This window comes from Eleutherodactylus coqui, chromosome 2, assembly GCF_035609145.1.
Source record: "Eleutherodactylus coqui strain aEleCoq1 chromosome 2, aEleCoq1.hap1, whole genome shotgun sequence".
Taxonomy (NCBI): domain Eukaryota; kingdom Metazoa; phylum Chordata; class Amphibia; order Anura; family Eleutherodactylidae; genus Eleutherodactylus; species Eleutherodactylus coqui.
The window spans coordinates 245676796-245748884 of NC_089838.1; the positions used below are offsets into that span (position 1 = coordinate 245676796).

Consider the following 72089-nt stretch of genomic DNA (forward strand, 5'->3'; position numbering starts at 1 on the left):
TCCTCTCATGTGGTGCTACGAAGTTGCACGATTGGATGGATGACTGAGGAGTTTAAATTATATTCTAAAGTGGACAGGCAACAAGTGCAGTGACCGGCACAGGGTAGAGGCATCGGTATAGAACAGAAAAATGGAAAGATGAGCTTGAGTGTTGTATTTAGGATAGATTGGAGAGGGAAGAGTTTAGTGAGGGTAATCCCAATTAGTAATGGCTTACAGTAGTCGAGACAGGAATGAATCTGCAGAACAATAAGAGTTTTAGATGTATCCACAGTAAGAATACCTGTGAGATCTTATTGCTAACATGTCCTGTGTATGCAATAATAAGAATACAGTTTGCAATGCTATTAAAAGTGAATGTGCACATATTGTCTGTAGATGGAAGGTAGGCGCTCAGGATCCTATATTTCCTAAGGTGAACCAAAATAACCAACATTTAATTTCACTTACATAATAAGAAATGTGCAAACACCTTCCTGCATATTTCTAGGTCACCATGTAAATATTCTTTACTATAAGCTGAGCATTTCATATGAAAATCAATATATAATAAAAAGAATCAACAACCTATGACTAATAAATGCAATTGCTGCATAGAATATAATGTGGCATATCAGTTCCCAATGAATATATTGACACTTGAGTGAACCTGACGTTATGGTCTTATGTACTGGAGGTCAGACAGGAGCCTGGTAATTATGGGATACCTTCACCCGTAGAGGTTGTGGGGTTAAGTCAAACAGAGGGTAACTTCAGTTTCCCAAGTTGACACCTTGGTCCTGGGCAAAGAAGGTGCAAATGTCAGGAGTTGGTTGTGCCACTTGCATAAACATGGTAAGGTGTTAAGTGGCCACACTTTTACTATGAGCCAGTGAGCTGGGAGTCAGCAGAAAATTCCGGGAAATCGATTAAACTCAACATGTGTTTCTCCCATCAATCCAGAGGCCTTAAAACTGTTGTATAATATATATATCCACATTTTTATTATATTTCTTTTGTTTTGCTTGTACCTCTTATATGTGACTTATTAGAGGGGTAATAGCTTCTCCAGGATTCCACTATTACCCAAAATCAAGAGTCATGGCCAATGCAGCTTTTATTCAGAGGTACAATACCAAAATTGTCTTATGTAGTGGTTCCCCTAACAGTAACAGCTTGTTTTTTTTATCAAATGGTGGCTCATTGCGATGTAATTTCTCATCATGACCAACTTAGACAATTCCCTTGTCTACAGTATAAGCATTATTTATTAGTGATCCTGTCAACCATAAGTCTATGTGATTTACAATCAAACGTACACGGTGCTATTGGATTCTCCCCAACATCCAATGTTGGGGACAACAAGGATCAAGCTTGTGTGGTAGGGGCTTATGTCCGGAGAAATACTGTAGCTGAAAGCTGGATAAAGGCAGGTAAGTTAGGTGTATGGCCAGCATCAGTGTTATAGCCAATTATAAATGAAACATAAATGATATTTTACTTAAGCTGCACCCCATTAAACTTTCATCAATCGCTAAAGTTACTGACTAGGATAATTCATCGTCTTAAAGAGGCTTTTTAAAATTCAGCGAGAAGAATGCATTGACCTCACTTATGGCTTTAAGAACTATTGTGTTAGAAACCAGGGACTTTAAAGTTCAGCTTTTAAAAAGTCAATGTGATCACGGTTTTATGGAGCAAAGACCCAGGAATCTTCTCAGCAGGTGGAAAAGTTTGTCACCTTTTGGCACACTTCGCATACAAATGTCACGAGCCTTGATAAACAAGTATAGCAGCTGATGACTTCAATTCTTCAGCCATGACTACAAAATGATGGACACAAAAGGACAGATGAAGTTATACTGCAGAAACAGTGAATTGCCTCACCCATATAGGTGGCTTATAAGTACAAGCTATACATTAGGTCACATTTATTATGGGTGTTGGGGCAAAATTCTGCTGTAAATTGGAAGTGAGAGATGTAACATCTGTTGTTTTGTGCAAATCAATAGTAAATTTGTCTAAATTGATTTTTGGTGGAAATTTACTATTGATTTGCACAAAAAACAGATGTTACATCTCTCACTTTACTTTTCAAAAGTGTTCAGAAGAGAGGGCTTAGTTTGTAAATTGAATTTAGAGATATTGATAACAGCACTTTTTAAAAAGTCACAACATTTGTTGCACTCTCACTCCAGCAGCTCTGATGGTGTACAAAGTAACTTTGCATTACTAAGCATATTCAAATGTATCAACATCATGCAACATTTGATAAACTTGTCGTATTTTAAACTGGTGAAGGGAATAAGGGTACCAGTTCACAGCAGTGATTTCGCTGGTGGTAAACTGCCGGTGAATCACGCCATCTGAAGCTTTCCATAGCATTGCTATCTATTAGATTAAGCTGATCGGCGGAGATTCATCTGCGACTCCTGCCCCCGGGCGGTGGCTCCCGGGGCGGAGATCCTCCACGGGATACCGCAACGCCTGTGGACAGGGGGCCTAAAAATATGTCAGAAAACTGGCATCAAAAATTGCCCTGATGATAAATTCCCTCCAATGTATACAGCAGATCTGTGTATGCCATTCCCCATAACCAAAAGTTCTGCTGGACCTTAGGGGCTCTGACAATTAAACAGTAATAAAATCCCCATTCTTCGGTATTACAACAGATATAGTACTGAATATAGATAGCAGAATAATAGGGTCTGCAGACTCTATACCAAGGGAGACCCTGCTGCTATTCATACCCTTGTTCTCCATGATTGCTAGATCTATCTATCTATCTATCTATCTATCTATCTATCTATCTATCTATCTATCTATCTATCTATCTATCTATCTATCTATCTATCTATCTCATATCTATCTATCTATCTATCTATCTATCTATCTATCTATCTATGCCCGTTCAGACCTGCAGTATTTTTATTATTTTAATTATTTTTTTTAACTGGATTAGAAGAACAATGTAGTTATTATCAGTAAATGTTTTTTGAACAATGTTAATAACGAACTCATTACTTTTGTAATCAGCTTTAATGATGTCACTGAAATGCCATTACTGTACAGGTCAAATAAGTAGTTAACCTATGTAGTCCATTTTTTGTTCATCTTCTTGGGGTGAAATTCACACTTGATTCTCTGGGAACCTTCTTCCCAAGGACCCCCTGCTCAGCCCTAGTAAACTTTGATGTGTTGGTGGTGCCAGTGAAGGTGACAATTCACACCTCTGCTTTCAGGATAAAACCTGGGCTGTGCAGCCACAGTCAGTATTTCAACAGAGAATCTGAAGAGAAGCACATATGGATCTCTCTCTGGTAGACTTGCACTCCAGGGAGAAAGTACTACTTGCAGAGGGCTGCACTCTTCAGCAATTTGGGTACCCAGATTCTGAAGGCTATAGCAGCCTGTCTCCAACATCTTCTGTTGACTCCTTCTGCTTTTCCCCTCCCTATCGATCCTGCAGTCTTGCTGAAGATAATAACCTTAAAATATTTCCACACAATCATGAAGTTCTGCAAACCAGACAGATGGAGGTACCAGAAATGAAGAGCCACAGAAGAAACAGAGCCATGTCTCATCAACGACAGAATGCTAGCGAGAGGGAGAAGATGAGAATGAGGAATCTCTCCACTGCTCTCCAGAAACTCAGAAGATACCTTCCACCAGCAGTGGCCCCAGTTGGTAAAAACTTGACAAAAATTGAGACACTACGCTTGACAATCCGCTATATTGCACATCTGTCTGATGTTCTTGGCCTGGATGATGAAACCCTGATGAAGAGAAGGGAAGAAAGCCTCAGAAGATCGATGTGTCCAATTGACCTTAGCTGCTGTCAAGGCAATATGCATGGAATCTGTTCAGCTGCAAGAACACAATTGTCAGAGACCTTTCCTCAATACTCAACGTCTTCAAGATTGTTTCCAGACACAGCAAACCTTACTGGCATGGACACTAACCTTCCCTCAACAGATGTGCTCTCTCCTCAATCCACAGATCAAGGCCTACCTGAAGAGACTTTCTCACCATGTGCCATGATCTCTTCACCGGTACATATATCTCCAGTACCAGACATGAAAGCTTTCTCGTCACAGGCACCAATTTCTCCAGACCTGGGTTTTTGTCAGGTATGTCAAATCCTTTTTGACTTTCCCACTATATTTATATGTATTTTATGTTGGTAGCATGTATATACTCTCAGCTGTAATCAACCTAGTTAGACTTGGTTATCAGTACTACTTTGCTGTTTGCATTTCTGTAGCTCTCATCATCCAAAATTAGGCAAGTTATAAAGAAACATAGATGTCAAAATATGAACTTGCATGAAAAGTTGCAACATTTGCTGTAATTACAAAGTGTAAACAAATATGTCTAGGACTAGAATAAAAGGGTCTACTTTGTTGGCAAAAATAGTACCATGTCTGTCCAAAGGCTGTTTGTGGTATTGCAGTTTAGCTCCATTCACTTGAATGAGGATAAGATACAATACCAGGCACGGCCCATGGACAAACAGGCACTGTTTTTGGAGACCCTTTTACAAACCTTTTTTTAGGCCCAGACAAACTCTTTTAAGGGTTCGATGAGTAACTTTCTAATAGAGTCAGAACTTTCTATCATTCTGAAAAGTAATTGAGATCACATAATCTACGTATACAATACAACACTGCTAACGTTGACAACCACTCTTTGGGAACTCTAATTATTACTACAGTAATTACTAACATTTTTCACACTATTTTCTGCACATAATTATATAATTATTTGCCAGGGTCTTTCTAGGGTTTAACTATTGCTGTAAGTGTGTACAGCGCTGAAAGCAGATAGCTCTGTCCACATTCAGTGGCCTTGGTTGGTATTGCGGCGCAGCTACTATTAAACTGAATACTTGCAATACCAACCTGGGCTGCTACAATGTGGACAAAGCTATCTGCTACCAACTCCATCTACTATGCAAGTGATGGACCTCAGCCTATGAACTATTGATAACCATCCTGAGGATGGTTATCAATAGCTAACTTCCAGAAAACCTCTTTAATTAACCTTCTCAGATGTTCCAATATGTATTAGTAGCCGATAGCTTTTTGACATTCAGACTATCACATTACATATTGCTTGCTGTAGTTTTAGTGCACATGAGCAATGTTAGTGTGTGATTAGGAGGTGGATAGTATGCAATAAGCAGAGCATTAATAAGAACCATTTCGTGGTTTCAAGATTAGACAGGTTTTCTGGGAGTATAACATTGATGACCTTTCTTCAGAATAGCACCATAGAAAAAGGAGAATAGACCTCAGCATATCATCACTGCAGGTTTACTGTGGCAGGAAATATGCCAAGCAACATTTCGGCTTGAGAAAGGCATTCTCTAAATTGTGGGACAAGCGTGCTGTTCTCAATATATTTCTTCTTGAACACATCCTTAGGATAGGTCATCGATATCAGATCGGCGAGAGTCTGTTGCCCAATCAGTTGTTTGCTGAAGTTGCTGTCAGCCTAAAATATCCCAGCTCCATGCACTTTGCAGTGGCCCGGTATGGTGTTGCAAGGCAATGGGAGTGAGCTTGGGGTGGCTTCACGTTTGCATTTAGGGAGCAGGAAAGGGGAATCCCCGTGGCCGACTGACTCCATCTCGGGACAGAACCAAACAGTGCCAACTGGACCCCATTGACTACAAAGGGGTCCGTTTGGGTTTCGCTCAGCTGCATGGCTTTTGGATGGAACCCGGCCTTACAGATGTGAACCTGACCTTACAGTAGCATTTCAGGGTGTTGTGCTACTTTCAGTTGAAAGCAGCTATAGCGAAGAGCAGATTGATGAATAGACCTGAGCATAGGTCATCAATATACTCCCAGAAAACCCCTTCAATGTGATTAATAGTGTATCTTCCTTCCTCTACAGGATATGATTGATGACTTGTGGGACGAGCTTGAAAATAAAAAACTCTGGACATCTTTTCAAACAGAGGAACATCTTCAAGTAAATTTCTGCTAAAAATATGGACACTTTCCGTATTATGCCGATGGACTCCTGTTTTATGCTGTGCATATTTAAATACAGAGTATTTTATGATTGCATATAACGCTTATATTTATTACATATACTGTACATTATATATTAACCTCGTTATTTATTACTAAAGGATATTTAAAAAGCCCAGTATAGGCTTATTTTACTAATTACTTATTCAGGTATATGTATTCTGCTTACAATACATATTGAATTTCAAGCAAGAAATAAAACTTTTATAACAAAAATATTGTTTATACCTTTTTGTTGGGGGAAACACCTGCCAGATAAGTGGTCCTAAAGTGAAATAAGTTGTCGTTCTTAGCTGTTTTGCTGCAGGAAACAGATATTTCGTACATTGTGCAGTGACCCAAGTTGGTATTGCAGACTGAGTCCCATTGAAGTGAAAGGGACTCAGCCTGCAGTACCAACCCAGGCCACTGCACAATGTACTAGAAGAGGGACAACCCCTTTAAAGCCTACCTCCTCTAAATTTTCTTTGCAGTTGCATACAATCTATTTTTTTCTTGCTATCTGTCACATCAGGTTTTGGTTAAGTCTGAATGTACTGTTCTTTAGTGAGTGATACAGCAAAAATCAACTTATTCCTATGATCATTATATATCTCACATAGCATTTACGCACATATCTGTGAAAAGATATTTTTATAAGCTGCACCTTTATAAGCTATAGAACATACGCTCCTTTAGGCCTCGGGCAGACAAGCACCGGCTGTATTGCCGGCTCCATTGAATTCAATGGGCAAACATCGTTCTTCTCTGCCACAGCTGTTACAACTGTGGCAGAGAAGAATGATTTGTCTTCTATATGTTCTCAATGGGGTCGGCGCTGCTGCCGCCGGCCCCATTGAGCGCATATAGAGAAGAGAACAGGAATCGCAGATCGCAGATAGTTGCGGTCTGCAATTTCTGTTCTATAATTTATCGGACGAGCGCATAAAAAGCGCTCATGTGTCCGATACCATTGCAAAGCAATGGTTTTATAAAATCGCCGGACGCGTGCGCATGCGCAAATCGCGCGGAAATAACACCTGTCTGACTGAGCTCTTAGAGTGCATTCACACGGGCGTGTGCATACATAGGTGCACACAAAACCATGCGTTTTTTAGAACCTTTGGTTCCCTATGCTGAGTTCACATGTCCATGTTTTACAGGAATGCAAACTCGCGCACCTGCAGAACATAGGACATGCGTGCACCATAGGTCCGTGATGCGTGTTCATATTCCCTGTGGGGAGTCCCCTTGTCACTGAACACTGTGACAGCACTGTCACAATATTCAGTGACAAGGGGACTCCCCGCGCGGAGTAAATAATCCCCTGCCACAGTTGTCACAGGTGAGCACTCAGCCAATCACAGGCAGAGCTCGTCCATTCATTGAATGACAGCTGAGCGCTGCCTGTGAATGGTCACAGTGCTCAGCCAATCACAGCAGCGCTCGGCCATTCAATAAATTCAGTGACAGGACCCAAGCTGCTAGACACGCCTGAGCCCCAGAGAGGGGAGTTTTTTTTTTTTTTTTACACCAGATAGGAATGATTTTCAGTAAAGGGCTTATATTTAAAGCCCTTTCCTGAAAATCACTGCAGGAGTTGCTGGCAGGCCATTGCTTTCAAAGGAGCCGTCAGCAGCAGCCACGCTTCCATTGAAAGAAATGCTGCACAGACCTGCATTCACGTGTTTTTGCACGTGCATGGACGCGCCGTTTTGTGCGCACCTATGTACGCACACGCTCGTGTGAATGCACCTTTAGGCCAGTCCCATTACATAGAGCTAAAGTGGTTTGGCTCCATCTTGTGGTCAAATATAGTCAGTGTAGTTGCAAGAAACATCAATATCATTAAATAGCTTCTTATGTAGTACTACAAGTGCCAGCATTAAAATAAATTCATTTAAGAAATAGCATATATTCAGAAAAAGCTGTGAAAAATGTCCATACTTGCTAATATAAAGGTACAATGGCAGATACATAGACCAGTTCCCAGCAGCATGCAGCAGGAAAGTAACAGTGTATGGAGTAAGTAACAGGTGCAAAATACTGCTGAACAACCACTCACACACCCATGATGTATTGGGGGGGCTGCTTGGTACGTGTAGTGCAGCATGCAGGCTTACAGCACCATTACTTTCACCCACAGGCTTCCTACACATGGCCAAGCGCAATATTGGGCTGTCAGACGCGGCCCGATATCGCACTTGTGAACATGCAAAGTAACTGCAGATGTGAGGCTATTTCTATCAAAAACGTCTCCCATCACTTCTGGGAAGTTGTCATCCTCACATTACACTCGCATGCACATTGAAAACAATGGGCGATGCGCTCCAAGTAACACAAAAAGTTAGAAGATACCACGATTTTTTACAGCAATGCCATGAGGGAAAAAGACAACTAATGTATGATCCCATTTAAAAGAATACGGTGCATATTGTGTCAGCCGAGTGAAAGCAGCCATACTATTAGAAAAGGCAGGCTACCCCACTCTCACAATGTACCACACAAAGCGCTGACACCCTGGACTCCACCAGCACCCCAGGGCCCAAGGGCTTCTGCACTTAAATATGAGATATTATTTAATATTTTGGCCAAAATACGCAAAGTATTTTGGCCAAAATATTAACTATTAGACTCTTGAATATTAGACTCTTGCGAGTCCCTACACTAAAATGAAAAGCATTTAACTGAAAAGGACAAAATCAGTGAAAGGACATTGGATTGTGAGCTTTGCATATTTTGGCCAAAATATTAACTTTGCTGGGAACTGGTCTATGTACCTGCCCATGTACTTTTATATCAGTAAGTAGCAGCAACATCTTTTGTGATGACTACATGGTAAATGTGCCTCTTCTTCTTCTTCATCACACACCCCTCCTTCCAAGTAAGTGTCCATCAACGATATATTCTTTGGCATTGCACTGATTTTCTCCATATTTTCCATTCTCACTTCTTGAGCGCAGGACCTTTTTTCTGATATCTATTTGTGTCACTTTCTATCTGGACCCAGGACCCCCAGTCTCTCCTTTTGACACCAAGAGGATTGGAGTGAGTCAGGAGAATATACAGTGGAGATACCCTAGCTTTGCATTTGCCATTGACGTTACCCTTTTTGCCAGTACCAGTTTCCTGAGGCGCTTTCTACACATTGTTTGCATCTTCTCATTTTCTACATTTATTATGGATTATATTTCAGATAAATCACTTTTTCATTACTCCTGCTTGCTGTGCATTCATTGGGTTTATTATACAGGATACGGTCCACAAATTGGATGCCTCTGAAATAGGTTCACATGTTATTGATTTCACCTAGACATTGCTACTTTTAGCAAGATAAATTGTATTAGAATTGTCTGTCATCTTGCTTTAGCATGTAGACTAAATCATATATGGATGGAAATTAGTTCTCCAAATCATTTAGAGACTTTATTAAAGGGGTTGTCCCGCGGCAGCAAGTGGGTCTATACACTTCTGTATGGCCATATTAATGCACTTTGTAATGTACATTGTGCATTAATTATGAGCCATACAGAAGTTATAAAAAGTTTTATACTTACCTGCTCCGTTGCTAGCGTCCTCGTCTCCATGGTGCCGACTAATTTTCGGCCTCCGATGGCCAAATTAGCCGCGCTTGCGCAGTCCGGGTCTTCTGCGGTCTTCAATGGGGCCGCTCGTGCAGAATGCCGACTCCGTGTAGCTCCGCCCCGTCACGTGCCGATTCCAGCCAATCAGGAGGCTGGAATCGGCAATGGACCGCACAGAAGAGCTGCGGTCCACGGAGGAAGCAGACCCCGGCGGCCATCTTCAGCAGGTGAGTATGAAGACGCTGGACCGCCGGGATTCAGGTAAGCACTGTGCTGTTTGTTTTTTTAACCCCTGCATCTCGCGCCGTTTCGGTTAAAATCAATTAGGGAAGTGGGGAAAAGGCTGGGAGTGGGGTTGCGGATGATCCGCAGTACATTCGTGCGGAAAAGCCATTACAACTGTGATCTCCCGCAAATGGTTTCCGCAGGTCTCCTGCTGCGGAAATTCATGTGCGAAATCCGATCTGCTCGTGGACATGAGGCCTTAAGCTTCAATGGAAGCCGTCCGTGCGGGAATCCGCAGAAAATGGAGCATGCTATGATTTTGTGTGATGCGTACATTGGGAAAAATGTCAATCGCAGGTATTTAATTACCTGCGACTGCCCAATGATTGTCTATAGACTGATTGAATTGCGGATCACACATGCGGGTGGCACGCGCGGATTCCGCAATTCAATTATGTCTGTGGACATGAACCATAAAAATACCCCCCTGCATGATGGTGCATCACACTTTCACAACGCACCACCTCCTTCCTGTAGACGAGGCAGACTCTTAAACATGGGAACAATACATATACAACAACACATATATAACAACACATATACAATACAATGTAGATGTGAAGTGAATGTTTACGATCAAAGAAGATTCCACTCTTCAGTCATTTAGTAACCCTTAGGCTGCCTGTCCATGGGCATGGTGGATCCTCACGAGCGGATTTCCACCTCGGGAGATCATTTAAAGTCACTGCGATGAACCTAGGTTTATCACGGAAAATGGCAGCATGCTGCGATTTTTAGATGCAAGCGGAAAATTGCAATGGATTTCCCGCTTGTGTACATCAGGCTGCGCTTTCCCTAGTTATCCTATGAAAAGCATTTCAAGCGTGATCAGCGTGCGATTTATCACCGCGAATCACGATATGAACTATCGCAGGTGGACAACCAGCCTTAAAATGAAAATTTTTGACTAACAGAATGGGGGAGGGGGGGTAATGTAAAAAAAAATTTCCCTTGGCCACATGCCTCCTGACCTGTCTGTTATAGTACAACTCTGTATTACATAAGAAACAATTCTGGAGCATCTTAATACAGAACTCCGAGTTGTGATATTCCTTTGTTATTCCTCTTGGAAATACATATATAAAACCTAACCTACAAGATACTTGATAAAGTGTTCCATGCCACCATTTTTTAGCCTCCCCTCCGGGTGCATTGAGGAGAACCTTGGCACAAGAGCTCGTCATACTTGGGTCTATGGAAGTGTAATAAAAAAAAAGATATTAGAGAAGCACAAATCCACAGATTTATCAATAGTAAAAATGGGATAGAGGAAAATAATTCCAATGCTCAAAACCTGTAGTACAAAGTAGTCACTAATATTTCACACTAGCAATTGACGCAATCGATTTCCACTAGTGGGCAGGAAATCACATTTTGCCATGTTATGCTATGCGGCTGGATTTGCTGTGAAATCTGGAGGCGGAATCCCCCTCCGGAATTCGCAATGCAAATCCACCTGTGGGGAGGAGGCCCAAGGTAACTTGCTGCAGCAAGTTATCAGCATTTGTGTTAAACCTTCTTCCGTGTATTTATAAATATATATAAAACCAGGTCCAAAGTAATATTATATACAATATACTGTATACTGGAATATCCCTGTCCTTTATAGTTACGCCCCTGTGATATACTGTATACCTGAATATCCCCTTCCTTTGTACAATACATTGTTGTATCCTGCTATATTAATGTACCATGAGGATGTATGAATGATTGAACTTTCATCAGTATAAATGACCCACAATTTCATTGTATATCAGTAATGACATTTGTCTTCCTTTATACAAGGTTTAGCGGCTGAGATGGAGAATTTCACTTGACTTCAGTTATCTTGAATGTGATTGGTCAGTTTAGATAACTGCTACTCTTGCTGATGATGTCACGGAATCCACGGAATGTTACGCATATTGTGATGTGATGCATGTTATATAGGGAGCTGCAGAGCCAACATTCCACAGAGAGTTTGTAGTTGGCGTTGGAGAGAGGTACGCTCTGCGTTTGCTCCTGTTTTGTAATTATTTCTCCTCCTTATATGCTTCCTAAGTAAAATGTCTGATTTCTTTTCTTCTGCTCTTCCAGTTGGAGTTTGCGAGTTATATTTTGAGAGTGAGGTAAATATATCTTTCTTATAACTGTACAATGTTGACCTTCAGGCACCCTAAGGTACTTTTAGATGACACAACTGTTGGGCGCAGCGTCCCAATGACTATCAGGAGCAATAGTCGGTCAGTGAATGGAGGCGGAGATCTCTCCCGACCGCCCACATACATTAACTGTGAGTAGGCAGATGAGCAACTGCCTGTTTACACTGAGCGAGAAGTTGCTCATCAGTTGCTTCACTTCAGTCAGATGAACTGTAACAACTGTCAACTACTGAGTGATTTATTTCCCAGTACTTTGTAGGGTCCCACTTTTACACGGGACAACTAGGGGTCACTTGTGCGATTCTTCAGCTGATAGTTGGCCTGTGTAAAAATACCCTAAGACCATTCTGATATTCAGCCCATAAAACCAATGGGAATTGTGTGCAGTTACTGAAGGCAGCAGATCGTGTGGTTTGGGTTTGGGAACCAATAAGTAGACTTTCTATAAGAACCAGATAGAGGAAGTTCTTGATTCTCACTGTCTTTATTTTTTAACAGGATGGTGAAGGATGTTGAGGAGTTTGCGGAGGAGGTGGAGGAGTTTGTGGAGGAGGATGAGGATGAAGAAGATCTGGCGTAAGTAGATCACTGTAAAGTACTGTGGAATATGACAAGTCATTGTATTGTGTAGACTACTGACTGACTCCACATGGGCCTCAGATATCAAAAACTGTTTAATAGGAAAACTGGCCTTGTTGCCCATAGCAACCAATTAGAATTCTGCACTGTCTGTTTGCTAAGGGCAACAAAGATAGTTTTACTTTTACATAGTTTTTATAAATGAGGCCCTACAGTTACCCTAAAGTCTCCGGATAGACAAAGCAAAGTAACATTAACCCCCTAAAAATCACATGAAAATTGGGGAAACCCTCTTGAAAATGCCACTTTTCTATTGTAAATGTTGTATTTATGTAGCATGCAAATATATTTGGTTCAGAACTCAGTTGTCTTATGTGTATTTTTAACCCCTTAGTGAAATAACTGATTTTAGCTCTAAGTAAATCATTTCCCTATTTGTATTCCAGCAGTCATAACTTTTTTATTATTTCATTAATGTGGCTGCATGCCTCGTATTTTGCGAAACAAGTTCTAGTTTTTATAGAAAATACTTTCGGGTATACATAATGTATTGATTAACGTTTATTAATTTTTTTCAGTGGGGCAATGGGAAAATAGCTATTTCACCAGTGCGATTTATTTTTCTGGTGTAAATGTTTTATTCTATGGGTCATTATGATTATGACAACACTAAATTAAACATATTTTCGCTACAAAAAGACTTTTATCTGCATATAATATATCAATTACATGGACTGTTTTTATTGTTCTTTTAATTTTTTTTCTATAGAGCAGTGCAAGGGAGAAAAAAACTTAAATTTGTTTTTTTTTGTAAAATGCTTAGATAACACAGTCAGCAATGGCTGCATCATCTGAGGGGTTAAACAATGTAAGGAGGCGACTATAGGAACAAGTGCGCATATTTGCACTCCTTTTCTGTGGAAAAAGACCCTCTTATGTGAGAATCAGAAATCAAATATGTATCATAAGGGGGAATGATTACATGTAGAACAGGCCATGTTACCCTCCCCTGGGAAAGGGGGACAGACAGGAGACTATCATAAATCATTCTACCTGCTCATCCATGCTGCCCCCTTCGCTCCACACACAGATATGACAGCTGTAAATTCACTATTCCCAGCTCTTTACAATGGCTAAAGCTTTGGTTCTATCGGTGCTACTCACATGCTCTTGGGGTCAAGAATCTATAAGTATACGATCGGCAGCACTGATAAAACTGGAGCTACAGCCGTTTGATATAAAACAAGCTCAGTTTGTTCAAAATTGTAATCAGTGGCATAGCTGTAGGGGTCGCAGTGGTTGCAATTACAACTCGTCACCTAAGTCATGGGGGCCCAATGGCCCCCTTTATCACAGTTGCTGCTTTGCTATTGCTCTATCTAACCTGGATATAGCATGGCAGCGTAGTAGTGTAGTCGGCTAGGCACGCTTGCTGCATTGGGTCCAGCAGCATCAGCGATGATGATGACTTCTGATTTGGCGCCATATTTAGTGGACCCTATGATTATTTCAGAAGTCCCTGTTCTGCTCCTGTCCACAGTAGAAGAGACAGGAGCAGAGGTCGCCGGATCAAAGGAAGCTCCGCACAGCCCGCTCTTGTTAGGCACTTTTATGCTTATGCACCATGGGTGGAAGTACAGTAAGTGCCACTACTTACTGTATTTGCCTTCTGTGTATGTGTTTATAAGCTTCTGTGAGTGTATGCATATGTCTGTATATATGATATAACCAATACAATGGTGAAATACAATGCAAGCTGGTGTGTTTTTTGGTTTCTTTTTAAGGAAAATGTCACATTTTTTGGATGCTGTCACACGCGGTTTTAGTTAGACATTTTTTTTCTTCTAAAAGCATGTAGTACTGCGGTGCAGCTCTTAGTCTTGCGGCACATTGCTACAATAAAACACACTATGTATAAAGATCATAACAATTTATCCATTACTTTTGATTAAAGTATACATAATTGTAGATAAAATGGATTTTTGGTTTATGTAGAACAGCAGTAGAGTGCTCAGGGTGACATCTACCATAAGGCTGGCCCTGGTTTGGGAGAAGTGCGGCTGTAGACTTTGAGGAGCACAGAGGGGCTCTATTACTTTGTGGTAGCACAGAAAGGGCTCTGCGTTACTTTGTGGGGGGACTGATACTTGTTGAGGCTTAAAAAAGGGCACTACTACTAGCAACACCCCCAGTGGCCAGAGCTGCATCAGAGGTGACTTAAGAGACCCAGCGAAGTAGCAGAAAGTCCTGGGTGGACCATGGTCAGCCACGAAGAGTGTGCGTTTGTGTAGGGGAAGGCCCATGCTGAACATTTTGCATCCAGTCTTGTGAGCCTTTAGCTATGCCACTGACTGTAATGTCCCTTTCCTGTAGAATGGGTTCTGATGGGGGTAGATGTAGGGGGTTAAGGAGTCACATATAAACATATACTATATAATTGCATATATCAATGTGAAAAACAGAAAATTAACCAGCGCTCCGGTGCTTTGGAAAATGGCAGATGATGCAAGGTAGTGCAATCATCTGCCATTTTCCAAAGCACCGGAGCGCTGGTTAATTTTCTGTTTTTCACATTGATCTATCCCTATCCCGTGGTGGTTTTTTCATCGCCGGGAGCAACCAAGACGCTCTCCTCAGGATGTCTCATGAGACCGGTGTGAGGAATTTCTTTCTGGATTGACACGCCATCTTGGATATTGACGCACGGGCACCCCACAGACGGGCCCGGCGTCACGGGGTGAGTTACCTTCTGCACACGATTGCCCCATATTTATTTACGTATATTCTCTGACAACCACGTCTTATCCATTTCTTGGAGCGCTATCCATCTTTATATAATTGCATATAAACATATACACTATATAATCTGGTAAAATAAAAAGTTGTTCGTTTTGTAATAACTATTCACTCTTCCGATCGAGCGCTTGTGGGACAAACTCGAACGACACCGCCACCTACGCCCATCTTCACAACAATCTCTCCTCACAGCCTGGCATGAGGAATGGTGAGCTATTCCTGCCCAGACTTACAGAGAACTTATGGAAAGTCTGCCTCGACATGTTGCCGCTGTAATACAAGCAAAGAAGGGCCGACACGTTACTAAATAGAAGAATAAAGCACTTTTTCTGAAAAACATGCAGCGTCCATATACTTTTGTCTATATATTGTTTATACATACTATAATTGTTTCCTTTTAATACCACAGATGGAAGAAGAGGGTGAAGGAGGCGGTGAATGTGTTCAGGTATTTAGCATATACAATATTCACCAAATTTCTCTAGTGTTAGGATACGAGCCATTATTACAGAGTACCACGGTAGGAGACTCTGCTGTATGAGTCCATATATATATATCTATATAATGACCCCCATTGGGTATAACCCCATGTAATATAATTGAATGTAGTAAAGAATAATTTATAATTTGTCAATGATGATTAACTGTAGATGTATATTCTGTTATAGGGCAGGGAGATTCAGGATATTTGTGTGGCGCCCAAGTCTGTATACCATCATGTAAGTCTATAGAACAATAATAGCTGATCAGATATTGCTTTAGCTCATAGGCTTATAACCGCTGGTGCCCTAAATAGTGCATTCATTCCCTAGTACTGGTCGCTACAATTGCACTATATCAATTGTGTGTACTTTCTATTGTTTTGTATTTTAGATATAATACTCCATTTTTGATGTGAATGTTTTTTATTTTTTAATATTTTTCAACATTTAATGTACGTTTTTTCCCATTTTTCTTTAATCCCACTAGGGAACTTGATCATGAAATCACTTAATTGATGATATAAATACATTGTAATACTTTTGCAATACTTGAATTATGCCATAATAATTTATCTGCACTCCTTGGTCATGTTGCAGAGGCACAGATGGGACAACAGACGCCCTGTCTAACTCCTTATATGCCACCATTACTACTGACTGTGATATCTAAGTGGTTAAATGGCTGCGATTGCTCTGATCTTGGCCACTGTAGCAGGAAAGGAAGGAGTTAATTATCCCAGTCTCAGTCTAACCTTCTGTCCCTAATGGACAACACAATTAATATGTGACACATTTTCTGCTATATGTTCAATAGAGAGCTAGATGAGGAAGTGGATGAAGAGGAGGATTCGGAGGATTCGGAGGAGGAGGAAACAGCTGGAAGAATGAATGGGTAAATATAAAATATGAATATAATGAACTAATTATATAGATACGTTAATAATTCTAAAACAGTATAGAGATGTAACATACAGTATTGTATAACACATGGCTGTATAAACATGGTGTATAGATATGGCCGGCATTGTTGGGGATTAGTCTATCAGTATATTGTGCCTTACAAGATGTTATGTGGGGGTAACAGGGGCACTGAGTCTCCAGATGTTTGACTTTGAGCAGGCTGATATAATACTGTATATCAATGGTATTTTTGGAGCTTTCTGACAATGGTTGCAGAGACAATCATTATAACTGGTGCTTTACTTTCTATTACAGATTGAGGAGATGGAAGAACCTTGGATCTGATAACATCATGTAAGTTGTAGAATTATCATGACTGAACTGACCCTGCTGGAGGCCAGAGGAGCAAAACCTTTGGTGTCCAGTCCTTATCTTCACTATGTGTTATACCTCTACATATACATAGGAAATATTCTATATTCTGTATCTGATAGGGAGGAGGATGACGAAGAAGATGAAGAAGTTGAAGTGGTGGAGTGGGAGGAGGAGTTGGAGGCTAAGGAAAAAGCAATACATGGGTAAGTATTCAAAACCATCCAGATAGAATGAGTTCATTAGATGTAAACATTATGCATCTAGATATACATATACTGGTAGGCGCCAATCATGGAGCATATATTAATGTGTGAACCCTTGTATTTATCTGGTAGACATGCACTACATAGGTTTTCAATTGGTTAAAGTCTCAATTATTCTAACTGGAGCTGTTTTTTAATTATAGAAATTTATGGCGTAACATCAAGCTGGCATGGCCAAGTCAAGACACCAAGTACGTTAATAGGAATATTTATATGGCTAGTGCTTTATATAAATTCTGCTACTGTATATGCTGTAAACCATTAATTTTTTTAAAATATAGATTGTCAAAATGATCATTGATTGTAATTGGAGCTCTATTTTCTAATATAGGACTGAGCAACATCAGGTGAAGCAGGCCTGCGCGAATGAAGACCCCATCATGTAAGTTTATGGAGTAAGCAGAATTTATAGAGGACAATATATGTGTATTAAACTGATACCAATACTGTTAATAGTCACGACTTGTTCCCTGCACCTCATTCTATATTTAAACATTACGCATCTAGATATACATAGACTGGTAGGCTCCAGTCATGGAGCATATATTGATGTGTGAACCGCTGTATTTGTCTGGTAGACAGGCTCTTTGTAGGTTTCTAATTGGTCAAAATGTTAATTATTCTAACTAGAGATGTATTATTTATTGTAGAGTTTTAACACCCAACATGAATCTGCCATTGCCAAGCCAAGACAACAAGTAAGTTTATAGGAGCAAGCAGAATTTATATGGCTGGTGTCTTTGTATAAAGTGTAATACATTTTGTATGTAGATTGCCCAAATGATCAATGATTGTAATTGGAGCTGTATTTTCCAATATAGGACTGAGGAACATCAGGTGAAGCAGGCCTGCGCGAATGAAGACTCCATCATGTAAGTTTATGGAATAAGCAGAATATTTACGAGACAATATATGTGTATTAAACTGATACCAATACTGTAAATAGTCACGACTTGTTCCCTGCACCTCATTCTATATTTAAACATTACGCATCTAGATATACATAGACTGGTAGGCGCCAGTCATGGAGCATATATTATTGTGTGAACCGCTGTATTTGTCTGGTAGACATGATCTATATAGATTTCCAATTGGTCAAAATGTTAATTATTCTAACTAGAGATGTATTATTTATTGTAGAGTTTTAACACCCAACATGAATGTGGCATTGCCAAGCCAAGAAAACAAGTAAGTTTATAGGAACAAGCAGAATTTACATGGCTGGTGCCTTTATATAAAGTGTAATACATTTTTCTTTGTAGTTTGCCCAAATGTTCAATAATTGTAATTGGAACTGTATTTTCCATTATAGGCTTGAGGAACATCAGGTGAAGCAGGCCTGGGCGAGTGAAGAGTCCCTAATGTAAGTTTATGGAATAAGCAGAATTTATACAGGATAGTAACTGTGTATAAGACTGATACCAACACTGTGAGCCGTCACGGCTGATTCCCTGCATCTCATTCTATATTTCTGGATCTATTAACTAGAACAAGGAGGAGGAGATGGTGGCCGCCCAAACTGTTTAGGAAGGAGAGAAAGACAGATGAAAACACGTGAGTAATTTAAAGGCCTATGAAAAAATACTAAAATTACACTTTTTAATCCCCTGATTTGCAGGCCTGGCCTCCATGGTGACCTTCTGTCATGTAAAAAATCTTGAGTTTCTACAATTGTCACATGACCTAAACTGTTTCCCTAAACGAGCCAGCTTTCACAGAGGTTCCAAAAGTCTTCACGTGTGATTGTTCTCAGTGAGAGAAACCAAGTAATCTTGTAGATATGATACCTTTTTAAGGCTAACAGAAATACATGATGTTACAGCAACCTTTCGGGTGGTTATTATTGACCCTTCATAAGGCTAATGATCAGGCTCACTGAGAACAATCACACCTTGCTCTACTGGCTAATACAGTACCAAACCTTTTTTTAATTTTACCCAATAAAATAGTCACCATGAAGCCCTCTTCTTGTTCTCCTCTTGTTTCTTGTCCTTGTTCTTATATCACTATTAAAGGGGTTGTCCCGCGCCGAAACGTTTTTTTTTTTTCAACAGCCCCCCCGTTCGGCGCGAGACAAACCCGATGCAGGGACTTAAAAAAAAAAAACGCACAGCGCTTACCTTAATCCCCGCGCTCCGGTGACTTCTTACTTACCGGTTGAAGATGGCCGCCGGGATCTTCTCCCTCGGTGGACCGCAGGGCTTCTGTGCGGTCCATTGCCGATTCCAGCCTCCTGATTGGCTGGAATCGGCACGTGACGGGGCGGAGCTACAAGGAGCCGCTCTCCGGCACGAGAGCCCCATTCAGAAAAGCAGAAGACCGGACTGCGCAAGCGCGTCTAATCTGGTGATTAGACGCTGAAAATTAGACGGCTCCATGGAAACGAGGACGCTAGCAACGGAGCAGGTAAGTGAAAAACTTCTGATAACTTCTGTATGGCTCATAATTAATGCACAATGTACATTACAAAGTGCATTAATATGGCCATACAGAAGTGTATAGACCCACTTGCTTTCACAGGACAACCCCTTTAATATTTAAAGGGGTTATAGTATAAACCCTTTTCAATATGTGTTAAAATAATAAACAGAGATATACTTGCCCCACCGCAACTTTTGGGGATCCAGCGCTGCAGCCTGCTGCCAACCTGGGTTTTGCTATAATAGATGATATCACAAAAAATCCTGTGATGACTGCAGCCAATGAGAACAGAACCTGATTTCCTGTGACATCATCTGTTGCGGGAATCACCAGAGCCACAGTGGGCTACAGCACTGGATCCTGGGGGCTGCGGAGGGGTAAGTATATCTGTTTATTATTGTCACAAAGAGGGTTCTTTGAAAAGGGGTTTCCAGTAACCCTACAGCTCTTTTAACAGGATATTTATTTCAGCTATCTTCATATTTTTCTCCAATAGCAAAAGCAGCAGCCATATAAAAGGCGGAAAACTAGCAAGGTAAGATATATTCATCATTAATGTTATTTTCCCCTAGGGCTCATGCTTGACTTCTCATTTGCATTTCCCTATGTACAGATTGTAGGTAATAGTAATCCAGAGACAACCAATGATCTGGACAGGGAGCAATGCAAGGAAGACATAGGTGGCCTCCTAACATCCCTCCTATATGCACCAAATCCAGGGAGACCCTCAAATCCATCATTAGTTATATTTCCCTACTATATAAACCCCATTGGACAGCTGTATAGGGCTGCTCTAGATACTCACTATGTCATGTCGGAGTTGTGTTGTATTTATCACATACAGATATAAATCTAATACTTGGGGAAAATCCTATAATCCTGACTCCTGTACCCTTTGAACCCTCTGGCCCTTTATCCTCCAGTTTTCACCAATCACCATTGTCACCATTAGACGTGTTTCTTCTCATAAGAGGCTCACACTTGTTTTTGTTCCCTCTTTAGATTCTTCAGAGCAGTATTCTGCTGCACCGTGAAGACATCGGACTAAAGAGTAAGTATATGAGACCCTCTCTAGACAGGAACATCCTACAGCTGCAAAAGTACAAATGGTTGCCCTTTGTGTAAATGAGAGATGGTGGGTACGGATTGTACAATTTCATCAATCTGATTAACTATTTCCTTTGTTTTACAGACTTTAACATCAATAACGTGAAATAACCACACAAAACATCTAGCTGTGGATAAATTGGCTACAGCAGCCATTTTATTAAAATTGACATTTTATAAAAAACCTCAAGATTATAAAAAACATCCCCTGAAGCAAGCAATTCTGTTGCCTCAGCAACTAGAGAAATCTATTGTCATGCCTCCCACTGCAACACCAATGACTCAGGAGACCCGATTTCCCAACCAATGGCTCCCGCCGCAATCCAAGTGACTTGGGAGATCCAAAACTCGCCCAGTTGCCTCCAGTCGCCTACCTCTGGACTCAGGGACCTACTAGCCATTCTAAGGCTAGCCACTCCCAAAATCTTTTTAGGGTCTTCGACCTTACAGAGCCAAGAGGCGAAAGACCAACTAAATCCTACATCCTGAATCGCTCCCACTGAAATTGAGAAAGAGCATCCGCAATAGAATTATCGACCCCCGGAACATGCACCGCCACAATCCACATATTCAAGGACAAGGCCTCCAATACCACATAAGTCCACCAGCAGAGGGGAGGATACAGACAAGTTATCAATCGCCTGCACTACCCCCAAGTTATCACAATGGAATCTTCTTTCTTGTCCCTGAATTGCTCAACCACCACTGCCAGAATAATTGGAAAAAGCTTAAACAAACCAGTTTTTTGCCAAACCTGACAAAACCAGTTTTTTGCCAAACCTGACAACTGCCATTCTTTTGGCCAACGACCCACACACCACTGACTCTGAAGGTACGTTCTGAACCCTGCGCTCCCTGCCGCATCAGTAAACAAATCCCAATCACTTGGGAGCATTTCAATTACTTCCTCCAGCATAACCAAGTTCTCATTATATTTATCTAAAAAGGTCGACCACACTTCAAGTTTCTTTTTGTGACCTTTTCCATAAAGGAATAAAATGGTGAGGTAAACGCACCCCACCCGTAGCAGCCGCTAATCTCCTAGAAAATATTCGCCCCATCGGCATTATCTGGCAAGCAAAATTGAGCTTACCCAATAACGACTGTAGATCCCTCAGCGTGATCTTATTCACCCTCCTGGTTCTGTTCACCTCCATTTTCAAATCTTCCAATTTTCCTCTGACAATCTGTATTCCATTGCCTCAGTATCAATGATAATGCCTAAAAATTTTAAACACGTCATGGGTCCCTCCGTCTTCTCAGGTGCTAAAGGCACCCCAAAACTTCTTGCCTCCCACTGAATGGTCCCCAATAACGTTGCACAAATTGTCGACTTGGCTGGACCGATACACAGAAAGTCATCCAGATAGTGAATGATGAACAGAGCCCTGCGACATCCCTTACTACCCATTCCAAGAATGAGCTGAAGGCCTCAAAGTATGCACATGAGATCGAACAGCCCATGGGCAAACATCGATCCGCAAAATAATTCCCCCGCCCAGTAACATCCTAACAACCTAATACTGTCCAGTTAATCTTCTGGAGTAACCGAAAAGCGATTCAATGTTGGATTTTGCTAACAGTGATCCCTTTCTGTATTTTCACACCCAAGTGACCTCAGCATCAAGTGAGTTATATACCACAGAGCAAATCTCTGGATCTATACTGTCATCAACTGATGCCTCTTTTGGATAGGATAGGTGATGAATCAACCAAAATTTAATTGTTTTTTTTTAGGGACCACTCCCAAGGGTGACACTATCAAATCTGCCACAGGAGGCTCCTTAAAAGGTCCCACCTTGTGACCCAAATGAACCCCCTTTTCTAGCTTTGCTGTTACCACTGCCAGACACCCAAGCGCTGTCGGTTCTTAGTTGAAAAGGGGACACTATGAACCCGGGGCCTGAATTTTAAAACCATGCCAAAAACTTGCCAATAGCAACCCAGCCTTTTCCTTGTCAGGGTAGCTACTTAGGAATGGCCCCATCTGCCGACCTCTTTCCTCCATCTTCATTCACTCGACAAGCACCTCCCCTGACATCCTCGCCTGTCAGCACCTCTGACTTCCTTGGTCCGTATCCGTGCCGGGGCTGCTCCATTGCCAGGTGAACAGCCCCACTTACCTTCTCCGTTTCTGGGATGCAGTCCGGTACTAGGCCCTACCCCCAATCAGCATCAGGCCTAGCACCAAACGGGCCTGCTCTTTCCCCTTGTCGGAGGTCCAAGAGAGAGCCTGCTCTGAGCTACACAGTGCTGTTCCAGCTAATGAACATCATCATAATGAAGTTGAGCAGCTTTAGAGGGCCTCCAGCCCTTAGCAAGGACCAATTATCGTTCTACTGTACCTAAGAGGATTGAAGCTACATCAGTGGTCAGATGCCAAGGATCCACTAGTATCGGGAAACAGAAGAGAAACAAGCAGTGACAAGGTTTTCCCACTCCTTTTCTTTGTTGCTTAGGATTGAGCGGAGCCGGCCACGACATTGCAGCAATGGAAATTTTATTAGTTTGGCAAGCAGACATCCTCCTTGGGTCAGGCTGGATCTCCAGACGGTGCTAAGCAGTTGCTGGAGACAAGGCTTCCCAGGATTTCTCCTGCACAATGGGATTCCAACATCTCTAATGATAACAGGCATACTTTACTTTGAGCGGAACAGCCGGCACTTACAAGCTTCCCTGACTTTTTCACTACCTTGTCAAACCCGATCCTTCCTGGTAACGTCTTTCATATCTACTGCTCTTTGCCTAGAGACAACCGACGCTTCCAAGATCGGGGACAGCAGCATCCACCAATCACAGCGCCGCCTCCTGGGAGCGCAAAACTTATAAACAATAGAGACGTCACTCAACAATAATCCGATACAACGTGTGGTTCTGCGTCATCCGGCCATTATTTCAGCTTTAACTGCTTTATTGATATATTCCACAAATTCAAGCACATAGTTCGTATCGCTCCCGGACGGTGCGATGGCTGTAGACTTTCCCCTGTGATCCTGTATGTCTTGGATAGAAATGCAATTTTATTAATAACCAATAAAACATTTTCAATCAAAACTTCTGCTTGTTCAGGTTGCTTAGAGAAGTGCTATTCTCAGTGTGTGACGGCATCTGTAATAAACCTCCTGAAATCTGTTGGTTAAGTTTTGCAACTTAACTAAGGTTAAGGGTTCACACAGGGCTGATTTTCCATGGAAATTCCGTCTGGAATTTCGCTGCGGCAAATCTGCCTGCGGCCGCTAATCCCGACATCAGCTAGTCATATGGACGAGATTTCTCTGAAATCTTGTCTACACGGGACGGTGAATCCATTGCGGCGCGGATTTGCCGGCCGCAGCATGTCCAGTTTTTTTTTATGTTGTGGCTGCACGCTCCTCTATGGGAGCACTGGCTGGAACAGAAAAGCGTGTGACCAAGCCGCTCCAAAACCCCCGGCAGAAATCTCGCAGTTTTTCGCTGTGGCCAAACCGCAAGATTTCCGCCAGGAATACGCCCTGTCAGAACCCAGCCTTAGTGTGCTTGGACTAGTTGACAGCGGTACAGGTGAAACCACTGGTGGCCTCTGATCTAGGAGTGCGCCTCCACCTTCTGCAGTGCATACTGCAGTACACTCACTGCACTACATACAGATACAGTAGTCAGAACTATTTTGTTAGAAACCAGGGACTTTAAAGTTCAGCTTTTAAAAAGTCAATGTGATCACGGTTTTATGGAGCAAAGACCCAGGAATCTTCTCAGCAGGTGGAAAAGTTTGTCACCTTTTGGCACACTTCGCATACAAATGTCACGAGCCTTGATAAACAAGTATAGCAGCTGATGACTTCAATTCTTCAGCCATGACTACAAAATGATGGACACAAAAGGACAGATGAAGTTATACTGCAGAAACAGTGAATTGCCTCATCCATATAGGTGGCTTATAAGTACAAGCTATACATTAGGTCACATTTATTATGGGTGTTGGGGCAGAATTCTGCTGTAAATTGGAAGTGAGAGATGTAACGTGTTTTTTGTGCTAATCAATAGTAAATTTGTCTAAATAGATTTTTGGTGGAAATTTACTATTGATTTGCACAAAAAACAGATGTTACATCTCTCACTTTACTTTTCTAAAGTGTCTAGAAAAGAGGGCTTAGTTTGTAAATTGAATTTAGAGATATTGATAACAGCACTTTTTAAAAAGTCACAAAATCTGTTGCACTCTCACTCCAGCAGCTCTGATAGTGTACAAAGTAACTTTGCATTTCTAGACATATTCAAATGTATCAACATCATGCAATATTTGATAAACTTGTCGTATTTTAAACTGGCGAAGGGAATAAGGGTACCAGTTCACGGCAGTGATTTCGCCGGTGGTAAATCGCGGGTGAATCACGCCATCTGAAGCTTTCCATAGTAATACTATAGAAAGCGCCGGCCCCGTGTCCACGAGCAGAGAATCATTGCGATTCTCTGCTCGCAGCTGGCAATTCGCAGCATGCTGCGAATTGCCCCGATTCTCTGCGGTCAGCCTATCTAATAGATTAAGCTGATCGGCAGAGATTCATCTGCGGCTCCTGCTCCCGGGCGGTGGCTCCCGGGGCGGAGATCCTCCTCGGGATACCGCAATGCCCGTGGACAGGGGGCCTAAAAGTATGTCAGAAAACTGGCATCAAAAATTGCCTTGATGATAAAGTCCCTCCAAAAAAGAAAGTGTCTAGGGCATGGAGCAGCAGACATTGAGCTTGGGGGAATATCTATCTATCTATCTATCTATCTATCTATCTATCTATCTATCTATCTATCTATCTATCTCATATCTATCTATCTATCTATCTCATATCCATCTATCTATCCATCTATCTATCTCTATTGTATTACTATTGTAACCGCGGTTCTGTAATTTTTGGACTTTTGTCTTTCTGTATTTCCCCTGTTTATGTAAGTGCTGTGGAATCTGTTGGCGCTATACAAATAAAGATTATCTATCTATCTATCTATCTATCTATCTATCTATCTATCTATCTATCCCTCTCATCTATCTATCTATTAGAGATGAGCGAGCACCAAAATGCTCGGGTGCTCGTTACTCGGGACGAAATTATCGCGATGCTCGAGGGTTCGTTTCGAGTAACGAACCCCATTGAAGTCAATGGGCGACCCGACCATTTTTGTATATCGCCGATGCTCGCTAAGGTTTTCATTTGTGAAAATCTGGGCAATTCAAGAAAGTGATGGGAACGACACAGCAACGGATAGGACATGTTGGGATGCATCTCAAGTTCCCAGGTCCCACTATTAAGCCACAATAGCGGCAAGAGTGCCCAACCCCTCCCAACAACTTTTACTTCTGAAAAGCCCTCATTAGCAATGCATACCTTAGCTAAGCACCACATTACCTCCAACAAAGCACAATCACTGCCTGCATGACACTCCGCTGCCACTTCTCCTGGGTTACATGCTGCCCAACCCCCCCCCCCCCGCATGACGCAGTGTCCACAGTGCACACCAAAGTGTCCCTGCACAGCCTTCAGCTGCACTCATGCCACACCACCCTCATGTCTATTTATAAGTGCGTCTGCCATGAGGAGGAACTGCAGGCACACACTGCAGAGGGTTGGCACGGCTAGGCAGTGACCCTCTTTAAAAGGGGCGGGGCGATAGCGGACAGTGCTGTACAGAAGCAATGAGAAATATAATCCTGTGCCAACGCCATCAGGAGCTGCACACGTGGGCATAGCAATGGGGAACCTATGTGCCACACACTATTCATTCTGTCAAGGTGTCTGCATGACCCAGTCAGTCCACGGTTTTTTATAAATAGTCACAGGCAGGTACAACTCCGCAATCGGAATTCCGTGTGCACCCACAGCAAGGGTGGCTCCCTGGAACCCACCGGCTGTACATAAATGTATCCCATTGCAGTGCCCATCACAGCTCAGGTAACGTCCGATTAAATGCAGGTGGGCTTCAGCCCACACTGCATGCCCCAGTCAGACCAGGGTTCTTTAGAAGTGTACACATGGAGTTACAGCTCCGTGTGGACCGACAGCATGGGTGGGTGCCAGGAAGCCACCGGCGGTACATAAATATATCCCATTGCATTGCCCATCACAGCTGATGTAACGTCAGCTTTAATGCAGGTGGGCAAAAAATTAATTGGATTACACTGTAGGCGAGGGCCCCAAAAAATTGGTGTACCAACAGTACTAATGTACCTCAGAAAAATTGCCCATGCCCAACCAAGAGGGCAGGTGAAACCCATTAATCGCTTTGGTTAATGTGGCTTAATTGGTAACTAGGCCTGGAGGCAGCCTAGTTAAAATAAAAATTGGTTCAGGTGAAAGTTTCAACGCTTTAATGAACATTGAAACGTATAAAAATTGTTTATAAAAATTATATGACTGAGCCTTGTGGGCCTAAGAAAAATTGCCTGTTCGGCGTGATTACGTCAGGTTTCAGGAGGAGGAGCAGGATGAATAGAATACACAGATTGATGAAGCAAAAAGGTCCCCGTTTTTGATGGTAGTAGAGAACAATGCTTCCATCCGTGGGTGCAGCCTACGTATTGCTTAGGTATCGCTGCTGTCCGCTGGTGGAGAAGAGAAGTCTGGGGAAATCCAGGCTTTGTTCATCTTGATGAGTGTAAGCCTGTCGGCACTTTCGGTTGACAGGCGTGTGCGCTTATCCGTGATGATTCCCCCAGCCGCACTAAACATTCTCTCTGACAAGACGCTAGCCGCAGGACAAGCAAGCACCTCCAGGGCATACAGCGCGAGTTCAGGCCACGTGTCCAGCTTCGACACCCAGTAGTTGTAGGGGGCAGAGGCGTCACCGAGGACGGTCGTGCGATCGGCTACGTACTCCCTCACCATCCTTTTACAGTGCTCCCGCCAACTCAGCCTTGACTGGGGAGCGGTGACACAGTCTTGCTGCAGAGCCATAAAGCTGGCAAAGGCCTTGGAGAATGTTCCCCTGCCTGCGCTGTACATGCTGCCTGATCTCTGCACCTCCCCTGCTACCTGGCCCTCGGAACTGCACCTTCTGCCACTAGCGCTGTCGGATGGGAATTTTACCATCAGTTTGTCCACCAGGGTCCTGTGGTATAGCATCACTCTCGAACCCCTTTCCTCTCCGGGTATGAGAGTGGAAAGGTTCTCCTTATACCGTGGGTCGAGCAGTGTGTACACCCAGTAATCCGTAGTGGCCAGAATGCGTGTAACGCGAGGGTCTCGAGAAAGGCATCCTAACATGACGTCAGCCATGTGTGCCAGGGTACCTGTACGCAATACATGGCTGTCCTCACTAGGAAGATCACTTACAGGATCCTCCTCCTCCTCCTCCGGCCATACACGCTGAAAGGATGACAGGCAAGCAGCATGGGTACCCTTAGCAGTGGGCCAAGCTGTCTCTTCCCCCTCCTCCTCATGCTCCTCCCCCTCCTCCTCAACGCGCTGAGATATAGACATGAGGGTGCTCTGACTATCCAGCGACATACTGTCTTCCCCCGCCTCCGTTTCCGAGTGCAAAGCGTCTGCCTTTATGCTTTGCAGGGAATTTCTCAAGAGGCATAGCAGAGGAATGGTGACGCTAATGATTGCAGCATCCCAGCTCACCATCTGGGTAGACTCCTCAAAGTTTCCAAGGACCTGGCAGATGGCTGCCAACCAGGCCCACTCTTCTGTAAAGAATTGAGGAGGCTGACTCCCACTACGCCGCCCATGTTGGAGTTGGTATTCCACTATAGCTCTACGCTGCTTATAGAGTCTGGCCAACATGTGGAGCGTAGAGTTCCACCGTGTGGGCACGTCGCACAGCAGTCGGTGCACTGGCAGATTAAACCGATGTTGCAGGGTCCGCAGGGTGGCAGCGTCCGTCTTGGACTTGCGGAAATGTGCGCTGACCCGGCGCACCTTTCCGAGCAGGTATGACAAGTGTGGGTAGCTTTTCAGAAAGCGCTGAACCACGAAATTAAAGACATGGGCCAGGCATGGCATGTGCGTGAGGCTGCCGAGCTGCAGAGCCGCCACCAGGTTACAGCCGTTGTCACACACGACCATGCCCGGTTGGAGGCTCAGCGGCGAAAGCCAGCGGTCGGTCTGCTCTGTCAGACCCTGCAGCAGTTCGTGGGCCGTGTGCCTCTTCTCTCCTAAGCTGAGTAGTTTCATCACGGCCTGCTGACGCTTGCCCACCGCTGTGCTGCCACGCCGCGCGACACCGACTGCTGGCGACGTGCTGCTGCTGCTGACACATCTTGATTGCGAGACAGAGGTTCGTTGGAGGAGGAGGAGGAGGGTGGTTTAGTGGAGGAAGCATACACTGCCGCAGATACCAGCACCGAACTGGGGCCCGCAATTCTGGGGTTGGGTAGGACGTGAGCGGTCCCAGGCTCTGACTCAGTCCCAGCCTCCACTAAATTCACCCAATGTGCCGTCAGGGAGATATAGTGGCCCTGCCCGCCTGTGCTTGTCCACGTGTCCGTTGTTAAGTGGACCTTGGCAGTAACCGCGTTGGTGAGGGCGCGTACAATGTTGCGGGAGATGTGGTTGTGCAGGGCTGGGACGGCACATCGGAAAAAGTAGTGGCGACTGGGAACCGAGTAGCGCGGGGCCGCCGCCGCCATCATGCTTTTGAAAGCCTCCGTTTCCACAAGCCTATACGGCAGCATCTCCAGGCTGATCAATTTGGCTATGTGCACGTTTAACGCTTGAGCGTGCGGGTGCGTGGCGGCGTACTTGCGCTTGCGCTCAAACAGTTGCGCTAGCGACGTCTGGACGCTGCGCTGAGAGACATTGCTGGATGGGGCCGAAGACAGCGAAGGTGAGGGTGTGGGTGCAGGCCGGTAGGCACTCGTGGCTGTGTCCTCAGAGGGGGGTTGGATCTCAGTGGTAGGTTGGGGCACAGGGGGAGAGGCAGTGGTGCAAACCGGAGGCGGTGAACGGCCTTCGTCCCACCTTGTGGGGTGCTTGGCCATCATATGCCTGCGCATGCTGGTGGTGGTGGCTCCCCAGCTGATGTTGGCGTGACAAAGGTTGCACACCACTGTTCGTCGGTCGTCAGGCGTCTCTGTGAAAAACTGCCACACCTTAGAGCACCTCGGCCTCTGCAGGGTGGCATGGCGCGAGGGGGCGCTTTGGGAAACAGTTGGTGGATTATTCGGTCTGGCCCTGCCTCTACCCCTGGCCACCGCACTGGCTCGGCCTGTGCCCACACCCTGACTTGGGCCTCTGCGTCCTCGCCCGCGTCCACGTCCTCTAGGCCTACCCCTACCCCTCAGCATGCTGTATTACCAGTAGTGCAGAAACAGAATGCTGTAATTAAATGTGCCGCTTACTGGTCCTTGGTTGGAGGCTGACTTCGCTTACGGAACGCACAGCAGAGGCAGGAAAGAATTTTGCGCAAGCCTGCTGTAACACTTAGCTGGCTGCATATGAATTAGGACAACTACCCCCAGCAGAGACCCAGTACACTTGTGGACAGGAATACAGCGGTGATGTAAGAGGCAACACAGAGGCAGAAAAGAATTTTGCACAAGCCTGCTGTAACACTTAGCTGGCTGCGTATGAATTAGGACAACTACCCCCAGCAGAGACCCAGTACACTGAGGACGGTCACAGGCAGCCCAAATAGATTTTTTTCCCCAAATGTTTTTGGAAAGGCCCACTGCCCATATACACTAAATATGTCTTCTGTCCCTGCCTCACCACTACTGGCCCTGGACAATGTAAAATTACTGCAGGACGCAATGCTCTGCACAGCCGATATACAAAAAAAAAAAAATGTGCAACACTGCAAAAAGCAGCCTCCACACTACTGCACACGGTTAGATGTGGCCCTAAGAAGGACCGTTGGGGTTCTTGAAGCCTAAAATAACTCCTAACACTCTCCCTATAACAACTTCAGCAAGACAGCACTTTCCCGGAACTATGTCAGAATGCATCTGTGGCGAGCCGCGGGAGGGGCCGATTTATATACTCGGGTGACACCTGATCTCGCCAGCCACTCACTGCAGGGGGGTGGTATAGGGCTTGAACGTCGCAGGGGGAAGTTGTAATGCCTTCCCTGTCTTTCTATTGGCCAGAAAAGCGCGCTAACGTCTCAGAGATAAAAGTGAAAGTAACCCGAACATCGCGTGGTACTCGTCACGAGTAACGAGCATCTTGAACACGCTAATACTCGAACGAGCATCAAGCTCGGACGAGTACGTTCGCTCATCTCTACTATCTATCTATCTATCTATCTATCTATCTATCTATCTATCTATCTATCTATGCCCATTCAGACCTGCAGTATTTTTAATATTTGAATTATAATTTTTCAAAACTGGATTAGAAGAACAATATACTTATTATCAGTTAATGTTTTTTGAACAATGTTAAAAACGAACTCATTACTTTTGTAATCAGCTTTAATGATGTCACTTAAATGCCATTACTGTACAGGTCAAATAAGTAGTTAATAGAGATGAGCGAGCACCAAAATGCTCGGGTGCTTGTTACTCGAGTCGAACTTCCCACGATGCTTGAGAGTTCGTTTCGAGTAACGAACCCCATTGAAGTCAATGGGCGACCTGAGCATTTTTGTATATCGCCGATGCTCGCTAAGGTTTTTATTTGTGAAAATCTGGGCAATTCAAGAAAGTGATGGGAACGACACAGAAGCGGATAGGGCAGGCGAGGGGCTACATGTTGGGCTGCATCTCAAGTTCCCAGGTCCCACTATTAAGCCACAATAGCGGCAAGAGTGCCCCCCCTCCCAACAATTTTTACTTCTGAAAAACCCTCATTAGCAAGGCATACCTTAGCTAAGCACCACACTACCTCCAACAAAGCACAATCACTGCCTGCATGACACTCCGCTGCCACTTCTCCTGGGTAACATGCTGCCCAACCTCCCGCATGACCAAGTGTCCACAGCGCACACCAAAGTGTCCCTGCGCAGCCTTCAGCTGCACTCATGCCACACGCTGGCCTCATAGCCACACCACCCTCATGTCTATTTATAAGTGCGTCTGCCATGAGGAGGAACCGCAGGCACACACTGCAGAGGGTTGGCATGGCCAGGCAGCGACCCTCTTTAAAAGGGGCGGGGCGATAGCCCACAATGCTGTACAGAAGCAATGAGAAATCCAATCCTGTGCCACCTCCATCAGGAGCTGCACACGTGGGCATAGCAATGGCGAACCCATGTGCCACACACTATTCATTCTGTCAAGGGGTCTGCATGCCCCAGTCAGACCGGGGTTTTTTATAAATAGTCACAGGCAGGTACAACTCCGCAATGGGAATTCCGTGTGCACCCACAGCATGGGTGGCTTTCTGGAACCCACCGGCTGTACATAAATGTATCCCATTGCAGTGCCCTGGACAGCAGAGCTAATGTCAGATTAAATGAAGGTGGGCTTCGGCCCACATTGCATGCCCCAGTCACACTGGGGTTTTTTATAAGTAGACACAGGCAGGTACAACTCCCTATTGTGAAGTCCCTGTGGACCCACAGTATGGGTGGCTACCTGGAACCCACCGGCGGTACATAAATAAATCCCATTGCAGTGCCCAGCACAGCTGAGGTAACGTCAGGTTTAATGCAGGTGGGCTTCGGCCCACACTGCATGCCCCAGTCAGACTGGGGTTCTTTAGAAGTGGACACATGCAGTTACAACTCCCTGTGGACCGACAGCATGGGTGGGTCCCAGGAAGCCACCGGCGGTACATAAATATATCCCATTGCATTGCCCATCACAGCTGAGGTAACGTCCAATTAAATGCAGGTGGTCTTCGGCCCACACTGCATGCCCCAGTCTGACCGGGGTTTTTAATACATAGACACTGGCAGGTACAAATCCCTAATGTGAAGTCCCTGTGGACCCACAGCATGGGTGGCTCCCTGGAACCCACCGGCGATACATAAATATATCCCATTGCATTGCCCTTCACAGCTGAGGTAACGTCAGGTTTAATGCAGGTGGGCTTCGGCCCACACTGCATTCCCCAGTCAGACTGAGGTTCTTTAGAAGTGGACACATGCAGTTAGAACTCCTTGTGGACCGACAGCATGGGTGAGTCCCAGGAAGCCACCTGCGGTACATAAATATATCCCATTGCATTGCCCATCACAGCTGAGGTAACGTCCGATTAAATGCAGGTGGTCTTCGGCCCACACTGCATGCCCCAGTCTGACCGGGGTTTTTAATACATAGACACAAGCAGGTACAAATCCCTAATGTGAAGTCCCTGTGGACCCATAGCATGGGTGGTTCCCTGGAACCCATCGGCGGTACATAAATGTATCCCATTGCAGTGCCCTGCTCAGCAGAGCTAACGTCACATACAATATAGGTGTGCTTCGGCCCACAGTGCATGCCCCAGTCAGACTGGTAATATGTACCTTAACAGTAACCGCGTTGGTGGGAATGTGGTGGCAACTGCAGACCTAGTGGCGTGGTTTTATTTAGTTGGTTTTCGGAATGTGGCCAGGATTAAGTGGACCGTGGTGGGGGGGATGGTGGGGGGGCTCTCTTGTTGTGTCGGTAAAGGTGAAATTCTTGGACTGCCACCAGACGGACGAATGCAAAGGTATTTGCCAAGAATGTTTTCATTGTTGGAGGAGGAGGGAGAAGTTTTTGAGGCACTACGTGTCCTCTCCACGTGTCCGTGGTTATATGCACCTTAACAGTAACCGCGTTGGTGGAATATGGCCTCGCCACCATCATGTCTTTGGGAAGCCTCCGTTTCCACACCCCAGTGACATAGCATTAGCAGCGGTATAGGTAGAGCCCAGAATTAGTAACATTTCAGCGGTAGCATTATGGACAGGCCCCAGTAACATATCACTAGCAGCATTATAGCGGGAGCACAGTATTAGTTTCATTTCAGTAGTAGTAGCAGTCCAGACAGGCCCCAGTAACAATTCCGAGGCAGCAGTATCGGGGGAGCACAGTATTAGTTCCATTTCAGTAGTAGTAGCAGTCAAGACAGGCCACAGTATAATTCCCGTTGCAGCAGTTTAGGGAGATAACAGTCTCTTTCACATTTCAGTAGTTGCAGTATAGACAAGGCCCCAGTTACATTTATGTTTATGTAGCAAAAGTGTAGGCCAACCCCACACACCTTGCTGTACCATGAGTGCAGGCGAAGCCCATAAAAAAAATTACTAGGATTACACTGTAGGCGAGGGCCCAAAAAAATTGTTGTACCAACAGTACTAATGTACCTCAGAAAAATTGCCCATGCCCAACCAAGAGGGCAGGTGAAACCCATTAATCGCTTTGGTTAATGTGGCTTAATTTGTAACTAGGCCTGTAGGCAGCCCAGTTAAAATAAAAATTGGTTCAGGTGCAAGTTTCAACGCTTTAATGAGAATTGAAACATATAAACATTGTTTACTAAAGTCATATGACTGAGCCTTATGGGCCTAAGAAAAATTGCATGTTCGGCGTGATTACGTGAGGTTTCAGGAGGAGGAGCAGGAGGATGAATATAATACACAGATTGATGAAGCTAAAAGGTCCCCGTTTTTGATGGTGATAGAGAACGATGCTTCCATCCGCGGGTGCAGCCTACGTATTGCTTAGGTACGGCTGCTGTCCGCTGGTGGAGAAGAGAAGTCTGGGGAAATCCAGGCTTTGTTCATCTTTATGAGTGTAAGCCTGTCGGCACTTTCTGGTTGACAGGCGGGTATGCTTATCCGTGATGATTCCCCCAGCCGCACTAAACACCCTCTCTGACAAGACGTTAGCCGCAGGACAAGCAAGCACCTCCAGGGCATACAGCGCGAGTTAAGGCCACGTGTCCAGCTTTGACACCCAGTAGTTGTAGGGGGCAGAGGCGTCACGGAGGACGGTCGTGCGATCGGCTACGTACTCCCTCACCATCCTTTTACAGTGCTCCCGCCGACTCAGCCTTGACTGGGGAGCGGTGACACAGTCTTGCTGGGGAGCCATAAAGCTGGCAAAGGCCTTGGAGAGTGTTCCCCTGCCTGCGCTGTACATGCTGCTTGATCTCCGCGTCTCCCCTGCTACCTGGCCCTCGGAACTGCGCCTTCTGCCACTAGCGCTGTCGGATGGGAATTTTACCATCAGTTTGTCCGCCAGGGTCCTGTGGTATAGCATCACTGTCGAACCCCTTTCCTCTTCGGGTATGAGAGTGGAAAGGTTCTCCTTATACCGTGGGTCGAGCAGTGTGTACACCCAGTAATCCGTAGTGGCCAGAATGCGTGTAACGCGAGGGTCACGAGAAAGGCATCCTAACATTAAGTCCGCCATATGTGCCAGGGTACCTGCACGCAACACAGGGCTGTCCTCACCAGGAAGATCACTTTCAGGATCCTCCTCCTCCTCCTCCTCAGGCCATACACGCTGAAAGGATGACAGGCAAGCAGCATGGGTACCCTCAGCAGTGGGCCAAGCTGTCTCTTCCCCCTCCTCCTCATGCTCCTCCCCCTCCTCCTCCTCCTCAACGCGCTGAGATATAGACATGAGGGTGCTCTGACTATCCAGCGACATACTGTCTTCCGCCGCCTCCGTTTCCAAGTGCAAAGCGTCTGCCTTTATGCTTTGCAGGGAACTTCTCAAGAGGCATAGCAGAGGAATGGTGACGCTAATGATTGCAGCATCGCCGCTCACCATCTGGGTAGACTCCTCAAAGTTTCCAAGGACCTGGCAGATGTCTGCCAACCAGGCCCACTCTTCTGTAAAGAATTGAGGAGGCTGACTCCCACTATGCCGCCCATGTTAGAGTTGGTATTCCACTATAGCTCTACGCTGCTCATAGAGCCTGGCCAACATGTGGAGCGTAGAGTTCCACCGTGTGGGCACGTCGCACAGTAGTCGGTGCACTGGCAGATTAAACCGATGTTGCAGGGTCCGCAGGGTGGCAGCGTCCGTCTTGGACTTGCGGAAAGGTGCGCTGACCCGGCGCACCTTTCCGAGCAGGTCTGACAAGCGTGGGTAGCTTTTCAGAAAGCGCTGAACCACCAAATTAAAGACGTGGGCCAGGCATGGCACGTGCGTGAGGCTGCCGAGCTGCAGAGCCGCCACCAGGTTACGGCCGTTGTCACACACGAACATGCCCGGTTGGAGGCTGAGCGGCGAAAGCCAGCGGTCGGTCTTCGTGGGCCGTGTGCCTCTTCTCTCCTAAGCTGAGTGGTTGCAGCACGGCTTGCTGGCGCTTGCCCACCGCTGTGCTGCCACCCCGCGCGACACCGACTGGTGGCGACGTGCTGCTGCTGACACATCTTGATTGCAAGACAGAGGTTGCGTAGGAGGAGGAGGAGGAAGGTGGTTTAGTGGAGGAAGCATACACCAGCACCGAGCTGGGGCCCGCAATTCTGGGGGTGGGTAGGACGTGAGCGGTCCCAGGCTCTGACTCAGTCCCAGCCTCCACTAAATTCACCCAATGTGCCGTCAGGGAGATATAGTGGCCCTGCCCGCCTGTGCTTGTCCACGTGTCCGTTGTTAAGTGGACCTTGGCAGTAACCGCGTTGGTGAGGGCGCGTACAATGTTGCGGGAGACTTGGTCGTGCAGGGCTCAGACGGCACACCGGGAAAAGTAGTGGCGACTGGGAACCGAGTAGCGCGGGGCCGCCGCCACCATCATGTTTTTGAAAGCCTCCGTTTCCACAAGCCTATACGGCAGCATCTCCAGGCTGATCAATTTGGCTATGTGCACGTTTAACGCTTGAGCGTGCGGGTGCGTGGCTGCGTACTTACGCTTGCGCTCAAACAGTTGCGCTAGCGACGTCTGGACGCCGCGCTGAGAGACATTGCTGGATGGGGCCGAGGACAGCGGAGGTGAGGGTGTGGGTGCAGGCCGGGAGACGGTCGTTCCTGTGTCCTGAGAGGGGGGTTGGATCTCAGTGGCAGGTTGGGGCACAGGGGGAGAGGCAGTGGTGCAAAGCGGAGGCGGTGAATGGCCTTCGTCCCACCTTGTGGGGTGCTTGGCCATCATATGCCTGCGCATGCTGGTGGTGGTGAGGCTGGTGGTGGTGGCTCCCCGGCTGATCTTGGGGCGACAAACCTTGCACACCCCTGTTCGTCGGTCGTCTGCACTGTCAGCAAAAAACTGCCAGACCTTTGAGCACCTCGGCCTCTGCAGGGTGGCATGGTGCAAGGGGGCGCTTTGGGTAACAGTTGGTGGATTATTTGGTCTGGCCCTGCCTCTACCCCTGACCACCGCACTGCCTCTTCCAACCTGCCCTGCTGCTGCCCTTGCCTCCCCCTCTGAAGACTTGTCCTCAGTAGGCTTAGCAAACCAGGTGGGGTCAGTCACCTCATTGTCCAGCTGCTCTTCCTCCGAATCCTCTGTGCGCTCCTCCCTCGGACTTACTGCCCTTACTACTACCTCACTGATAGACAACTGTGTCTCATCGTCCTCCTCACCCACTGAAAGCTCTTGAGACAGTTGTCGGAAGTCTCCAGCCTCATCCCCGGACCCCAGGAACTTTCCAAAGGTTGGGCATCGGTCACGACAAACTCCTCCGGTGGGAGAGGAACCATTGCTGCCCATTCTGGGCAGGGGGCCGAGAACAGTTCCTGGGAGTCTGCCTGCTCCTCAGAATGTGTCATTGTAATGGAGTGAGGAGGTTGGGAGGAAGGAGGAGCAGCAGCCAGAGGATTCAGAGTTGCAGCAGTGGACGGCGTAGAAGTCTGGGTGGTCGATAGATTGCTGGATGCACTTTCTGCCATCCACGACAGGACCTGCTCACACTGCTCATTTTCTAATAAAGGTCTACCGCATGGACCCATTAATTGTGAGATGAATCTGGGGAACCCTGAAACTTGCCTCTCTCCTAATCCCGCAGCAGTCGGCTGCGATACACCTGGATCAGGAGCTCGGCCTGTGCCCACACCCTGACTTGGGCCTCCGCGTCCTCGCCCACGTCCACGTCCTCTAGGCCTACCCCTACCCCTCAGCATGCTGTATTACCAGTAGTGCAGAAACAGAATGCTGTAATTAAATGTGCCGCTTATTGGCCTGTGGTTGGAGGCTGACTTCGCTTACGGAACGCACAGCAGATCCAGGAAACAATTTTGCGCACGCCTGTAGTGAGACGTAGGTGCGTATCACTCAGCTAGTGGAATTCACAGCGCAGAAGCAGTCAAGTCGCCAAAGGGCAGTGGTACGCCTTAAGTATTTGGCTTCCCTTTTTTTAAATGGTGAGCTGAAACAGCAGACAGATACTGTATGCAGCGTATATTATGTTTTCTGTTTCCCTCTGGTGCTATCACGGCGGTGATGTAACGGAGACAGCAGAGCCAGGAAACAATTTTGCGCACGCCTGTAGTGAGACGTAGGTGCGTAGGACTGAGCTAGTGGAATTCACAGAGCAGAAGCAGTCAAGTCGCCAAAGGGCAGTGGTACGCCTTAAGTATTTGGCTTCCCTTTTTTTAAATGGTGAGCTGAAACAGCAGACAGATACTGTATGCAGCGTATATTATGTTTACTGTTTCCCTCTGGCGCTATCACGGCGGTGATGTAACGGAGACAGCAGAGCCAGGAAACAATTTTGCGCAAGCCTGCTGTAACGCTTAGCTGCGTATTAATTAGGAATACTACCCCCAGCAGACACGCAGTACACTGAAGACGGTCACAGGCAGCCCAAATATAGTATTTTTCCCCAATTTTTTTGAAAAAGCCCACGGCATATATAGACAGTATATCTCTTTCACCTTTCCCACTGTCCCTGTCTCACCAGTACTGCCCCTATACTGAGTAAAATGACTGCAGACTGAGGACCCAATGGTCTGCACGCCCGATATACAAAAAAAGAAATTGTGCAACACTGCTAAAAGCAGCGTCAACAGTACTGCACACGGTCAGATGTGGCCCTAAGAAGGACTGTTGGGATTCTTCAAGCCTAAAATAACACGCTCTCCCTATAGCAGCAGCAGCATCAGCAGCACTTTCCCTGATCTCTGTCAGAATGCATGGATGGCGAGCCGCGGGCGGGGCAGATTTTAATACTCGGGTGACACCTGATCTCCCCAGCCACTCACTGCAGGGGGGTGGTATAGGGCTGGAACGTCACAGGAGGAAGTTGTAATGCCTTCCATGTCTTTCTATTGGCCAGAAAAGCGCGCTAATGTCTCAGAGATGAAAGTGAAAGTAACTCGAACATCGCGTGGTGCTCGTCTCGAGTAACGAGCATCTCGAACACCCTAATACTCGAACGAGCATCAAGCTCGGACGAGTACGCTCGCTCATCTCTAGTAGTTAACCTATGTAGTCCATTTTTTGTTCATCTTCTTGAGGTGAAATTCACACTTGGTTCTCTGGGAACCTTCTTCCCAAGGACCCCCTGCTCAGCCCTAGTAAACTTTGATGTGTTGGTGGTGCCAGTGAAGGTGACAATTCACACCTCTGCTTTCAGGATAAAACCTGGGCTGTGCAGCCATGGGAGTATTTCAACAGAGAATCTGAAGAGAAGCACATATGGATCTCTCTGGCAGACTTGCACTCCAGGGAGAAAGTACTACTTGCAGAGGGCTGCACTCTTCAGCAATTTGGGTACCCAGATTCTGAAGGCTATAGCAGCCTGTCTCCAACATCTTCTGTTGACTCATTCTGCTTTTCCCCTCCGTATCAATCTTGCAACCTTGCTGAAGATAATAACTTTAAAATATTTCCACACAATGATGAAGGTCTGCAAACCAGACAGATGGAGGTACCAGAAATGTAGAGCCACAGAAGAAACAGAGCCATGTCTCATCAATGACAGAATGCTAGCGAGAGGGAGAAGATGAGAATGAGGAATCTCTCCACTGCTCTCCAGAAACTCAGAAGTTACCTTCCACCAGCAGTGGCCCCAGTTGGTAAAAACTTGACAAAAATTGAGACACTACGCTTGACAATCCGCTATATTGCACATCTGTCTGATGTTCTTGGCCTGGATGATGAAACCCTGATGAAGAGAAGGGAAGAAAGCCTCAGAAGATTGATGTGTCCAATTGACCTTAGCTGCTGTCAAGGCAATATGCATGGAATCTGTTCAGCTGCAAGAACACAATTGTCAGAGACCTTTCCTCAATACTCAACGTCTTCAAGATTGTTTCCAGACACAGCAAACCTTACTGGCATGGACACTAACCTTCCCTCAACAGATGTGCTCTCTCCTCAATCCACATATCAAGGCCTACCTGAAGAGACTTTCTCACCATGTGCCATGATCTCTTCACCGGTACATATATCTCCAGTACCAGACATGAAAGTTTTCTCATCACAGGCACCAATTTCTCCAGACCTGGGTTTTTGTCAGGTATGTCAAATCCTTTTTGACTTTCCCACTATATTTATATGTATTTTATGTTGGTAGCATGTATATACTCTCAGCTGTAATCAACCTAGTTAGACTTGGTTATCAGTACTACTTTGCTGCTTGCATTCTGTAGCTCTCATCATCCAAAATTAGGCAAGTTATAAAGAAACATAGATGTCAAAATATGAACTTGCATGAAAAGTTGCAACATTTGCTGTAATTAGAAAGTTTAAACAAATTTGTCTAGGACTAGAATAAAAGGGTCTACTTTGTTGGCAAAAATAGTGACCCTTAGAGACCCTTTTACAGGCCTTTTTTTTAGTCCCAGAAAAACTCTTTTAAGGGTTCGATGAGTAACTTTTTAATAGAGTCAGAACTTTCTATCATTCTGAAAAGTAATTGCGATCACATAATCTACTTATATAATACAACACTGCTAACGTTGACAACCACTCTTTGGGAACTCTAATTATTACTGCAGTAATTACTAACATTTTCACACTATTTTCTGCACATAATTATTTGCCAGGGTCTTTCTAGGATTTAACTATTGATGTAAGTGTGTAAAGCGCTGAAAGCAGATAGCTCTGTCCACATTCAGTGGCCTTGGTTGGTATTGCGGCGCAGCTACTATTAAATTGAATACCTCCAATACCAACCTGGGCTGCTACAATGTGGACAAAGCTATCTGCTACCAACTCCATCTGCACTGACTGTGGTGGACTCCATCCACCAACTTCTCAGATGTTCCAATATGTATTAGTAGCTCATAGCTTTTTGACATTCAGACTATCACATTACATATTGCTTGCTGTAGTTTCAGTGCACATGAGCAATGTTAGTGTGTGATTAGGAGGTGGATAGTATGCAATAAGCAGAGCATTAATAAGAACTGTTTCATAGTTCCAAGATTAAACAGGTTTTCTGGGAGTATAACATTGATGACCTATCTTCAGAATAGCACCATAGAAAAAGGAGAATAGACCTCAGCATATCATCACTGCAGGTTTACTGTGGCAGGAAATACGCCCGGCAACATTTCGGCTTGAGAAAGGTTCGTGTTTAGCTGAAACGTCGCTGAATGTATTTCCCACCACAGTAAACTTGCAGTGATGATATGTTGATGGCCAATCTCCATTGATAAATGGATGAGCTGATTCCCTGTAGACAGACTGTTGCATTCTCTAAATTGTGGGACAAGTGTGCTGTTCTCAATATATTTCTTCTTGAACACATCTTCAGGATAGGTCATCGATATCAGATCAGCGGGAGTCTGATGCCCAATCAGTTGTTTGCTGAAGTTGCTGTCAGCCTAAAATATCCCAGCTCCATGCACTTTGCAGTGGCCCGGAATGGTGTTGCAAGGCAATGGGAGTGAGCTTGGGGTGGCTTCACATTTGCATTTAGGGAGCAGGAAAGGGGAATCCCTGTGGCCGACTGACTCCATCTCAGGACAGAACCAAACAGTGCCAACTGGACCCCATTGACTACATAGGGGTCCGTTTGGGTTTCGCTCAGCTGCATGGCTTTTGGATGGAACCCGGCCTTACAGATGTGAACCTGACCTTACAGTAGCATTTCAGGGTGTTGTGCTACTTTCAGTTGAAAGCAGCTATAGCGAAGAGCAGATTGATGAATAGACCTTAGCATAGGTCATCAATATACTCCCAGAAAACCCCTTCAATGTGATTAATAGTGTATTTTCCTTCCTCTACAGGATATGCTTGATGACTTGTGGGACGAGCTTGAAAATAAAAAACTCTGGACATCTTTTTAAACAGAGGAACATCTTCAAGTAAATTTCTGCTAAAAATATGGACACTTTCCGTATTATGCCGGTGGACTCCTGTTTTATGCTGTGCATATTTAAATACAGAGTATTTTATGATTGCATATAACGCTTATATTTATTACATATACTGTACATTATATATTAACCTCGTTATTTATTACTATAGGATATATAAAAAGCCCAGTATAGGCTTATTTTACTAATTACTTATTCAGGTATATGTATTCTGCTTAATATACATATTGAATTTCAAGCAAGAAATAAAACTTTTATAACAAAAATATTGTTTATACCTTTTTGTTGGGGGAAACACCTGCCAGATAAGTGGTCCTAAAGTGAAATAAGTTGTCGTTCTTAGCTGTTTTGCTGCAGGAAACAGATATTTCGTACATTGTGCAGTGACACAAGTTGGTACTTGAGTCCTATTGAAGTGAATGGGACTCAGCCTGCAGTACCAACCCAGGCCACTGCACAATGTATGGAGCTGTCTGCTTCCTGCAGCACTAGAAGAGGGACAACCCCTTTAAAGCCTACCTCCTCTAAATTTTCTTTGCAGTTGCATACAATCTATTTTTTCTTGCTATCTGTCACATCAGGTTTTGGTTAAGTCTGAATGTACTGTTCTTTAGTGAGTGATACAGCAAAAATCAATTTATTCCTATGATCATTATATATCTCACATAACATTTACGCACATATCTGTGAAAAAAATTAGCAGATATTTTTGTAAGCTGCACCTTTATAAGCTATAGAGCATACGCTCCTTTAGGCCTCGGTCAGACAAGCACATGTTTTGCGCACGCATAATGCATACTTCAAAAAGCGTTCCTATGTGCAGAATTTGAAGCGCAAAACAGCACGCACCTAAAAAGATAGGACATAGACACGTGTTTTACAGGAGTTCCCATTGACTCCTATGGTAAAATATATTGTATTTATCCACAGTAATTATTTTTGCTCTTAGAGTGCATTCACACGAGCGTGTGAGTACATAGGTGCACACATAACCAAGCGTCTATTAGAACCTTTGGTTCCCTATGGTGAGTTCACATGTCCATGTTTTACAGGCATGCAAGCTCACGCACCTGCAGAACATAGGACATGTGTGCACCATAGGTCCATGGTGCGTGTTAATATTCCCTGTGGGGAGTCTTCTTGTCACTGAACACTGTGACAGCCCTGTCACAGTGTTCAGTGACAAGGACACTCCCCACAGGGAGTAAATAATCCCCTGACACATCTGTCACAGGTGAGCACTCAGCAAATCACAGGCAGAGCTCGTCCATTCGTTGAATGACAGCTGAGCGCTGCCTGTGAATGGTCACAGCGCTCAGCCAATCACAGCAGCGCTCGGCCATTCAATAAATTCAGTGACAGGACCCAAGCTGCTAGACACGCCTGAGCCCCGGAGACGCGAGTATTTTTTATTTTTTTTTACAGCAGATAGGAATGATTTTCAGTAAAGGGCTTATATTTAAAGCCCTTTCCTGAAAATCACTGCAGGGGTTGCTGGCAGGCCATTGCTTTCAAAGGGGCCGTCAGCAGCAGCCACGCTTCCATTGAAAGGAATGCTGCACAGACCTGCATTCACGTGTTTTTGCACGTGCATGGACGCGCTGTTTTGTGCGCACCTATGTACGCACACGCTCGTGTGAATGCACCTTTAGGCCAGTCCCATTACATAGAGCTCAAGTAGTTTGGCTCCATCTTGTGGTCAAATATAGTCAGTGTAGTTGCAAGAAACATCAATATCATTACATAGCTTCTTATGTAGTACTACAAGTGCCAGCATTAAAATAAATTCATTTGAAAAATAGCATATATTCAGAAAAAGCTGTGAAAAATGTCCATACTTGCTAATATAAAGATACAAAGGCAGATACATAGACCAGTTCCCAGCAGCATGCAGCAGGAAAGTAACAGTGTATGGAGTAAGTAACAGGTGCAAAATACTGCTGAACAACCACTCACACACCCATGATGTATTGGGGGGGCTGCTTGGTACGTGTAGTGCAGCATGCAGGCTTACAGCACCATTACTTTCACCCACAGGCTTCCTACATATGGCCAAGCGCAATAATGGGCTGTGAAACGCGGCCCGATATCGCACTTGTGAACATGCAAAGTAACTGCAGATGTGAGGCTATTTCTATCAAAAACGTCTCCCATCACTTCTGGGAAGTTGTCATCCTCACATTACACTCGCGTGCACATTGAAAACAATGGGCGATGCGCTCCAAGTAAGCAAAAAGTTAGAAGATACCACGATTTTTTACAGCAATGCCATGAGGGAAAAAGACAACTAATGTATGGCCCCATTTAAAAGAATATGGTGCATATTGTGTCAGCCGTGTGAAAGCAGCCCTACTATTAGATAAGGCGGGTTACCCCACTCTCACAATGTACCACACAAAGCGCTGACACCCTGGACTCCACCAGCACCCCAGGGCCCAAGGGCTTCTGCACTTAAATATGAGATATTGGTTAATATTTTGGCCAAAATACGCAAAGTATTTTGGCCAAAATATTAACTATTAGACTCTTGAATATTAGCATCTTGCGAGTCCCTACACTAAAATGAAAAACATTTAACTGAAAAGGACAAAATCAATGAAAGGACATTGGATTGTGAGCTTTGCATATTTTGGCCAAAATATTAACTTTGCTTGGGACTGGTCTATGTACCTGTCCTTGTACCTTTATATCAGTAAGTAGCAGCACCATCTCTCATGATGACTACATGGTAAATGTGCCTCTTCTTCTTCTTCATCACACCCCCACCTTCCAAGTAAGTGTCCATCCACAATATATTCTTTGGCACTGCACTGATTTTCTCCAGATTTTCTATCCTCACTTCTTGAGCGCAGGACCTTTTTTTGTGATATCCATTTGTGTCACTTTCTATCTGGACCCAGGACCCCCAGTCTCCCAGGACCCCCAGTCTCCCAGGACCCCCAGTCTCTCTGCAGCTCTCCTTTTGACACCAAGAGGATTGGAGTGAGTCAGGAGAAGATACGGTGGAGATGCCCTAGCTTTGCTTTTTCCATTGACGTTACCCTTTTTGCCAGTACCAGTTTCCTGAGGCGCTTTCTACACTTTTTCTGCATCTTCTTCATTTTCTACATTTATTATGGATTATATTTCAGATAAATAACTTTTTCATTACTCCTGCTTGCTGTGCACTCATTGGGTTTCTTATACAGGATACGGTCTACAAATTGGATGCCTCTGAAATAGGTTCACATGTTATTGATTTCACCTAGACATTGCTACTTTTAGCAAGATAAATTGTATTAGAATTGTCTGTCATCTTGCTTTAGCATGTAGACTAAATCATATATGGATGGAAATTAGTTCTCCAAATCATTCAGAGACTTTATTAATACCACTTGTGGTGTTCTGGAATGAGGCAAACAGGTGAGGGGCTGCACTATAATGTCATGGTGCTGGCTATTTCCCCTCCATGGTGGCAAACTACAGGATGGCTCCTCAAAACAGCTCCACCGTAGTTACAAGGTGGTGTGATGCTATGGTGCACCGGGGTTGATTCTCTCCCCGATGTATGTGTATGGCAATGCTTTCCCTGGATGAATAATTAAAAATCCAGAGAGGTAGATAGCCATGACTTATTGATGAAGCTTGAGAGCTATAAACATCCAAACTTAAGGTACAGTTATTTACCAATTCAACCATTCAGTAGGTCACTTGTATTGCAGGTACCCACCACTAGTGCCTGGCATCTGGCCACTGCTGTGGCCCTTGACTGCCAAAAGCAGCCTTTACCTTCCTTTTTCCCTAGCCCTAGTCAAAAATACATTGACCTCCTGTCACCTTGTCCTCACCATTGCTGGCCACAGCATCAGGAATCAGGAGGACGCTCTATGCAGGCCTGTGGCCAGCATCAAGACATTGACACTCTGTGCTGGTGGTGCGCTGCCTCTGCTTGTGGACAGATAACAGGCTTGACCTACCGACAACTCCCTCACTGCAACTGCCTGGGCTGCATGTGTTTTTACTATGCTGTGGCTGAAGCCAAGGCCACACAGTTGACCCCTTAGTGACCACCCATACGTGTTTTCACGTCCTGGCTGTCTGGTCTTTATTCTATAGGGCCGTGAAAACACATTGGCTCTGTAGAATAAGGCCTCATGTTCACGGGCTTAAAATCCGCAACGTTTTTCCCGCACACGGATCCACGCCCCATAGGGATACATTGGACACTCGCAGGTAGTTAAATACCTGCAGATGTCATTTTTCCCGTCAGGCGCGGATCCGCGTGTGGGAAAAAAAAAGGACATGCTCCATTTTTGTGCGGGTCTCCCGCGGTGATGGCTCCCGCAGGCTTCTATTGAAGCCTATGGAAGCCGTCCAGATCCGCGGGAGACCCGTACCAGAATTAAACTCACCTGCTCCGGACGATGTGGTTCTTCCCTTCTTCGCAGCCGGATCATCTTTCTTCGGCATGCTGCCGGCGTGCCGAGCACATCCGCGGGCCGAAGAAAGAAGATCCGACCACAAAGGAAGGAAGATCCAAATCGCCCGGAGCAGGTGAGTTTATTCTGATTTTTAGGCCTCATGTCCGTGGGGCAGGAGGGACCTGCTATGGATTCTACATGAAGAATCCGCGGCGGGCCTGATTTTCCCTGTGGACATGAGGCCTAAGGGTCAGGGAGTGAGACAGCTCCTTGCTATCAGCAATTGGAGGTAGCCGACAGCCTAGTGCAGTCCCCGGTCACGTGATCGATGTTATTTAACAGATAACAGCGATCACATGAAAGTTAAGAAAAAAGTTACAAAAGCTAAAGTTTCATCTCCCCTCACAGATCAGATGCACGAGGGGAGATGAAACTACTCACCCAAGGCCTCCGCGATTTTCCCCAATGGAATTTTCCTGCATGGACGCTCGCCCCCGTCTTTGCGCATGCGCCAGCAGGCAAAATGTTGGATGCATGTGCAGAAGCCAGGCAGGGCACGGTAAATTTTAAATTTACTTGTTTCTGGCTACCAAAAGTAGCCGAGAGCCTGGAGCAGTGACCGATTCTCGTTCATCATTGTCTTGCGTTTAGACCGAAAAATTATTGTTCACTTTCGCTCGTTTGAATGATGTTTTTGAATGATAATCATTCCATCTAGAAGCGCCCTTATGCAGCTTATGAAAAGTAGAGAAGTTAAAAAAAGATTCTGCCAAAAATAACACTATTTTGGCAGTTCTCAAAACTAGATGTATGTTGTCCATGGGCGGATTTGATTTGTGGAATTTGCACAGGTCACCCGCACAAAAGATCTGCAATTCAAAGTGCCCATAGGGAAGCATTGGCACCTGCAACTGGATTTAAGCATGCAGATTTGATTTGCGGACCGTTTGGTGCAGAAAACAAATCGCAGCATGCTCCATTTCAGTGAGGATTCCCTGCGGACGGGCTCAACAGAAGTCAATGGGTGCGATCCGCAGTGCATCCATAATACAATTGCAGATGCACTGCGGATTTGAAGATTAAAATCAATTAGGGAGGTGGGGAGAAGGCTGGGAGTGGGTTTGCGGATGATCTGCAGTACATGTGTGGTAAAGCCATTACAACTGTGATCTCCCACAAATAGTTTCCACAGATCTCCCGCTGCAGAAATTCACGCGCAAAATCCGATCTGCTCATGGACATGAGGCCTTAAGCTTCAATGGAAGCCGTCCGTGCGGGAATCCGCAGAAAATGGAGCATGCTGTGATTTTGTGTGATGCGTACATCGGGAAAAATGTCAATCGCAGCTATTTAATTACCTGCGAATGCCCAATGATTGTCTATAGACTGATTGAATTGCGGATCACACATGCGGGTGGCACGCGCGGATTCCGCAATTCAATTATGTCTGTGGACATGAACCATAAAAATACCCACCTGCATGATGGTGCATCACACTTTCACAACGCACCACCTCCTTCCTGTAGACGAGACAGACTCTTAAACATGGGAACAATACATATACAACAACACATATATAACAACACATATACAATACAATGTAGACGTGAAGTGAATGTTTACGATCAAAGAAGATTCCACTCTTCAGTCATTTAGTAACGCTTAGGCCGCCTGTCCATGGGCATGGTGGATCCTCACGAGCGGATTTCCACCTCGGGAGATCATTTAAAGTCACTGCGATGAACCTAGGTTTATCACGGAAAATGGCAGCATGCTGCGATTTTTAGATGCAAGCGGAAAATTGCAATGGATTTCCCGCTTGTGTACATCAGGCTGCGCTTTCCCTAGTTATCCTATGAAAAGCATTTCAAGCGTGATCAGTGTGCGATTTATCGCCGCGAATCACGATATGAACTATCGCAGGTGGACAACCAGCCTTAAAATGAAAATTTTTGACTAACAGAATGAGGGGGGGGGGGGGGGGGTTGATGTAAAAAAAAATGTCCCTTGGCCACATGCCTCCTGACCTGTCTGTTATAGTACAACTCTGTATTACATAAGAAACAATTCTGGAGAATCTTAATACAGAACTCCGAGTTGTGATATTCCTTTGTTATTCCTCTTGGAAATGCATATATAAGACCTAACCTACAAGGATACTTGATAAAGTGTTCCATACCACCATTTTTTAGCCTCCCCTCCGGGTGCATTGAGGAGAACCTTGGCACAAGAGCTCGTCATACTTGGGTCTATGGAAGTGTAATAAAAAAAACAGCACTGGGCGTAAGGTGCAACCTGGTAAGATATTAGAGAAGCACAAATCCACAGATTTATCAATAGTAAAAATGGGATAGAGGGAAATAATTCCAATGCTCAAAACCTGTAGTACAAAGCAGTCACTAATATTTCACACTAGCAATTGACGCAATCGATTTCCACTAGTGGGCAGGAAATCACGTTTTGCCATGTCATGCTATGGGCTGGATTTGCTGTGAAATCTGGAGGCGGAATCCCCCTCCGGAATTCGCAATGCAAATCCGCCTGTGGGGAGGAGGCCCAAGATAACTTGTTGCAGCAAGTTATCAGCATTTGTGTTAAACCTTCTTCCATGTATTTATAAATATATATAAAACCATGTCCATAGTAATATTATACACAATATACTGTATACTGGAATATCCCTGTCCTTTGTACAATACAGTGCTGTGCCCTGCTATATTAATGTACTATGAGGATGTATGAATGATTGAACTCTCATCAGTATAAATGACCCACAATTTCATTGTATATCAGTAATGACATTTGTCTTCCTTTATACAAGGTTTAGGGGCTGAGATGGAGAATTTCACTTGATCTCAGTTATCTTGAATGTGATTGGTCAGTTTAGATAACTGCCACTCTTGCTGATGATGTCACGGAATCCACGGAATGTCACGCATATTGTGATGTGATGTATGTTATATAGGGAGCTGCAGAGCCAACATTCCACAGAGAGTTTGTAGTTGGCGTTGGAGAGAGGTACGCTCTGCGTTTGCTCCTGTTTTGTAATTATTTCTCCTTCTTATATGCTTCCTAAGTAAAATGTCTGATTTCTTTTCTTCTGCTCTTCCAGTTGGAGTTCGCGAGTTATTTTTTGAGAGTGAGGTAAATATATCTTTCTTATAACTGTACGATCTGTTGACCTTCAGGCACCCTAAGGTACTTTTAGATGACACAACTGTTGGGCGCAGCGTCCCAATGACTATCAGGAGCAATAGTCGGTCAGTGAATGGAGGTGGAGATCTCTCCCGACCGCCCACCTCCATTAACTGTGAATAGGCAGATGAGCAACTGCCTGTTTACACTGAGCGAGAAGTTGCTCATCAGTTGCTTCACTTCAGTCAGCTGAACTGTAACAACTGTCAACTACTGAGTGATTTATTTCCCAGTAGTTTGTAGGGTCCCACTTTTACACGGGACAACTAGGGGTCACTTGTGTGATTCTTCAGCTGATAGTTGGCCTGTGTAAAAATACCCTAAGACCATTCTGATATTCACCCCATAAAGACCAATGGGAATTGTGTGCAGTTACTGAAGGCAGCAGATCGTGTGGTTTGGGTTTGGGAACCAATAAGTAGACTTTCTATAAGAACCAGATAGAGGAAGTTCCTGATTCTCACTGTCTTCTTTATTTTCTAACAGGATGGTGAAGGAAGTTGAGGAGTTTGTGGAGGAGGTGGAGGAGTTTGTGGAGGAGGATGAAGAAGATCTGGCGTAAGTGGATCACTGTAAAGTACTGTGGAATATGACAAGTCATTGTATTGTGTAGACTACTGACTGACTCCACATGGGCCTCAGATATCAAAAACTGTTTAATAGGAAAACTGGCCTTGTTGCCCATAGCAACCAATTAGAATTCTGCACTGACTGTTTGCTAAGGGCAACAAAGATAGTTTTACTTTTAGATAGTTTTTATAAATGAGGCCCTACAGTTACCCTAAAGTATCCGGATAGACAAAGCAAAGTAACATTAACCCCCTAAAAATCACATGAAAATTGGGAAAACCCTCTTGAAAATGCCACTTTTCTATTGTAAATGTTGTATTTATGTAGCATGCAAATATATTTGGTTCAGAACTCAGTTGTCTTATGTGTATTTTTAACCCCTTAGTGAAATAACTGATTTTAGCTCTAAGTAAATCGTTTCCCTATTTGTATTCCAGCAGTCATAACCTTTTTATTATTTCATTAATGTGGCTGCATGATACCTCGTATTTTGCGAAATAAGTTCTAGTTTTTATAGAAAATACTTTCGGGTATACATAATGTATTGATTAACGTTTATTAATTTTTTTTAGTGGGGCAATGGGAAAATAGCTATTTCACCAGTGCGATTTATTTTTCTGGTGTAAATGTTTTATTCTATGGGTCATTATGATCATGACAACACTAAATTAAACATATTTTCGCTATAAAAAGACTTTTATCTGCATATAATATATCAATTACATGGACTGTTTTTATTGTTCTTTTAATTTTTTTCTATAGAACAGTGCAAGGGAGAAAAAAACTTAAATTTGTTTTTTTTTTGTAAAATGCTTAGATAACACAGTCAGCAATGGCTGCATCATCTGAGGGGTTAAACAATGTAAAGAGGCGACTATAGGAACAAGTGCGCATATTTGCACTCCTTTTCTGGGGAAAAAGACCCTCTTATGTGAGAATCAGAAATCAAATATGTGTCATAAGGGGGAATGATTACATGTAGAACAGGCCATGTTACCCTCCCCTGGGAAAGGGGGACAGACAGGAGACTATCATAAATCATTCTACCTGCTCATCCATGCTGCCCCCTTCGCTCCACACACAGATATGACAGCTGTAAATTCACTATTCCCAGCTCTTTACAATGGCTAAAGCTTTGGTTCTATCGGTGCTACTCACATGCTCTTGGGGTCAAGAATCTATAAGTATACGATCGGCAGCACTGATAAAACTGGAGCTACAGCCGTTTGATATAAAACAAGCTCAGTTTGTTCAAAATTGTAATCAGTGGCATAGCTGTAGGGGTCGCAGTGGTTGCAATTACAACTGGTCACCTAAGTCATGGGGGCCCAATGGCCCCCTTTATCACAGTTGCTGCTTTGCTCTATCTAACCTGGATATAGCATGGCAGCTTAGTAGTGTAGTCGGCTAGGCACGCTTGCTGCATTGGGTCCAGCAGCATTAGCGATAATGATGACTTCTGATTTGGTGCCATATTAAGTGGACCCTATGATTATTTCAGAAGTCCCTGTTCTGCTCCTGTCCACAGTAGAAGAGACAGGAGCAGAGGTCACCGGATCAAAGGAAGCTCCGCACAGCCCGCTCTTGTTAGGCACTTTTATGCTTATGCACCATGGGTGGAAGTACAGTAAGTGCCACTACTTACTGTATTTGCCTTCTGTGTATGTGTTTATAAGCTTCTGTGAGTGTATGCATATGTCTGTATATATGATATAACCAATACAATGGTGAAATACAATGCAAGCTAGTGTGTTTTTTGGTTTCTTTTTAAGGAAAATGTCACATTTTTTGGATGCTGTCACACGCGGTTTTACTTGCGCATTTTTTTTTTAAAAGCATGTAGTACTGCGGTGCAGCTCTTAGTCTTGCGGCACATTGCTACAATAAAACACACTATGTATAAAGATCATAACAATTTATCCATTACTTTTGATTAAAGTATCCATAATTGTAGATAAAATGGATTTTTGGTTTATGTAGAACAGCAGTAGAGTGCTCAGGGTGACATCTACCATAAGGCTGGCCCTGGTTTGGGAGAAGTGCGGCTGTAGACTTTGAGGAGCACAGAGGGGCTCTATTACTTTGTGGTAGCACAGAAAGGGCTCTGCGTTACTTTGTGGGGGGACTGATACTTTTTGAGGCTTTAAAAAAGGCACTACTACTAGCAACACCCCCAGTGGCCAGACCTGCATCAGAGGTGACTTAAGAGACCCAGCGAAGTAGCAGAAAGTCCTGGGTGGACCATGGTCAGCCACGAAGAGTGTGCGTTTGTGTAGGGGAAGGCCCATGCTGAACATTTTGCATCCAGGCTTGTGAGCCTTTAGCTATGCCAGTGACTGTAATGTCCCTTTCCTGTAGAATGGGTTCTGATGGGGGTAGATGTAGGGGGTTAAGGAGTCACATATAAACATATACTATATAATTGCATATAAACATATACACTATATAATCTGGTAAAATAAAAAGCTGTTCATTTTGTAATAACTATTCACTCATCCGATTGAGCGCTTGTGGGACAAACTGGAACGACACTGCCACCCACACCCATCTTCACAACAATCTCTCCTCACAGCCTGGCATGAGGAATGGTGAGCTATTCCTGCCCAGACTTACAGAGAACTTGTGGAAAGTCTGCCTCGACATGTTGCCGCTGTAATACAAGCAAAGAAGGGCCGACACGTTACTAAATAGAAGAATAAAGCACTTTTTCTGAAAAACATGCAGCGTCCATATACTTTTGTCTATATATTGTTTATACATACTATAATTGTTTCCTTTCCCTCCCACAGATGGAAGAAGAGGGTGAAGGAGGCGGTGAATGTGTTCAGGTATTTAGCATATACAATAGTCACCATATTTCTCTAGTATTAGGATATGAGCCATTATCATAGAGTACCACGGTAGTAGACTCTGCTGTATGAGTCCATATATATATATATCTATATAATGACTCCCATTGGGTATATCCTGATGTAATATAATTGAATGTAGTAAAGAATAAGTTATAATTTGTCAATGATGATTAACTGTAGATGTATATTCTGTTATAGGGCAGGGAGATTCAGGATATTTGTGTGGCGCCCAAGTCTGTAAGTCTATAGAACAATAATAGCTGATCAGATATTGCTTTAGCTCATAGGCTCATAACCGCTGGTGCCCTAAATAGTGCATTCATTCCCTAGTACTGGTCGCTACAATTGCACCATATCAATTGTGTGTACTTTCTATTGTTTTGTATTTTAGATATAGTAATCCATTTTTGATGTGAATGTTTTTTATTTTTTAATATTTTTCAACATTTAATGTACGTTTTTTCCCATTTTTCTTTAATCCCACTAGGGAACTTGATCATGAAATCACTTAATTGATAATATAAATACATTGTAATACTTTTGCAATACTTGAATTATGCCATAATAATTTATCTGCACTCCTTGGTCATGTTGCAGAGGCACAGATGGGACAACAGACGTCCTGTCTAACCCCTTATATGCCACCATTACTACTGACTGTGATATCCAAGTGGTTAAATGGCTGGGATTGCTCTGATCTCGGCCACTGTAGCAGGAAAGGAAGGAGTTAATTATCCCAGTCTCAGTCTAACCTTCTGTCCCTAATGGACAACACAATTAATATGTGACACATTTTCTGCTATATGTCCAATAGAGAGCTAGATGAGAAAGTGGATGAAGAGGATGAAGTGGATGAAGAGGAGGATTCGGAGGATTCGGAGGAGGAGGAAACAGCTGGAAGAATGCATGGGTAAATATAAAATATGAATATAATGAACTAATTATATAGATACGTTAATAATTATAAAACAGTATATAGAGATGTAACATACAGTATTGTATAACACATGGCTGTATAAACATGGTGTATAGATATGGCCAGCATTGTTGGGGATTAGTCTATCAGTATATTGTGCCTTACAAGATGTTATGTGGGGGTAACAGGGGTACTGAGTCTCCAGATGTTTGACTTTGAGCAGGCTGATATAATACTGTATATCAATGGTATTTTTGGAGCTTTCTGACAATGGTTGCAGAGACAATCATTATAACTGGTGCTTTACTTTCTATTACAGATTGAGGACATGGAACAACTTGGGATCTGATAACATCATGTAAGTTGTAGAATTATCATGACTGAACTGACCCTGCTGGAGGCCAGAGGAGCAAAACCTTTGGTGTCCAGTCCTTATCTTCACTATGTGTTATACCTCTACATATACATAGGAAATATTCTATATTCTGTATCTGATAGGGAGGAGGATGACGAAGAAGATGAAGAAGTTGAAGTGGTGGAGTGGGAGGAGGAGTTGGAGGCTAAGGAAAAAGCAATACATGGGTAAGTATTCAAAACCATCCAGATAGAATGAGTTCATTAGATGTAAACATTATGCATCTAGATATACATATACTGGTAGGCGCCAATCATGGAGCATATATTAATGTGTGAACCCTTGTATTTATCTGGTAGACATGCACTACATAGGTTTTCAATTGGTTAAAGTCTCAATTATTCTAACTGGAGCTGTTTTTTAATTATAGAAATTTATTGCGTAACATCAAGCTGGCATGGCCAAGTCAAGACACCAAGTACGTTAATAGGAATATTTATATGGCTTGTGCTTTATATAAATTCTGCTACTGTATATGCTGTAAACCATTAATTTTTTTAAAATATGGATTGTCAAAATGATCATTGATTGTAATTGGAGCTCTATTTTCTAATATAGGACTGAGCAACATCAGGTGAAGCAGGCCTGCGCGAATGAAGACCCCATCATGTAAGTTTATGGAGTAAGCAGAATTTATAGAGGACAATATCTGTGTATTAAACTGATACCAATACTGTAAATAGTCACGACTTGTTCCCTGCACCTCATTCTATATTTAAACATTACGCATCTAGATATACATAGACTGGTAGGCGCCAGTCATGGAGCATATATTAATGTGTGAACCGCTGTATTTGTCTGGTAGACAGGCTCTTTGTAGATTTCTAATTGGTCAAAATGTTAATTATTCTAACTAGAGATGTATTATTTATTGTAGAGTTTTAACACCCAACATGAATGTGGCATTGCCAAGCCAAGAAAACAAGTAAGTTTATAGGAACAAGCAGAATTTACATGGCTGGTGCCTTTATATAAAGTGTAATACATTTTGTATGTAGATTGCCCAAATGATCAATGATTGTAATTGGAGCTGTATTTTCCAATATAGGACTCAGGAACATCAGGTGAAGCAGGCCTGCGCGAATGAAGACTCCATCATGTAAGTTTATGGAATAAGCAGAATATTTACGAGACAATATATGTGTATTAAACTGATACCAATACTGTTAATAGTCACGACTTGTTTCCTGCACCTCATTCTATATTTAAACATTATGCATCTAAATATACATAGACTGGTAGGCGCCAGTCATGGAGCATATATTGATGTGTGAACCCCTGTATATGTCTGGTAGACAGGCTCTTTGTAGGTTTCCAATTGGTCAAAATGTTAATTATTCTAACTAGAGATGTATTATTTATTGTAGAGTTTTAACACCCAACATAAATCTGCCATTGCCAAGCCAAGACAACAAGTAAGTTTATAGGAACAAGCAGAATTTACATGGCTGGTGCCTTTATATAAAGTGTAATACATTTTTCTTTGTAGTTTGCCCAAATGTTCAATAATTGTAATTGGAACTGTATTTTCCATTATAGGCTTGAGGAACATCAGGTGAAGCAGGCCTGGGCGAGTGAAGAGTCCCTAATGTAAGTTTATGGAATAAGCAGAATTTATACAGGATAGTAACTGTGTATAAGACTGATACCAACACTGTGAGCCGTCACGGCTGATTCCCTGCATCTCATTCTATATTTCTGGATCTATTAACTAGAACAAGGAGGAGGAGATGGTGGCTGCCCAAACTGTTTAGGAAGGAGAGAAAGACAGATGAGAACACGTGAGTAATTTAAAGGCCTATGAAAAAATACTAAAATTACACTTTTTAATCCCCTGATTTGCAGGCCTGGCCTCCATGGTGACCTTCTGTCATGTAAAAATCTTGAGTTTCTACAATTGTCACATGACCTAAACTGTTTCCCTAAACGAGCCAGCTTTCACAGAGGTTCCAAAAGTCTTCACGTGTGATTGTTCTCAGTGAGAGAAACCAAGTAATCTTGTAGATATGATACCTTTTTAAGGCTAACAGAAATACATGATGTTACAGCAACCTTTCGGGTGGTTATTATTGACCCTTCATAAGGCTAATGATCAGGCTCACTGAGAACAATCACACCTTGCTCTACTGGCTAATACAGTACCAAACCTTTTTTTAATTTTACCCAATAAAATAGTCACCATGAAGCCCTCTTCTTGTTCTCCTCTTGTTTCTTGTCCTTGTTCTTATATCACTATTAAAGGGGTTGTCCCGCGCCGAAACGGGTTTGTTTTTTTTTCAACAGCCCCCCCGTTCGGCGCGAGACAAACCCGATGCAGGGACTTAAAAAAAAACAATACACAGCGCTTACCTTAATCCCCGCGCTCCGGTGACTTCTTACTTACCGGTTGAAGATGGCCGCCGGGATCTTCTCCCTCGGTGGACCGCAGGGCTTCTGTGCGGTCCATTGCCGATTCCAGCCTCCTGATTGGCTGGAATCGGCACGTGACGGGGCGGAGCTACAAGGAGCCGCTCTCCGGCACGAGCGGCCCCATTCAGAAAAGCAGAAGACCGGACTGCGCAAGCGCGTCTAATCTGGTGATTAGACGCTGAAAATTAGACGGCTCCATGGAAACGAGGACGCTAGCAATGGAGCAGGTAAGTGAAAAACTTCTGATAACTTCTGTATGGCTCATAATTAATGCACAATGTACATTACAAAGTGCATTAATATGGCCATACAGAAGTGTATAGACCCACTTGCTTTCGCGGGACAACCCCTTTAATATTTAAAGGGGTTATAGTATAAACCCTTTTCAATATGTGTTAAAATAATAAACAGAGATATACTTGCCCCACCGCAACTTTTGGGGATCCAGCGCTGCAGCCCGCTGCCAACCTGGGTTTTGCTATAATAGATGATATCACAAAAAATCCTGTGATGACTGCAGCCAATGAGAACAGAACCTGATTTCCTGTGACATCATCTGTTGCGGGAATCACCAGAGCCACAGTGGGCTACAGCACTGGATCCTGGGGGCTGCGGAGGGGTAAGTATATCTGTTTATTATTGTCACAAAGAGGGTTCTTTAAAAAGGGGTTTCCAGTAACCCTACAGCTCTTTTAACAGGATATTTATTTCAGCTATCTTCATATTTTTCTCCAATAGCAAAAGCAGCAGCCATATAAAAGGCGGAAAACTAGCAAGGTAAGATATATTCATCATTAATGTTATTTCCCCCGCAGCTTATGCTTGACTTCTCATTTGCATTTCCCTATGTACAGATTGTAGGTAATAGTAATCCAGAGACAACCAATGATCTGGACAGGGAGCAATGCAAGGAAGACATAGGTGGCCTCCTAACATCCCTCCTATATGCACCAAATCCAGGGAGACCCTCAAATCCATCATTAGTTATATTTCCCTACTATATAAACCCCATTGGACAGCTGTATAGGGGTGCTCTAGATACTCACTATGTCATGTCGGAGTTGTGTTGTATTTATCACATACAGATATGAATCTAATACTTGGGGAAAATCCTATAATCCTGACTCCTATACCCTTTGAACCCTCTGGCCCTTTATCCTCCAGTTTTCACCAATCACCATTGTCACCATTAGACGTGTTTCTTTTCATAAGAGGCTCACACTTGTTTTTCTTCCCTCTTTAGATTCTTCAGAGCAGTATTCTGCTGCACAGTGAAGACATCGGACTAAAGAGTAAGTATATGAGACCCTCTCTAGACAGGAACATCCTACAGCTGCAATAGTACAAATGGTTGCCCTTTGTGTAAATGAGAGATGGTGGGTACGGATTGTACAATTTCATCAATCTGATTAACTATTTCCTTTGTTTTACAGACTTTAACATCAATAACGTGAAATAACCACACAAAACATCTAGCTGTGGATAAATTGGCTACAGCAGCCATTTTATTAAAATTGACATTTTATAAAAAAACTCAAGATTATAAAAAACATCCCCTGAAGCAAGCAATTCTGTTGCCTCAGCAACTAGAGAAATCTATTGTAATGCCTCCCACTGCAACACCAATGACTCAGGAGACCCGATTTCCCAACCAATGGCTCCCGCCGCAATCCAAGTGACTTGGGAGATCCAAAACTCGCCCAGTTGCCTCCAGTCGCCTACCTCTGGACTCAGGGACCTACTAGCCATTCTAAAGCTAGCCACTCCCAAAATCTTTTTAGGGACTCCGACCTTACAGAGCCAAGAGGCGAAAGACCAACTAAATCCTACATCCTGAATCGCTCCCACTGAAATTGAGAAAGAGCATCCGCAATAGAATTATCGACCCCCGGAACATGCACCGCCACAATCCACATATTCAAGGACAAGGCCTCCAATACCACATAAGTCCACCAGCGGAGGGGAGGATACAGACAAGTTATCAATCGCCTGCACTACCCCCAAGTTATCACAATGGAATCTTCTTTCTTGTCCCTGAATTGCTCAACCACCACTGCCAGAATAATTGGAAAAAGCTTAAACAAACCAGTTTTTTGCCAAACCTGACAAAACCAGTTTTTTGCCAAACCTGACAACTGCCATTCTTTTGGCCAACGACCCACACACCACTGACTCTGAAAGTACGTTCTGAACCCTGCGCTCCCTGCCGCATCAGTAAACAAATCCCAATCACTTGGGAGCATTTCAATTACTTCCTCCAGCATAACCAAGTTCTCATTATATTTATCCAAAAAGGTCGAGCACACTTCAAGTTTCTTTTTGTGACCTTTTCCATAAAGGAATAAAATGGTGAGGTAAACGCACCCCACCCGTAGCAGCCGCTAATCTCCTAGAAAATATTCGCCCCATCGGCATTATCCGGCAAGCAAAATTGAGCTTACCCAATAACGACTGTAGATCCCTCAGCGTGATCTTATTCACCCTCCTGGTTCTGTTCACCTCCATTTTCAAATCTTCCAATTTTCCTCTGACAATCTGTATTCCATTGCCTCAGTATCAATGATAATGCCTAAAAATTTTAAACACGTCATGGGTCCCTCCGTCTTCTCAGGTGCTAAAGGCACCCCAAAACTTCTTGCCTCCCACTGAATGGTCCCCAATAACGTTGCACAAATTGTCGACTTGGCTGGACCGATACACAGAAAGTCATCCAGATAGTGAATGATGAACAGAGCCCTGCGACATCCCTTACTACCCATTCCAAGAATGAGCTGAAGGCCTCAAAGTATGCACATGAGATCGAACAGCCCATGGGCAAACATCGATCCGCAAAATAATTCCCCCGCCCAGTAACATCCTAACAACCTAATACTGTCCAGTTAATCTTCTGGAGTAACCGAAAAGCGATTCAATGTTGGATTTTGCTAACAGTGATCCCTTTCTGTATTTTCACACCTAAGTGACCTCAGCATCAAGTGAGTTATATACCACAGAGCAAATCTCTGGATCTATACTGTCATCAACTGATGCCTCTTTTGGATAGGATAGGTGATGAATCAACCAAAATTTAATTGTTTTTTTTTAGGGACCACTCCCAAGGGTGACACTATCAAATCTGCCACAGGAGGCTCCTTAAAAGGTCCCACCTTGTGACCCAAATGAACCCCCTTTTCTAGCTTTGCTGTTACCACTGCCAGACACCGAAGCGCTGTCGGTTCTTAGTTGAAAAGGGGACACTATGAACCCGGGGCCTGAATTTTAAAACCATGCCAAAAACTTGCCAATAGCAACCCAGCCTTTTCCTTGTCAGGGTAGCTACTTAGGAATGGCCCCATCTGCCGACCTCTTTCCTCCATCTTCATTCACTAGACAAGAACCTCCCCTGACATCCTCGCCTGTCAGCACCTCTGACTTCCTTGGTCCGTATCCGTGCCGGGGCTGCTCCATTGCCAGGTGAACAGCCCCACTTACCTTCTCCGTTTCTGGGATGCAGTCCGGTACTAGGCCCTACCCCCAATCAGCATCAGGCCTAGCACCAGACGGGCCTGCTCTTTCCCCTTGTCGGAGGTCCAAGAGAGAGCCTGCTCTGAGCTACACAGTGCTGTTCCAGCTAATGAACATCATCATAATGAAGTTGAGCAGCTTTAGAGGGCCTCCAGCCCTTAGCAAGGACCAATTATCGTTCTACTGTGCCTAAGAGGATTGAAGCTACATCAGTGGTCAGATGCCAAGGATCCACTAGTATCGGGAAACAGAAGAGAAACAAGCAGTGACAAGGTTTTCCCACTCCTTTTCTTTGTTGCTTAGGATTGAGCGGAGCCGGCCACGACATTGCAGCAATGGAAATTTTATTAGTTTGGCAAGCAGACATCCTCCTTGGGTCAGGCTGGATCTCCAGACGGTGCTAAGCAGTTGCTGGAGACAAGGCTTCCCAGGATTTCTCCTGCACAATGGGATTCCAACATCTCTAATGATAACAGGCATACTTTACTTTGAGCGGAACAGCCGTCACTTACAAGCTTCCCTGACTTTTTCACTACCTTGTCAAACCCGATCCTTCCTGGTAACGTCTTTCATATCTACTGCTCTTTGCCTAGAGACAACCGACCCTTCCAAGATCGGGGACAGCAGCATCCACCAATCACAGCGCCGCCTCCTGGGAGCGCAAAACTTATAAACAATAGAGACGTCACTCAACAATAATCCGATACAACGTGTGGTTCTGCGTCATCCGGCCATTATTTCAGCTTTAACTGCTTTATTGATATATTCCACAAATTCAAGCACATAGTTCGTATCGCTCCCGGACGGTGCGATGGCTGTAGACTTTCCCCTGTGATCCTGTATGTCTTGGATAGAAATGCAATTTTATTAATAACCAATAAAACATTTTCAATCAAAACTTCTGCTTGTTCAGGTTGCTTTGAGAAGTGCTATTCTTAGTGTGTGACGGCATCTGTAATAAACCTCCTGAAATCTGTTGGTTAAGTTTTGCAACTTAACTAAGGTTAAGGCCTCATGTCCACGGGGAAAATAAGAATTAAAATCCGCAGCGGATTTTAACTCTTCTCCCGCGCGCGGATCCGCACCCCATAGGGATGCATTGACCACCCGCGGGTAGATAAATACCCGCGGATCGTCAATAAAAGTGATTTTTTTTAAAATGGAGCATGAAAAAATCTGGAGCATGCTCCATTTTCATGCGGGTCTCCCGCGGGGACGGTTCCCGCGGGCTTCTATTGAAGCCTATGGAAGCCGTCCGGATCCGCGGGAGACCTAAAATAGGAATTTAAAAGAATTTACTCACCCGCAGCGGGCCGGGAAGGTCTTCTCTTCCTCACGGCCGCATCTCCCTTGCTTCGGCTCAGCGGATGTGCCCGGCGCATGCGCGCGGCACGTCGACGACGTGCCGGCGACGTGCCGCCGGCGTGAGGAATTCATCCGCCGGCCGAAAAAGAAGATCCGGCCGTGAGGAAGAGCAGAGCTTCCCCGCCCGCTACGGATAGGTAAATTCTTATAAATTCTTATTTTCAGCGCTCATGTCCGCGGGGCAGGAGGGACCCGCTGCAGATTCTCCATGGAGAATCTGCAGCGGATCTGATTTTCCCCGTGGACATGAGGCCTAAGGGTTCACACAGGGCTGATTTTCCATGGAAATTCCGTCTGGAATTTCGCTGCGGCAAATCTGCCTGCGGCCGCTAATCCCGACATTAGCTAGTCATATGGACAAGATTTCTCTGAAATCTTGTCTACACGGGACGGTGAATCCATTGCGGCGCGGATTTGCCGGCCGCAGCATGTCCAGTTTTTTTTTTATATTGTGGCTGCACGCTCCTCTATGGGAGCACTGGCTGGAACAGAAAAGCGTGTGACCAAGCCGCTCCAAAACCCCCGGCAGAAATCTCGCAGTTTTTCGCTGTGGCCAAACCGCAAGATTTCCGCCAGGAATACGCCCTGTCAGAACCCAGCCTTAGTGTGCTTGGACTAGTTGACAGCGGTACAGGTGAAACCACTGGTGGCCTCTGATCTAGGAGTGCGCCTCCACCTTCTGCAGTGCATACTGCAGTACACTCACTGCACTACATACAGATTCAGTAGTCAGAACTATTTTGTTAGAAACCAGGGACTTTAAAGTTCAGCTTTTAAAAAGTCAATGTGATCACGGTTTTATGGAGCAAAGACCCAGGAATCTTCTCAGCAGGTGGAAAAGTTTGTCACCTTTTGGCACACTTCGCATACAAATGTCACGAGCCTTGATAAACAAGTATAGCAGCTGATGACTTCAATTCTTCAGCCATGACTACAAAATGATGGACACAAAAGGACAGATGAAGTTATACTGCAGAAACAGTGAATTGCCTCACCCATATAGGTGGCTTATAAGTACAAGCTATACATTAGGTCACATTTATTATGGGTGTTGGGGCAGAATTCTGCTGTAAATTGGAAGTGAGAGATGTAACATCTGTTTTTTTGTGCAAATCAATAGTAAATTTGTCTAAATTGATTTTTGGTGGAAATTTACTATTGATTAGCACAAAAAACAGATGTTACATGTCTCACTTCACTTTTCAAAAGTGTCTAGAAAAGAGGGCTTAGTTTGTAAATTGAATTTAGAGATATTGATAACAGCACATTTTAAAAAGTCACAACATTTGTTGCACTCTCACTCCAGCAGCTCTGATGGTGTACAAAGTAACTTTGCATTTCTAGACATATTCAAATGTATCAACATCATGCAACATTTGATAAACTTGTCGTATTTTAAACTGGTGAAGGGAATAAGGATACCAGTTCACGGCAGTGATTTCGCCGGTGGTAAATTGCCGGTGAATCACGCCATCTGAAGCTTTCCATAGCATTGCTATAGAAAGCGCCGGCCCCGTGTCCACGAGCAGAGAATCATTGCGATTCTCCGCTCGCAGCTGGCAATTCGCAGCATGCTGCGAATTGCCCCGATTCTCTGCGGTCAGCCTATCTAATAGATTAAGCTGATCGGCGGAGATTCATCTGCGGCTCCTGCCCCCGGGCGGTGGCTCCCGGGGTGGAGATCCTCCACGGGATACCGCAATGCCCGTGGACAGGGGGCCTAAAAGTATGTCAGAAAACTGGCAGCAAAAATTGCCTTGATGATAAAGTCCCTCCAATGTATACAGAAGATCTTTGTATGCCATTCTCCATAGCCAAGCGTTCTGCTGGACCTTAGGGGCTCTGACAATTAAACAGTAATAAAATTCCCATTCTTTGGAATTACAACAGATATAGTACTGAATATAGATAGCAGAATAATAGGGTCTGCAGACTCTATACAAAGGGAGACCCTGCTGCTATTCATACCCTTGTTCTCCTTGTTTGCTGATAAACCTTTGTTGCACAGATAGATAGATATTCCTCCAAACTCAATTGCTGCTGTTCAATGCAAGTCAATTTTTTAAAGCACATTAAAAAAAAAAGTGTCTAGGGCATGGAGCAGCAGACATTGAGCTTGGGGGAATATCTATCTATCTAGCTATCTCATATCTATCTATCTATCTATCTATCTATCTATCTATCTATCTATCTATCTCATATCCATCTATCTATCTATCTCATATCTATCTATCTATCTCTATTGTATTACTATTGTAACCGTGGTTCTGTAATTTTTGGACTTTTGTCTTTCTGTATTTCCCCTGTCTATGTAAGTGCTGTGGAATATGTTGGCGCTATACAAATAAAGATTATCTATCTATCTATCTATCTATCTATCTATCTATCTATCTATCTATCTATCTATCCCTCTCATCTATCTATCTATCTATCTATCTATCTATCTATCTATCTATCTATCTATCTATCTATCTATCTATCTATCTATCTATCTATCTATCTCCTATCTATCTATCTATCTATCTATCTATCTATCTATCTATCTATCTATCTATCTATCTATCTATCTATCTATCTATCTATCTATCTATCCCCATTCAGACCTGCAGTATTTTTAATATTTTAATAATAATTTTTTTAACTGGGTTAGAAGAACAATATACACATTATCAGTTAATGTTTTTTGAACAATGTTAATAACAAACTCATTACTTTTGTAATCAGCTTTAATGATGTCACTTAAATGCCATTACTGTACAGGTCAAATAAGTAGTTAATAGAGATGAGCGAGCACCAAAATGCTCGGGTGCTTGTTACTCGAGACAAACTTTTCACGATGCTCGAGGGTTCGTTTCGAGTAACGAACCCCATAGAAGTCAATGGGCGACCCGAGCATTTTTGTATATCGCCGATGCTCGCTAAGGTTTTCATTTGTGAAAATCTGGGCAATTCAAGAAAGTGATGGGAACGACACAGAAACGGATAGGGCAGGCGAGGGGCTACATGTTGGGCTGCATCTCAAGTTCCCAGGTCCCACTATTAAGCCACAATAGCGGCAAGAGTGGGCCCCCCCCTCCCAACAATTTTTACTTCTGAAAAACCCTCATTAGCAATGCATACCTTAGCTAAGCACCACACTACCTCCAACAAAGCACAATCACTGCCTGCATGACACTCCGCTGCCACTTCTCCTGGGTTACATGCTGCCCAACCCCCCCCCCCACGACCCAGTGTCCACAGCGCGCACCAAACTGTCCCTGCCCAGCCGTCAGCTGCCCTCATGCCACGCCACCCTCATGTCTATTTATAAGTCCGTCTGCCATGAGGAGGAACTCCAGGCACACACTGCAGAGGGTTGGCACGGCCAGGCAGCGACCCTCTTTAAAAGGGGCGGGGCAATAGCCCACAATGCTGTACAGAAGAAATGAGAAATCCAATCCTGTGCCACCTCCATCAGGAGCTGCACACGTGGGCATAGCAATGGGGAACCCATGTGCCACACACTATTCATTCTGTCAAGGGGTCTGCATGCCCCAGTCAGACCGGGGTTTTTTATAAATAGTCACAGGCAGGTACAACTCCGCAATGGGAATTCCGTGTGCACCCACAGCATGGGTGGCTCCCTGGAACCCACCGGCTGTACATAAATGTATCCCATTGCAGTGCCCTGGACAGCAGAACTAACGTCAGATTAAATGCAGGTGGGCTTCGGCCACACTGCATGCCCCAGTCACACTGGGGTTTTTTATAAGTAGACATAGGCAGGTACAACTCCCTATTGTGAAGTCCCTGTGGACCCACAGTATGGGTGGCTCCCTGGAACCCACCGGCGGTACATAAATAAATCCCATTGCAGTGCCCAGCACAGCTGAGGTAACGTCAGGTTTAATGCAGGTGGGCTTTGACCCACACTGCATGGCCCAGTCAGACTGGGGTTCTTTAGAAGTGGACACATGCAGTTACAACTCCGTGTGGACTGACAGCATGGGTGGGTCCCAGGAAGCCACCGGCGGTATATAAATATATCCCACTGCATTGCCCATCACAGCTGAGGTAACGTCCGATTAAATGCAGGTGGTCTTCGGCCCACACTGCATGCCCCAGTCTGACCGGGGTTTTTAATACATAGACACTGGCAGGTACAAATCCCTAATGTGAAGTCCCTGTGGACCCACAGCATGGGTGGCTCCCTGGAGCCCACCAGCGGTACATAAATATATCCCATTGCATTGCCCATCACAGCTGAGGTAACATCAGGTTTAATGCAGGTGGGCCTCGGCCCACACTGCATGCCCCAGTCAGACTGGGGTTCTTTAGAAGTGGACACATGCAGTTACAACTCCGTGTGGACCGACAGCATGGGTGGGTCCCAGAAAGCCACCGGCGGTACATAAATATATCCCATTGCATTGCCCAGCACAGCTGAGGTAACGTCCGATTAAATGCAGGTGGTCTTCGGCCCACACTGCATGCCCCAGTCTGACCGGGGTTTTTAATACATAGACACTGGCAGGTACAAATCCCTAATGTGAAGTCCCTGTGGACCCACAGCATGGGTGGCTCCCTGGAACCCATCGGCGGTACATAAATGTATCCCATTGCAGTGCCCTGCTCAGCAGAGCTAACGTCACATACAATATAGGTGTGCTTCGGCCCACAGTGCATGCCCCAGTCAGACTGGTAATATGTACCTTAACAGTAACCGCGTTGGTGGGAATGTGGTGGCGACTGCGGACCTAGTGGCGCGGTTTTAATTAGTTGGTTTTCGGAATGTGGCAAGGATTAAGTGGACCGTGGTGGGGGGGATGGTGGGGGGTGGCTCTCTTGTTGTGTCGGTAAAGGTGAAATTCTTGGACTGCCACCAGACGGACCAATGCAAAGGTATTTGCCAAGAATATTTTCATTGTTGGAGGAGGAGGGAGAAGTTTTTGAGGCACTACGTGTCCTCTCCACGTGTCCGTGGTTATATGCACCTTAACAGTAACCGCGTTGGTGGGAAATGGCCTCGCCACCATCATGTCTTTGGGAAGCCTCCGTTTCCACACCCCAGTGACATAGCATTAGCAGCGGTATAGGTAGAGCCCAGAATTAGTAACATTTCAGTAGTAGTAGCAGTCCAGACAGGCCCCAGTAACAATTCTGAAGCAGCAGTATAGGGGGAGCACAGTATTAGTTCCATTTCAGTAGTAGTAGCAGTCAAGACAGGCCACAGTATCATTCCCGTTGCAGCAGTTTAGGGAGATAACAGTCTCTTTCACATTTCAGTAGTTGCAGTATAGACAAGGCCCCAGTTACATTTATGTTTATGTAGCAAAAGTGTAGGCCAACCCCACACACCTTGCTGTACCATGAGTGCAGGCGAAGCCCATAAAAAAAATTACTAGGATTACACTGTAGACGAGGGCTCAAAAAAATTGGTTTACCAACAGTACTAATGTACCTCAGAAAAATTGCCCATGCCCAACCAAGAGGGCAGGTGAAACCCATTAATCGCTTTGGTTAATGTGGCTTAATTTGTAACTAGGCCTGTAGGCAGCCCAGTTAAAATAAAAATTGGTTCAGGTGCAAGTCTCAACGCTTTAATGAGAATTGAAACGTATAAACATTGTTTACTAAAGTCATATGACTGAGCCTTGTGGGCCGAAGAAAAATTGCCTGTTCGGCGTGATTTTGTGAGGTTTCAGGAGGAGGAGCAGGAGGAGGAGGATGAATATAATACACAGATTGATGAAGCTAAAAGGTCCCCGTTTTTGATGGTGATAGAGAACGATGCTTCCATCCACGGGTGCAGCCTACGTATTGTTTAGGTACGGCTGCTGTCCGCTGGTGGAGAAGAGAAGTCTGGGGAAATCCAGGCTTTGTTCATCTTTATGAGTGTAAGCCTGTCGGCACTTTCTGGTTGACAGGCGGGTATGCTTATCCGTGATGATTCCCCCAGCCGCACTAAACACCCTCTCTGACAAGACGCTAGCCGCAGGACAAGCAAGCACCTCCAGGGCATACAGCGCGAGTTCAGGCCACGTGTCCAGCTTTGACACCCAGTAGTTGTAGGGGGGAGAGGCATCACGGAGGATGGTCGTGCGATCGGCTACGTATTCCCTCACCATCCTTTTACAGTGCTCCCGCCAACTCAGCCTTGACTGGGCAGCGGTGACACAGTCTTGCTGGGGAGCCATAAAGCTGGCAAAGGCCTTGGAGAGTGTTCCCCTGCCTGCGCTGTACATGCTGCCTGATCTCCGTGCCTCCCCTGCTACCTGGCCCTCGGAACTGCGCCTTCTGCCACTAGCGCTGTCGGATGGGAAGTTTACCATCAGTTTGTCCGCCAGGGTCCTGTGGTATAGCATCACTCTCGAACCCCTTTCCTCTTCAGGTATGAGAGTGGAAAGGTTCTCCTTATACCGTGGGTCGAGCAGTGTGTACACCCAGTAATCCGTAGTGGCCAGAATGTGTGTAACGCAAGGGTCACGAGAAAGGCATCCTAACATGAAGTCCGCCATGTGTGCCAGGGTACCTGTACGCAACACATGGCTGTCCTCACCAGGAAGATCACTTTCAGGATCCTCCTCCTCCTCAGGCCATACACGCTGAAAGGATGACAGGCAAGCAGCATGGGTACCCTCAGCAGTGGGCTAAGCTGTCTCTTCCCCCTCCTTCTCATGCTCCTCCCCCTCCTCCTCAACGTGCTGAGATATAGACATGACGGTGCTCTGACTATCCAGCGACATACTGTCTTCCCCCGCCTCTGTTTCTGAGCGCAAAGCGTCTGCCTTTATGCTTTGCAGGGAACTTCTCAAGAGGCATAGCAGAGGAATGGTGACGCTAATGATTGCAGCATCGCCGCTCACCATCTGGGTAGACTCCTCAAAGTTTTCAAGGACCTGGCAGATGTCTGTCAACAAGGCCCACTCTTCTGTAAAGAATTGAGGAGGCTGACTCCCACTACGCCGCCCATGTTGGAGTTGGTATTCCACTATAGCTCTATGCTGCTCATAGAGCCTGGCCAACATGTGGAGCGTAGAGTTCCACCGTGTGGGCACGTCGCACAGCAGTCGGTGCACTGGCAGATTAAACCGATGTTGCAGGGTCCGCAGGGTGGCAGCGTCCGTCTTGGACTTGCGGAAATGTGCGCTGAGCCGGCGCACCTTTCCTAGCAGGTCTGACAAGAGTGGGTAGCTTTTCAGAAAGCGCTGAACCACCAAATTAAAGATGTGGGCCAGGCATGGCACGTGTGTGAGGCTGCCGAGCTGCAGAGCCGCCACCAGGTTACGGCCGTTGTCACACACGACCATGCCCGGTTGGAGGCTGAGCGGCGAAAGCCAGCGGTCGGTCTTCGTGGGCCGTGTGCCTCTTCTCTCCTAAGCTGAGTGGTTTCAGCATGGCCTGCTGGCGCTTGCCCACCGCTGTGCTGCCACCCCGCGCGACACCAACTGGTGCTGACGTGCTGCTGCTGACACATCTTGATTGCGAGACAGAGGTTGCGTAGGAGGAGGAGGAAGGTGGTTTAGTGGAGGAAGCATACACCAGTACCGAGCTGGGGCCCGCAATTCTGGGGGTGGGTAGGACGTGAGCGGTCCCAGGCTCTGACTCGGTCCCAGCCTCCACTAAATTCACCCAATGTGCCGTCAGGGAGATATAGTGGCCCTGCCCGCCTGTGCTTGTCCACGTGTCCGTTGTTAAGTGGACCTTGGCAGTAACCGCGTTGGTGAGGGCGCGTACAATGTTGCGGGAGACGTGGTCGTGCAGGGCTGGGACGGCACATCGGGAAAAGTAGTGGCGACTGGGAACCGAGTAGCGCCGGGCCGCTGCCACCATCATGTTTTTGAAAGCCTCCGTTTCCACAAGCCTATACGGCAGCATCTCCAGGCTGATCAATTTGGCTATGTGCACGTTTAACGCTTGAGCGTGCGGGTGCGTGGCGGTGTACTTGCGCTTGCGCTCAAACAGTTGCGCTAGCGACGGCTGGACGCTGCGCTGAGAGACATTGGTGGATGGGGCCGAGGACAGCGGAGGTGATGGTGTGGGTGCAGGCCAGGAGATGGTAGTGTCTGTGTCCTCAGAGGGGGGTTGGATCTCAGTGGCAGGTTGGGGCACAGGGGAAGAGGCAGTGGTGCAAACCGGAGGCGGTGAACGGCCTTCGTCCCAGCTTGTGGGGTGCTTGGCCATCATATGCCTGCGCATGCTGGTGGTGGTGAGGCTGGTGGTGGTGGCTCCTCGGCTGATCTTGGCGTGACAAACCTTGCACACCACAGTTCGTCGGTCGTCTGCACTCTCAGTGAAAAACTGCCAGACCTTTGAGCACCTCGGCCTCTGCAGGGTGGCATGGCGCGAGGGGCGCTTTGGGAAATAGTTGGTGGATTATTCGGTCTGGCCATGCCTCTACCCCTGGCCAGGAAACAATTTTGCGCATGCCTGTAGTGAGACGTAGGTGCGTAGGACTGAGCTAGTGGAATTCACAGAGCAGAAGCAGTCAAGTCGCCAAAGGGCAGTGGTACGCCTTAAGTATTTGGCTTCCCTTTTTTTAAATGGTGAGCTGAAACAGCAGACAGATACTGTATGCAGCGTATATTATGTTTACTGTTTCCCTCTGGCGCTATCACGGCGATGATGTAACGGGCACAGCAGAGCCAGGAAACAATTTTGCGCATGCCTGTAGTGAGACGTAGGTGCGTAGGACTGAGCTAGTGGAATTCATAGCGCAGAAGCAGTCAAGTCGCCAAAGGGCAGTGGTACGCCTTAAGTATTTGGCTTCCCTCTTTTTAAATGGTGAGCTGAAACAGCAGACAGATACTGTATGCAGCGTATATTATGTTTACTGTTTCCCTCTGGCGCTATCACGGCGGTGATGTAACAGGCACAGCAGAGCCAGTAAACAATTTTGCGCAAGCCTGCTGTAACGCTTAGCTGCGTATTAATTAGGACTTCTACTCCCAGCAGACACGCAGTACACTGAAGACGGTCACAGGCAGCCCAAATATAGTATTTTTCTCCAATTTTTTTTGAAAAAGCCCACTGCCTATATAGACAGTATATCTCTTTCACCTTTCCCACTGTCCCTGCCTCACCAGTACTACCCCTATACTGAGTAAAATGACTGCAGACTGAGGACGCAATGGTCTGCACGCCAGATATACAAAAAAAAAAATTGTGCAACTCTGCTAAAAGCAGCCTCAACAGTACTGCACACGGTCAGATGTGGCCCTAAGAAGGACCGTTGGGGTTCTTCAAGCCTAAATTAACACCTAACGCTCTCCCTATAGCAGCAGCAGCATCAGCAGCAGTTTCCCTGATCGCTGTCAGAATGCATGTATGGCGAGCCGCGGGCAGGGCAGATTTTAATACTCGGGTGACACCTGATCTCCCCAGCCACTCACTGCAGGGGGGTGGTATAGGGCTGGAACGTCACAGGAGGAAGTTGTAATGCCTTCCATGTCTTTCTATTGGCCAGAAAAGCGCGCTAATGTCTCAGAGATGAAAGTGAAAGTAACTCGAACATCGCGTGCTGCTCGTCTCGAGTAACAAGCATCTCGAACACCCTAATACTCGAACGAGCATCAAGCTCGTACGAGTACGCTCGCTCATCTCTAGTAGTTAACCTATGTAGTCCATTTTTTGTTCATCTTCTTGAGGTGAAATTCACACTTGGTTCTCTGGGAACCTTCTTCCCAAGGACCCCCTGCTCAGCCCTAGTAAACTTTGATGTGTTGGTGGTGCCAGTGAAGGTGACAATTCACACCTCTGCTTTCAGGATAAAACCTGGGCTGTGCAGCCACGGCAGTATTTCAACAGAGAATCTGAAGAGAAGCACATATGGATCTCTCTCTGGTAGACTTGCACTCCAGGGAGAAAGTACTACTTGCAGAGGGCTGCACTCTTCAGCAATTTGGGTACCCAGATTCTGAAGGCTATAGCAGCCTGTCTCCAACATCTTCTGTTGACTCCTTCTGCTTTTCCCCTCCGTATCAATCTTGCAACCTTGCTGAAGATAATAACTTTAAAATATTTCCACACAATGATGAAGGTCTGCAAACCAGACAGATGGAGGTACCAGAAATGAAGAGCCACAGAAGAAACAGAGCCATGTCTCATCAACAACAGAATGCTAGCGAGAGGGAGAAGATGAGAATGAGGAATCTCTCCACTGCTCTCCAGAAACTCAGAAGTTACCTTCCACCAGCAATGGCCCCAGTTGGTAAAAACGTGACAAAAATTGAGACACTACGCTTGACAATCCGCTATATTGCACATCTGTCTGATGTTCTTGGCCTGGATGATGAAACCCTGATGAAGAGAAGGGAAGAAAGCCTCAGAAGATCGATGTGTCCAATTGACCTTAGCTGCTGTCAAGGCAATATGCATGGAATCTGTTCAGCTGCAAGAACACAATTGTCAGAGACCTTTCCTCAATACTCAACATCTTCAAGATTGTTTCCAGACATAGCAAACCTTACTGGCATGGACACTAACCTTCCCTCAACAGATGTGCTCTCTCCTCAA

The 72089-nt window shown here is 45.0% G+C and overlaps 1 protein-coding gene and 2 pseudogenes across 1 annotated transcript; all 3 read left to right on the top strand.

Moving 5' to 3' along the window:
* Positions 1-3284: 3284 nt before the first annotated feature.
* LOC136610131 (uncharacterized) lies at positions 3285-17124 on the top strand. The gene is made up of 7 exons (XM_066589390.1): positions 3285-4109; positions 5881-5958; positions 11945-11976; positions 12508-12585; positions 15794-15832; positions 16681-16758; positions 17082-17124. Exons 1-7 carry the CDS (start codon positions 3285-3287, stop codon positions 17122-17124), a joined length of 1173 nt encoding a protein of 390 aa, XP_066445487.1.
* A 14-nt stretch (positions 17125-17138) lies between these two features.
* On the top strand, positions 17139-41939 carry LOC136610133 (uncharacterized; annotated as a pseudogene).
* A 29463-nt stretch (positions 41940-71402) lies between these two features.
* The window catches only part of LOC136610134 (mesoderm posterior protein 1-like), a 2946-nt pseudogene continuing 2259 nt past the window's right edge, over positions 71403-72089 (top strand).

Bases quoted from the DNA above. Each gene is read 5' to 3' on its own strand.
- LOC136610131 (XM_066589390.1), top strand. From the start codon at position 3,285: ATGGATCTCTCTCTGGTAGACTTGCACTCCAGGGAGAAAGTACTACTT. The intron at 4,110-5,880 runs GTATGTCAAATC...CTTCCTCTACAG, and splicing joins CAGACCTGGGTTTTTGTCAG to GATATGATTGATGACTTGTG. The intron at 16,759-17,081 runs GTAAATATAAAA...TTTCTATTACAG, and splicing joins ACAGCTGGAAGAATGAATGG to ATTGAGGAGATGGAAGAACC.